The sequence below is a fragment of the Panthera tigris genome, chromosome A3, assembly GCF_018350195.1.
Source record: "Panthera tigris isolate Pti1 chromosome A3, P.tigris_Pti1_mat1.1, whole genome shotgun sequence".
Taxonomy (NCBI): domain Eukaryota; kingdom Metazoa; phylum Chordata; class Mammalia; order Carnivora; family Felidae; genus Panthera; species Panthera tigris.
The window spans coordinates 31,988,458-32,060,546 of record NC_056662.1 but is presented as its reverse complement, the minus strand read 5'-3'; the positions used below and the strand labels follow the sequence as shown (position 1 = coordinate 32,060,546).

The following is a 72,089-nucleotide window of genomic DNA, read 5'->3' as shown; positions in this document are numbered from 1 at the left end:
AAGTGTGTTTTCCCAATGATTCCTGCCAACTCCCCTTTAAACTGACAGGATGCATGTTTCTGATGGCTGGAGGCCTGCCAGTGCTGGAGCAGGGGTGTGTGTGTGTGTGTGTGTGTGTGTGTGTGTGTGTGAGCGTGTGTGTGTGTGTGTGTGTATGAGAGAGAGAGAGAAACAGTCTCAGAGAAACCAAATCCCAGACTGATGTTTTATGAATGTGGGCTGATTACATGACAAGGGGGACAAGTCAGGAGAGACGTCAGAGAAAACAAACACCCCAGAAAGTTGAGTCTCCTTTCTGCCATGGTAAAGCCACAGGTTCCAGGAAAGTGGAGTGTGACTGTCTTAACACTGACGGAAAGACCTTGTAACACTTTTCAGCTGTCACATTTGTCCTCTCGCAGCACTCTGGGGCAGGTGAAATTGCTCCCATTTAACAAATAAGGAGATTGTGTCCCCTGAAGCAGCAAGAGCTCCCTCAAGCCATACCCCAGTCTTTGGACACGGTGCCAGCGTATGCATTAGACCACCCTCTTCCTTGGACCTAAACATCTAACCTGTTGCGCCACTCAAACCTTAATGTACCTCTGATTTCAGACCTGACATGTAAAGAGCTTGGAAGACATCACTCCTATTCTTACAAGATGAAGCTGGACAAACAGAAAATCAACCCATTTCTTGCACTCATCAGGAAACTGAAGTCACGGGAAAACCACCACCTCAAAATATGAAGAGATGGGGCGCCTGGCTGGCTCAGTTAGTAGAGCATGCAACTCTTGATCTTGGGGTTGTAAGTTCGAGACCCATGCTGGGTGTAGAGATTACTTAAAAACTAAAATCTAAAAAAAAAAAAAAAATGAAGACACTGACACACCCAGAGAAATAGAGCAACTGAGAGATGCTTAACTGAAACAGAAGCCACTGGAGGCAGAAACCAGTAGGTATATTTAAATGACAGTTTTGATGAATTCCTGGAGACTGAGTGTGGACCAGCATGAGAGTAAGAAACTACCGAGGGTGCAGTTGTGGGGGACCCCCACACTGCCATGAGGTTTCCCTCCAGGAATCCCACCAGGTTCTCAGACTGAGGATCTGGGCAGGACCTCCTGGTGGCTACTGCAGGGGAAAGAGTAATGACAGGTAAGCGTACTCAGAGATTTCTCCATCCTATTCCAGACCCTCCTGCTCCTATATCATCTAAAGGGAGAAAACACATAGTTAACAGGGGATAGGGTTTTAAGGAAATAGATCGGGAGTGCTGCAGCCCTGGAAGGGTGTAGGAGATGTTGTAGGTGCAGGAGGTACGCCACTGGAGGAGGAAATAGAAACACTTCTGGAGGTCACAACCACAAGCCACAAGCCCACTAAAGATGAGAGACTTCACACCAGATTATAGAAAATTCCCTTCACTACAACCTGTTACCAAAAGGCTCTGGGATAAAAACAGTGGGTTAAGGCTGAAAGAATCATAAGGCATAGACTCCTTCTGAACGAACACAGAGATGCTCCAAAGCCAAGAAAAAAGACAAAACAAAGACACTAGAAGAATGAGAAGCCTCTACTACAACAAATATTAAACACAGTCCAAATCCTAGCCCAATTAACATAAAACCTCATGCTAAAGGCCTATTTATTTCAGTTCCTGTTCCCTAACACAACATGTCCAGCTTTCAATAGAAATTACAATGCATTCAAAAGACAAGAAAAAACACAGTCCAAAGAGATAAAGTTATCATGAGAACCAGACTAGATAAAACACAAATGTTGGAATTATCAGACAGGGAATTTTAAATAACTATGATTAATACATTAAGAGCTTTAATTTTAAAAAGGAATAGGGGCACCTAGGTGGCTCAGTCAGTTTTGTGTCTGACTTTGGCTCAGGTCGTGATCTCGTAGTTCGTGAGTTCAAGCCCCACATTGGGCTCTATTCTAACAGCTCAGAGACTGGAGCCTGATTCAGATTTTGTGTCTCCCTCTCTGCCCCTCCTCTGCCCACACTCTGTGTGTGTGTGTCTCTCTCTCTCAAAAATAAAATATTTTTAAGAAACTTTTTAATAAAAAAGGAGGACAACATGCAAGATGGATCATGTAAGCAGAGAAAGGAAAACTCTTAAGACAGAGTCAACAGAAAATGCTAAAAATAAAAAACACAATTACATAAATGAAGAATGTCTCTAACAGTATAATATCATCAACCAGGACAAGAAGCAGTGAACTTGAACATAGGTGAATAGAAATTTCTCAAACTGAAATACAAAGAGAAAAAATTTGGGAAAAAGGGACAAAACATCCAAGAACTATGGGACAATTTCAACAGGTATAACATGTACATAATTGGAAAACCAGAAGGAGAAGAAAAAGAGAATGGAGTAGAAGATATGTTTGAAGTTCTAATGGCCAAAAACTATCCAAATCAATGATAGACACCAAACCACAGCTCTAAGGAAGCTCAGAGACTACCACATAAGACAAATATAAAATAAAAATTATATATTATACTATATTATCTTCAAACTACAGAAATATACAAAAAGAAAAATCTTGAAGGAAGATAGAAGAGGAAAAAGACCCCACAAAACCTAACCTGTAAAGGAATACAGATAATAATTAATATGGACTTCTAATCAGAAATCATACAATCAAGAAAAGAGTGAAATCTTTAAATCTGGGGAAAAGAATTACCAATCTAAAATTCTATATCCAGTAAAATTATCCTTCCAAAGCAAGGAGAAATGGAGACTTTTGCAGACAAAAAGAGAACAGAAAACTGAGAAAATTTATTATTGTCAACAGACCTTCCTTGCAAGAAAGGTTAACAAAAGAATTCTTCAGGCAAAGGAAAAATTATGTCAGTCAGAACCTGCAAAAAGAAAGAGTATTAGAGAAGGAATAAATAAAGTAAAATATTATTTTTCATTCTCATCTAAAATGTAGCTGTTTGTTTAAAGCAATAACAATAACATATTTGATAATTATAGCATTTAGATAAAAGAAATGAATGACAGCAATGTCACAATGGATAGAAAATGGAATTGGGATACTCTGTTATAAGGCACCTGCAACACATATGAAGCAATATAGTGTTATTTGAAAATGTACTTAAATTATTTAAAACTGTATATTGGAAATTCTAGGACAACTACTAAAAATGTTTTTAAAGAAGTATAAAAGAAAAATGGAATTGTACAAAATGCCCGGCTAAAACCAGAGAAGGCAGAAAAAGAGGAGGGGGAAGAAATAAAAAACAGTTGTAATTAATAGAAAACATTACAAAGATTATAGATATTAATCATACTATGTAAATAATTACTTTATTGCAAATGGTTTAAACACATCTATTAAAAGACAGATTGCCACAACAGATACAAAAACACAACCCAATTGTATGTTTTTACAAGAAACCCACTTTAAACACAAAGTTAGACCAAAAGCAATAAAATACCTAGGAATAAATCTAACCAAAGACGTGAAAAATCTATACACTGAAAACTATAGAAAGCGTATGAAAGAAATTGAAGAAGACACAAAAAAACGGAAAAATATTCCATACTCTTGGACAGGAAGAACAAATATTGTTAAAATGTCAATACTACCCAAAGCAATCTACATATTCAATGCAATACCTATCAAAATAACACCAGCATTCTTCACAGAGCTAGAACAAACAATCCTAAAATTTGTATGGAACCAGAAAAGACCCTGAAGAGCCAAAGAAATCTTGAAAAAGAAAACCAAAACTGAAGGCATCACAATCCCGGACTTCAAGATGTACTACAAAGCTGTAATCATCAAGACAATATGGTACTGGCACAAAAAAGGACACTCAGATCAATGGAACAAAATAGAGAACCCAGAAATGGACCCACAAACGTATGGCCAACTAATCTTTGACAAAGTAGGAAAGAATATCCAATGGAATAAAGACAGTCTCTTCAGCAAGTGGTGCTGGGAAAACTGGACAGCGACATGCAGAAAAAGAACCTGGACCACCTTCTTACACCATACATGAAAATAAACTCAAAATGCATGAAAGACCTAAATGTAAGACAGGAAGCCATCAAAATCCTCAAGGACAAAGCAGGCAAAAACCTCTTTTATACTGGCCACAAGCAACCTCTTACTCAACACGTCTCCAGAGGCAAGGGAAACAAAAGCAAAAATGAACTTTTGGGATCTCAAAACAAAAGCTTCTGCACAGCGAAGGAAACAATCAGCAAAACTAAAAGGCAATCGACAGAATGGGAGAAGATATTTCCAAATGACATATCAGATAAAGGGTTAGTATCCAAAATCTATAAAGAACTTATCAAACTCAACACCCAAAAACCAAATAATCAATCCAGTGAAGAAATGGGCAAAAGACATGAATACACACTTCTCCAAAGAAGACATCCAGATGACCAACCGACACATGAAAAAATGCTCAACATCACCCATCATCAGGGAAATATAAATCAAAACCACACTGAGATACCACCTCACACCTGTCAGAATGGCTAACATTAACAACTCAGGCAACAACAGACATTGGTGAGGATGCGGAGAAAGAGGATCTCTTTTGCACTGTTGGTGGGAATGCAAACTGGTGCAGCCATTCTGGAAAACATTATAGATGTTCCTCAAAAAACTAAAATAGAACTATCCTATGACCCAGCAATTGCACTACTAGGTATTTATCCAAGGGATACAGGTATGCTGTTTCGAAGGGGCACATGCACCCCCATGTTTATGGCAGCACTATCAACAATAGCCAAAGTATCAAAAGAGCCCAAATGTCCATCGATGGATGAATAGATAAAGAAGACGTGGTGTGTGTGTGTGTGTGTATATATATATATATATATACACACACACACACATACACACACACACAATGGAGTATTACTCGTCATCAAAAAGAATGAAATCTTGCCATTTGCAACTACGTGGATGGAACTAGAGGGTATTATGCTAAGCGAAATTAGTCAGAGACAGACAAATATCATATGACTTCAATCATATGAGGACTTTAAGATACAAAACAGATGAACATAAGGGAAGGGAAGCAAAAATTATATAAAAACAGGGAGAGGGACAAAACATAAGATACTCTTAAACATGGAGAACAGAGGGAGGGTTGCTGGAGTGGTTGTGGGAGGGGGGGATGGGCTAAATGGGTAAGGAGTATTAAGGAATCTACTCCTGAAATCACTGTTTCATTATATGCTAGCTAACTTGGATGTAAATTTAAAAAATAAATTTAAAAAAACATACAAAGTTAGTATATAAATAGTAAAGATTTAAGTTCTTAGATTAAGAACTACCATACTACCACTAACAAAAGAAAGCTGGAGTCACTTTATTAATTTCAAACAATGCAGGATTTGAAACAAGGAAGATCATCAAAGATGAAGGGGTATTACACAATGATAAAGGAATCAATTCTCCAAGAAGACATAACAATTCTGAATGTGTATGCACCTACCAATAGAGCATTAAAATACACAAGGCAAAAACTGATAGAACTGGAAAGAGAAAGAGATAAATCCAAAGTTATAATCAGAGACTTTAACACATCTCTGTTAACAATTGATTTATCAAACATGTGGAAAATCAGTGAGACTATAGATGACGTAAATAGCACTATCAAACAACTTGGACTAATTGACATCTGTAGAATATTCTATCCAACAACAGCAAAATACACATTTTTGTCAAGCTCACATGAACATTCTGGGTCATAAAATATACCTTAACAAATTCAAAAAAACAAAAGTCATACAAAATGTTAGAAATTAATTACAGAAAGATAGCCAGAAAATCCCTAAGTATTTGAACATTAACATACTTCCAAATAACTCATGAGTCAAAACAGTCATCTCAAAAGAAATTTTTCAAATATTATTAACTGAACTAAAATTAAACTGCAATTTATCAAATGTGTCAGATGCAGCTAAAGTAGGGCTTAGAAGGAAATTTAAAGCATTAAATGTACATAGTAGAAAAGCCAAACATTCTAATATGAATAACTTAAGCTTCTACCTTAGGAAACTAGAAAAGAAGAGCAAATTAAAACTAAGGCAAATAAAAATAAGGAAATAATTGTAAAATTGAAGTAAAAATTAACAAAATTGAAAACAAGAAAACAAAAAAGAAAATCAACAAAACCAAATGCTGATTACCAATATCAGATATTAAAATTTATAGATCTCATGGACCTTGAAAGGATAATAAGGAATACTGCAAACAACTCCATGCTCACAAATTTGATAACTTAGATTAATTAAAATTAATTGATTCCTTGAAAACTTAATGAGCCCACAAGACCTCTATGGATCTTGTTTAAATAAAAATTGGGATTCAGGGGCACCTGAGTGGCTCAGTCCATTGAGCGTCCTACTCTTGACTTTGGCTCAAGTCATGATCTCACAGTCTTGGGATCCAGTCCCTAGTCAGGCTTTATACTGAACGTGGAGCTTGCTTAAGATTCTCTCTCTCCAACTCCCTTTTCCCTCGGCCCCTTCCCCTCCCCTGCTTGCTCATGCATGCACACGTGCTCTCTCTTTCTCTCTCTCTCAAAAAAAAAAAATTAGGATCTAGGAATTCTAGGATGATGTCTTAAATTCTGCATTTCTAATGCATTCTCAGGTGACGCTGATAATACGAATCCTGGAATCGCCCTTTGAACAGCAGGGATTTAGAAGACAGAAGAGAATGTATTGCTTCATTTCAGAGTGCAAAAGTGAATACTGTGAACTTCCAGGTGTTAAGGAGATTTTTTAATTTATTGCATATTCAGGGTCATGTCTTTCAGGGTTTTTTCTTTTGCTTTTCTTGGCCATCTTTTTGGCTTTTTAGAATCTCACCAACAATGCCTGACAGACACAAAAGCTGGAAGGCAGCCTTACCTTTCATTAAAGTCATATAACCCCTACAGACTGGGAAAGAGAGAGAGGTTAAAACACTTTGAAGCCATCAGTGACTACTTTAATCTTTGGATTACTTTTTCCCCCAAACTCAGTGGCCAAAATAAAATTATAATGTCATAGCTGTGTCTAAATTATCTGGGTTAAGCTAAGTGCTACTATACGATAAACAAGCTGTTGCCTTCTAAGATAAAGAAATGGGATGTTGGGAAACATAAACACAACATACTTACAAGTTTTCAGAGAACAAATTAGATGTCTCTAGCATTATAGTCTTAGCCATACTATTTAAATGTGTCATAATCTGCCTTTAATGATTGTGAATATAATCTTAAGACTACCGCAGACAAGATCTGGTGTCCCAGATACGGTATCCCAAGTATTAGTTCCCAGTATTAGTTCACTACCTTACTGACTTATTAGTTGCTGACTACCAACACATTGCTCTCTCAAGACTGTGTCCTTGAAAACAGCTCCCACTGTGGGCACAGTGAGCAGAACATACAATTTACAATTTTAGCTGTTATGGTGTTCACCCCTGAATACCCTTAGAACTCCATTAGGGTCTAAGTTAAAAAAAGAAAAGCTCCAAATAACCCTTTCATTGTTCAGAAGAGAAGTTAGATAGATTTTTCCAAGGCCACACAGTATATAATTGGCAGAACTGAGAAGAGCATGTTCAATAACGTTCCAAGGATTAAACCACACCAGCATTCCCCAACAAAATGGTAAAGGAAACCATTTAACCAAACAACACTGACTATAATACTCAAGAGCTGAAAAAGTACATAAAAAGGTACTTGCCAATGAATTCTTAGTAATGAAATTTGTGAAATACAATCACAAGACCCCACTCTTATCACTTATGCCCTAGAAGTTACATGTCCAGCTAGAGAAGTCACAAAATCCTAGGACTTTGGAATTGGACACGCCTTTAGAGATCTGGCAGGTCTTTTACAGACGAAGACAAAAAAGCTCATAGAAGCAGTCAAATGGAGACTAGGGGAAGAGATTTCCAGGCCGAGGCAAGGCCCAGAGTCGAGCATGGGCTGGTATACTCAGAGAAAAACAAGGAAGCTAGGATTGGCTAGATTGGAGAGAACGCAAGGGAGGGTGGTGGGAGAGTTCAGAAAGGTGATGGGGGTGTATGCAGCCAATAAAGGCTGGAAGGACCTTTTTATTAGTTTTCCAGGTTTTTCCTACACCATATTATTTTGTTATTACAAGTTATTTTATTTTATTGTTATTACAATTTAGAATACTCAAAAGGAAATTTTGCTCAAGTATTTTTCAAGGGAAGGTTTAGTTAAAACCTTCTCAGCAAGATCAGTTTCCAATAAGGAAATAAAAAATATACAATAAGGTCAGAAATTAAAACTTTCCTGAATTGCACAGGAAAAATTGTGAGCTTCATAAATTTTAGACAGCTTTTAAACAGCTACCTTAATTTTTTTTTTCAAATTTCACACAGTTCGTTCATTTTTATGTATGTTATCTCAAAAAGGATCCATTATATTCAAAAGTTAATACATATTATTTGTAGGTTTAATGGATGTGTTTTTGTCAGGAGGTTTGTTTCCTGGTTTGAAAGGTCAGTAGACAGGAAGTAATAGATTTCAGTGAACTTTCCCATCAGAAAGGACATAGGATTAGGAAAACATAATGGTAAAAAGCATTTTTCCCCCTCAGTTCACCTAGAAAGAATTTATTAAATTATTACTTCAGCAGATGATGGAATAACTTCATGACCCGAAAAAACTATATTATATTATTATATCTCAATTTAAAAGGTATTTTGATGTTTATATATTGATGTTATTTATATTTTATTTTTATATTTTATACTTAAAATTTAACTAATGTTATAGTTCACTATTTATACACCGTTACTATACTTTGTCCTGGCCAAAAAGCATTTCTTTATGAAAAGAAGGGGAGATTAAAATTAGGACATCAAATATTAAGTTAAGCTAATACATTTCTAAACAAACAAAATGTCTCTTTACTCTTAAAAAACTTTAGACTTGAAAATAAGTAATCAAGTAAGCTTTCTTGAAAGCTTTCTCAGGGAAAGCTTGATAAAACAATATATACTCATCCACTTGTAAAGCAAAATTGAGCATTAGGGTGTGACTTTTGGTCTGATAAAAAATATTTTGTCTGTCTCCAAATGTGGTCTTTAAGTTCATTACGCTGTTGTGAGAAAGTAGGTTCTTTTTATATTTTAATTTATTTTCAAGGAAGATTTAATGTAATTAAAGACTCGTCTTTTTTTTTTTTTATGAAGTACATTAGGCTTGATCATAAAGCCTCTGCATTTCATTTTTCTCTCTACCTCTAAACCATTGAAAATGCTATAGAATTACTCAGCTGTGATCACTGCAGCCACTGGAGCTTACAGACCTTCATAATAGGCCACGCAAAGCTATCTCCCAGGGTTTTACACATTTATGTCAGAAGTTTAAAACCCCAACAACCATTGGTGTTTGAAACTCTTCCCTGCCATATGATCAATGCAGAGTGTCTGTATTTGTAAGGGTAGGCTAATGGCTATTACAAATGACCCTAAATATCAGTGCCTGAACATAATAAAACTATCTCCCATTCAGGTAAACTCCAAAATAAGTGTTTCCTATCATCAAGCATCTCTACTCCAAGCAATGATTCACCTGCAGGGGAGACATGAGGGTCAGGCACTTCCATCTCTGCCATATTTAGCCTCTAGTCTTTAAAAGTTATTTAGGGGTGGTTGCCACTCCAGCCAACCTTCTAGAAGGGAAAAACATGGTGATTCATGAAAGGTGATACATGCCTGGGGTAGCACACATCACTTCTATCTATCTACCATTTGGCCAAAAATCAGTCACATGGCCACACCCAACTGCAAGGGAGGCTGGGAAATGTAGTGGAGCCATGTGCCTGGAGAGGAGAGGTTCAGAAACCACTTTGCTCTTACTGCCACACTAGCCTTTGTCTCCACTTCATTCACTCTTCACTTGGATTTTGTAAATGATTCTGTTATAAGCTTCGCTTTTAGCTTCTTGTAAATCATCCTCCTAAATGCTTCTGTAGTGGGTTGAACAATGTTATAGAATTTGTGTTCACCTGGAACCACAACTAAATAGGACTTTATTTGGAAATAGGGTCTCTGCAAATATAATTAGTTAAGAATCTCAGATGAAATCATCCTGGATTTGGGTGGGCCCTAAATCTAATGACTGGTATCTTTATAAGAAGAGGAAAGGACCAAGAGATACAGAGAAAAAGGCCATGTGAAAATGAGGCAGAGACTGGGGTTATGCTGCCACTAGCTAAGGAGCACCAGAAGTACCTGAAGCTGGAAAAGCCAAGAAAGAATTCTTCCCTAGAGCCTTTTAGAGGAAACGTGGTCCTGCTAACACCTTGATCTCAATCCTCTAGTCTCCAGAACACAGAATAAATTTTTCTGCCTTAAACCACCAAGTTTAAGGTCATTTGTCATGGCAGCCCTAAGAAAGTAACACAGCCTTCTCTGTCACCTTCTGCATTCATCAGATCTGGTTAATTTTACCCACTAAATGTCTTTAACGTGTCTCCTCTCACTACCAATGACCAGGCCCTTACCATCTTTCACCTGCAAGATTCCAAAAGCCTCCAAACTAGACGGCCTGATGTGCTTCCCCATCAAATCCATTTCTCTAAGACCCTAATCTGACTGAGTGACTCCCCTGTTGAAAACCCTCCAGTTGTTCCTTATTGCCCACAGGAAAAAGAAAAGTCCACATTCCTCGTGAGCCTCCCTGACCCAGCTCCTGGCCACTCACACCTCACACACACAGAGCTGCTTGCCTTCTCTAAAGCTCCCCAGATGATTCACACCACCTCACTGAGGATCTTCCTCAAAATCCTTCTTCCTATATCATGGGCCCTTCCTCCACCAACACCCTTCCATTCTTCAAGACTCACTTCATGTCACTTCTGCAGGAGGCCTTATAATCATCCCCAAACACTAACAGGGACACTGCACTTTTCATGTTGCATAGAAAATGTCCTTTTCTTTGTCAGATTCCCTCACAAAATGCTGAGTTAACAGTAATAATAGTAACAATAGAAATAGCTACCCCCAAGTGGCTAATGTGTCAAATTAGCCAAAAGTGCTTTACACAAATGGATTTGTTTAATCTCCTCAACATTCCTATGATGGACCATCATTCCCATTTTACAGATGAGGAAACTGAGGTGATCAAGGAAAATTTGATGAGAACCTCAGCTAGTAAGTAATACAGGTAAGATTCAAATCCAAATCCATCTCCAGAGTTTTTGTCCTCTCCACCATACCTACTTGTTTTTGTTACTATTTCCAAAAGGGCTGGTACCAGTAAGACACCAGAGACACATGGAAGAAACCTACTCAACAATGTACTGCCCAGAGAAAAAGGCATTAAGTAAAAATTAAGGAAATCAAAATCAAAAACAAAAACTATAGGCTTTAGCTAATAATAGTACATCAATATTTGTGCATTAGTTGTGACAAATGCACTTCTATAATGTAAGATATTAACAATAAAGGAAACCAAGTACAGGGTATACAAGATCTCTCTGTGCTAGGTTGGCAACTTTTCTGTAATCATAGAACTATTCTAAAATTGGAAGTTTAAGGGCACCTAAACTCAGTTTAGGTCTCAGTTAAGCATGATAGCATGGAGCCTGCTTGAGATTCTCTCTTTCTCTTTTGCACCCCACACTCCTGAGCCTGCTAACAGGTGAGTGCACTCTCTCCCTCTCTCAAAATAAGTAAACTTAAAACAATAAAATAGCTTATTTTTTTAAATTTTTTTAACGTTTATTTATTATTACTGAGAGACAGAGAGACACAGGGCATGAGCAGGGGAGGGGTAGAGAGAGGGGGAGAACAGAATCTGAAGCAGGCTCCAGGCTCTGAGCTGTCGGCACAGAGCCTGACGCGGGGCTCGAACTCACAAACTGTGAGATCATGACCTGAATCGAAGGTGGACACTTAACTGACTGAGCCACCCAGGCGCCTTCCTTGCTTCCCTTCTAAGGAATATATGTGACAGACGTGATGATGTGACCTCAGAGATCAGATTGTAAAATGCATGTGGCTTCTGCCTTTCTCTCTCCCTCTCTCTCTCTCTTAAATCACCCACGCTCAAGAAAGCCAGCCACCATGTTATGAGGACACTCAAGAGGCACCATGAACAAATCCATGCAGCAATGTGAGTATACCATCTTAGATTTCTCAGTTTAGCCTTCAGCTGACTGCAGCATCAACATCAACCCCCATCAACATCATACCACAGATTCATAAATGGCTCAGAGCCAGAACCACTAAGTAAGTCACCCCCAAATTCCTGACCCCCAGAAACTGTTAGATAATAAATGTCTATTGTTTAAGCTGCTATGGTTTGGGTAATTTATCATGCAGCAATAGACAACTCCTTAGCTTACCTCCACCTCAGACAGAACTATGCTTAACTGATCCTTAGTCTAGACGCAGGGTCTCCTAGAATTTTTTGTGCTATAAATCTCTTTGTCAGTGTATTAGCTTCCTATTGCTGCTGTAACAAATTACCACAAACCTAATCCTTAAAACAACACAAATTTATTGTCTTACAGCTCTGGAAATCAGAAGTTCATAATGAACTCACAAGGCTAAAACCAAGGTGTTGGCGGGGTTGTTTCCTTCTAGAGGCTCCAGGGGAGAATCTGTTTCTTTGGCTTTTCCAGTTTCTAGAGACTGGGAATATTCCTCAGCTTGGGGGCCCTTCCATCTACAAAGGAGCAATCACTTTACTCTGTCTCAATCATCATAAAATCATTCCCCCTCTGACTCTGATTCCAGCTCTCTGCCCCCCTCTTTCACTTTTAAAGACCTTTGTGATTACATTGGGTCCATCTGGACTCTAGGATAAATCTCCCAATTTTAAGGCCAGCTGATTAGCATTAATTCTATCTGCAACCTTAATTCCCTCTTTGCCATGTATCATGACATTTCACAGGTTCTAGAGATTAGGCTGTGGACATCTTGGGAGTCATTATTCTGTGTACCATTAGCCAGTCTGCTGAAACCTATGGTGCCCCTCTCAGGATGATGCTTTTAGAGGCATTCAATAACATGCATATGACTACAAAGGAAACGAACCGTACTAAATACGATTATCAAAATACTTTTAACACACATTTGTGATATAGTAATATACGTGCTTCTCCTCTGACACATAAGATCTAACAGTGAATCCAGTAACTATCTTAATTTCAGAGTGGAGGTGAGAGTATACGCTATTTTATTTTATTTTATTTTTTACATTTATTTATTTTTGAGACAGAGAGAGAGCATGAACGGGGAGGGTCAGAGAGAGAGGAAGACACAGAATCCGAAGCAGGCTCCAGGCTCTGAGCTGTCAGCACAGAGCCCGACGCAGGGCTCGAACCCACGAACAGTGAGATCATGACCCGAGCTGAAGTCGTACGCTTAATCAACTGAGCCACGCAGGCGCCCCTATGCTATTTCAAAATCATCTGTAATCATATATTATTTAAAAAAATTGTGATTTCCATTGGTGGCAGAGTCCCAAGTAGTACAACTACTGTGGCTTGTTACCTACATTTATAATCAAAGGAAAGACTGCTTTTATGTTAGAGTTCATGAATTTTTTTCCCTACTCAAATTCACACCAAATTTGCCTAAAGATCTGATTAAGAACCCTGCTAGGATCAAGGAATTTATTTAATTAAGAAAAAATAGCCCTTCAGTAAGTTAAAGCAAAAGGACATATCTCCTCAAATTTCTAGAAACTCTCCCTTTCAACTCAATTCGAATTTTTTTTAATTTTTTTTTTAACATTTATTTATTTTTGATAGAAAAAGAGTGACAGACAATGAGTGGGGGAGGGACAGAGAGAGAGACGGAGACACAGAATCCGAAGGAGGCTCCAGGCTCTGAGCTGTCAGCACAGAGCCTGACGCAGGGCACGAACCCACAGACTGTGAGATCGTGACCTGAGCTGAAGTCAGGCACTCAACCGACTGAACCACCCAGGCACCCCAAGTTCAATTTGAATTTTATTAAAATGTGTACAAAGACCTTTATATACCCAATATAAGCAAGGAAACCAACAAACGTAATGAAAAGTGACAAGATGCAGGTAAAGCAAGGATTCCAATAATCTATAGAGGAAAATGTGCCTTCTAACTTAAAAATGGGCATACTTGTGTTCTCAATCTAAAGAAATCAAACGGGGTTTGGGGGGGGGGGGGAGGAAACGAGGAATATAGGATTTGCAAACATGACAACAGTGACATCTAGTGGCCACTGTGTACTAAAGCACCTCAAGTACCTTCCAAGAAATGCTGCCACTAGAAATGCAAGCAAAGAGCCACACTCATTAAACATTTATTGAGCACCTATTATAGATTAATATCTCATTATGCCCAGGCCAGCAGCCCACTCATGTTCTTTTCTCACCCCTGGCTATATTCTCACGATAATGGCCTCATGTGTACACACCTCTCAGCCAAGTTCCAGATACAGGGTAGGTAAAGAAAATGATTCTGGCTACTCTTAACCTTCTAAAACAAACTGACTGGAGATTCAAGGCTGAAGTAAAAACTCATGCAGGTATGGTATTACCAAATCTAGGCAAGGGATATTTATCCTTGGGGACAAAGAAAAATATGTGCACTGAGGTAGGTTATGATACTGACCCTAGGTGTGGGGTCATTCAATACTCCACAAACTATTTCCATGTTCTGTCCTCTATTATCATTACTTTTTCTTTCTTTCAACAAACCCAAGGTGTCTTAGAAATAATGCAAGGGCTGAGAAGAAAGAAAGGGGAAGAAGTATAGGGGGACAGTGTTTGGAGGAAAGTGAGGTCCTTTGGCCCTGGGACCTAAAGGTGCACACACTTGAGGTAGATCCATTCTGCTGAGGAAGAGCAGACCAAAGCAGACCATTCTTCTCTGTGCTGCGGACCTACCCCTCAGGGCAAGCTGGAGATCTACTGGAACTTGGGTGTTCAGAGTCCAATGGGTGGAGGAGAGGCCCATGCAGAAACATGCTTGGGGCTATTTGTGCAAGGAATTCCTGAGTCTCAGGTACCCAAAACAAAGTCTACAAGGGCAAAGGTGGACCCCTAAGTGAACACTCCTCTTTTTTTTTAGTAGGCCCCACCCCTAGCATGGAGCCCAACGTGGGCTTGAATTCATAACCTTGAAATCAAGACTTGACCTGAGATCAAGAGTCGGGCACTTAACCAACTGAGCTACCCAGGTACCCCAGAGTGGACACTCCTCTTAGTCCCCATGGACTCCTTAGCCAGTGAGAGGCCAAAGGAGAGCCATGGGGGAGGGAAAGGAGCTCTTGCCAAGAGTTAAGGATACTACTGCTCTTACCTATCCTTCCTTCCCCCACATTTCCCAACTGGGACCATTATCATGACTGCAGCGACTATTTAAGTATTCATACAGTCAATGTGGAAGAGAAGTGGGAGTGATCAATCACACCTCTCTTGCCAAAAGCCCTCTGGAGTGCAGCACTTCCCATACTTCACCATGCAGAGGAATCACCTAGTATCTTGCAGAAGGCAGATTCTGATTCCGTGGCTCTGGAGGAGGAGCAAGAACCTGCATTTCTCACAACTCCCAGGTGCTGCTGCTGATGATCTGTGGGCCACACTTTGAGTAGCAAGGCTGTAGCAGACATAATTTTTGCCTGCCTAGCACTCCATTTTCTCAGAGAGCCCATCCCACCCTCATTCCATAGGAATCTTCTCATTCCAGGTGACTCACCTGAGGCTAGGTCTACCTTCCCAAAGCAGGGACATGCCCCAAACCAGGCTAGCGGGCAGCCTTCCCAGGACATTGTCAGAATTATTCAGCATTGCCAACTGTGTGTTCATAATGAACATGTTGAAGGTCATTCTTTTACCATGTTGAGTCAGCTTGAAAATGACACCATCACAGAAGACATAGCCAAGACATGATGAGAAAGAGGCAGGGCTCTAGTGAAATCCTGCATCTATCCCCACCTCTAGATTTCTCAGTTTCAAAGCCTCCTTCAGATATGTAGTCAAGACAAGAGCTAAATTGCCTAGGTGCAAATCCCACCTTTGCCACTTCCTAGCTGTATGATGTTTGGCCAGTTACTTAGCTTCCCTGTGCTTCCATTTCCTTAACTGTAAAATGAGGATAATTACAGTTCCTTACTTACAGGGTGCCATGATGTTTAGTTGCTTAATATATGTTAAATTCTTACAACAGTGCCCAGTACATGGTAGGATATAAATGCCTACTATTACCATTACTATTATTATTTTTATTATTATTTTATCCCCAAAACAACCTCTCAGGAGACATATTATTATTTTTACCTTCATTTCCATTTTGTAGATGAGGAGACAGAAAATTATTGTGAGACAAAATCATTTAACGAACATCACTGCTGAGATAATGCCAAATCTGCTGCTTCTATATCCCCATCAACACCCTTCCTCAAACTGCAATGTGGACTCTTCTAATGCTACCTTCTGTTATTTAGCTATTTTCTTGCTATACTGATGCAAAACAGTATATACATGAAATCCTATTATTATCAAAAAATACTTTTCTGACACATACACAGAGGAGGGTCCAAGATGGTGGAAGAGCATGGAAGTTTTTTTGCATCTCCCGTCCCTAAAATGCAGCCAGATCAACACTAAACCATCCTGCACACCTAGAAAACTGATTTGAGGATTAACACAACAATCTGCACAACCTAACTAGAGAACTCAGCAGGTATGCGGTATGGAGAGGTGAACTGGGGGAGAGAGAAGGGGCGGGGGGCAGGGAGCTGCTTTTGCTTGTGGAGAGAGGACAGAGACAGGGGCAGGGTGGGGGGAGTATGGAAAGCATCCTCCCTGCCCAAAAACAGCTGCAGAGAAAAGAAAGAGTATGGAAGGGACTGAACAAAAAAGGGAGAAAGGAGAGGGTTTGGATTCCATCAAGACTCTATAAACAGGGGGAGTGCAGAGTCTGAAACTCCACAGCTCGATACCTGGCAGTGCTCTTGTGGGAAGGGCGAATCCTCAGGAGCAGACAGCGAGCTCCCAGGGGTCCTCAGGCCACATGGGGAGAGGCAGTTCCCCTGCTGGGAGGACATTGGTAGAGGCTGTGCGCCCCGCCCACCCCACCGGCAAAAGGTCCCAGAAGACCGGGAAGAACAACCACATTTGCTGGTTGGAACAAAGACATTAAGGGGGAAGCCTGGTGCCTGGTGTGTGTTGTGATTTTCCATAAACCCTGAAATGCTGCTGCTATACTATTGTGTGAACTTTTTCTGGGGTCAGCTGGCAACCAACCTCAGTCTCTGGGCATTGGCAGCACCAGTCTCCCAAATGTTCCTGGGGGTGGGTCAGCACTCAGCCATTACTCAGTGAGACCCACCCCCTGAAGGTCTGAGTGGGTCAAAGCCTCAGTCCCTCAGAAGTGAGGGGTTGGGAAACATAGCTGTATCTGAGATAAAACTCAGGAGGGAGGTGCCGCCTGGCAACCTGACAGCTTAGTCACAGACAGTGTAAAAGCGGGGAGTGGATGGAAGCCAGAGACAAAGGAGGGGTGCGTGATTCCCAGTTGGGGAAGAGCACAGAGTTCTGATACTAGAGACTGGATAGCTGGGTGATGCCATTTTTACTCCTCCCACACATGTGCATACACACCTACAGGTGCCACAACAATCCACCCCAATAAGCTAAGCAGTGCCATCTAGTGGATAATGGAGCCGTTACACTAAGCCCCACCCAACTGGGCCAACATCGCTCTTCAAGAACACCACAAGTCTCTCCACTTGCTTAGTTTACAGACTATAACATGCTTCATAGTTTGACTTCTAGGGGACAACAATGTAATTTCAATCATGGTTCAGTCTGTTCACTGGTCCATCTATTCAATTTTTTTTTCTTTTTCTTTTCGTTTCTTATTCTTGAATACAGGAAGGGAAAAAATTTATTTTTATTTTCAATTTATTAAAAATATTTTTTCTTTAATTTTTTTCTACTATATTTTTTACTTTTTTGTAAATTTTTCAAGTGCTATTTTACTTCTATCATTTCATTTTATTCTATTTCATTGTATTCATTTTTTCAAATTTTCAAACGTTTTCCTTTCTTTTTTTTCTTTTCTTATCTTTCCCTTTTTTCTCTAATCTATCAAGCTCACCTTGACCAATACACACCTAGGATCTAACAACCAGACCAATACACACAACCAGACAACCAGACCAATACACACCTAAGATCTAACATCATTTATTTGATTTTTTTGTGTGTGTTATTTTTAGTTTTTTAATTTAATTTTTTTACCTTATCAATCCCTTTTATTCCTTCAAAATGATGAAATGAAGGAATTCACCCCCAAAAGAAAGAACAGAAAGAAATCTCAGCCAGGATTTAATCAACAGAGATACAAGCAAGATGTCTGAACCAGAATTTAGAATCACAATAATAAGAATACTAGCTGGGTTTGAAAATAGATTAGAATCCCTTTCTGTGGAGATAAAAGAAGTAAAAGCTAGTCAGGATGACATTTAAAAATGCTATAACTGAGCTGCAATCTCAAATGGATGCCATGGCAGCAAGAATGGATAAGGCAGAGCAACAAATCAATGATATAGAGGACAAACTTACATAGAATAATGAAGCAGAAAAAAAGAGGGAGACTAAGGCAAAAGAGCACAATTTATGAATTCGAGATGGGGCACCTGGGTGGTTCAGTTGGTTGAGCATCCTACTTCAGCTTGGGTCATGATCTCACAATTTGTGGGTTTGAGCCCCACATCGGGCTCTGTGCTGACAGCTCAGAGCTTGGAGCCTGCTTCAGATTCTGTCTCTCTCTCTCTCTCTCTCTCTCTCTGCCCCTCCCCCACTCACTCTCGGTCTCTCTCTCTCTCTCTCTCTCTCTCTCAAAAGGGGTAGAAGGGTTACATGAGCAAATCATAGCAGAAAACTTTCTCAACCTGGGGAAAGGCACAGACGTCAAAATCCAGGAAGCACAGAGGATTCCCATTAGATTCAACAAAAACCGACTGTCAAGAAGGAATATTGTAGTCAAATTCACAAAATGCTCAGGCAAGGAAAGAATCAGGAAAGCAGCAAGGGAAAAAAGTCCCTAACCTACAAGGGAAGACAGATCAGGTTTGCAGCAGACCTATCCACAGAAACTTGGCAGGCCACTTGGCAGGCCAGAAAGGAGTGGTAGGATATATTCAATGTGCTGAATCAGAAAAATAAGTAGCCAAGAATTCTTTACCCAGCAAGGCTGTCATTCAAAATAGAAGGAGATAGGGGTGCCTGGGTGGCTCAGTCGATTAAGCATCTGACTAGCTCAGGTCATGATTTCGCAGTCCGTAAGTTCGAGCCCCGTGTCGGGCTCTGTGCTGTCAGCTCAGAGCCTGGAGCCTGCTTCAGATTCTGCATTTCCTTCTCTCTCTGTCCCTCCCCCACTCATGCTCTGTCTGTGTCTGTCTCTCAAAAATGCATAAATGTTAAAAAAATTTCAAAATAGAAAAAGAGATAAGAAGTTTCCCAAACAAAAATTAAAGGAGTTCGTGACCACTAAACCAGCCCAACAAATTTTAAGGGGGTCTCTCTGAGAGGAGTAAAAATGGGAGAAAAAAAAAAAGATCAAAAGCAACAAAGACTAGAAAGGACCAGAGAACACCACCAGAATCTCCAACTCCACAGGTAACATAATGGCAATAAATTCATATCTTTCAGTACTAAATGTCAATGGATTAAATGCTCCAATCAAAAGACAGAGGGTAACAGAATGGATAAGAAAACAAGATCCACTGAGGCACCTGTCCAACTTCAGCTCAGGTCATGATCTCACAGCTCATGGGTTCAAGCCCCGCTTCGGGCTCTGTGCTGACAGTTCAGAGCCTGGAGCCTGCTTCGGATTCTGTGTCTCCTTCTCTCTCTGTCCCTCCCCCACTCCCACTCTGTCTCTCTCTGTCTCTCAAAAATAAATTTAAAAATGTAAAAAAAATTTTTTTTAACAGAAAACAAGATCCATCTATATGCTGTTTACAAGAGACCCACTTTAGACCTAAAGACAGCTTCAGATTGAAAGTAAGGGGATGGAGAACCATCTTTCAAGCTAATGGTCACCAAAAGAAAGGTGCAGTAGCCATACTTATATCAGACAATCTGGACTCTAAAATAAAGACTGTAACAAGAGATGGAAAAGGGCATTATATCATAATTAAGGGGTCTATCCAACAAGATCTAACAATTGTAAACATTTATGCTCCAAATGTAGAAGAACCCAAGTATATAAATAAATTAATCACAAATATAAAGAAACTCATTGTTAACAATACCATAATAGTAGGGGACTTCAACACCCCACTTACAACAATGGACAGATCATCTAAACAGAAAATCAACAAGGAAACAATGGTTTTGAATGACACACTGGACCAGATGGACTTAACAGATTTATTCAGAACATTTCATCCTAAAGCAGCGGAATACACATTCTTCTCCAGTGCACATGGAACGTTCTCCAGAATGGATCACATACTGGGACACGAATCAGCCCTCAACAAATACAAAAAGACAGAGATCATACTGTGCATATTTTCAGACCACAACGTTATGAAACTCAAAATCAACCACAAGAAAAAATGTGGAAAGATAACAAATACTTGGAGACTAAAGACCATCCTACTAAAGAATGAGTGGGCTAAGCAAGAAGTTAAAGAAGAAATTTAAAAGTACATGAAACCCAATGAAAATGATAACACCACAGCCCAAAACCTCTGGGATGAAGCAAAGGCGGTCATAAGAGAGAAGTATATAGCAATCCAGGCCTTCCTAAAGAAGGGAGAAAGATCACAGATACACAACCTAACAGAACACCTTAAAGAGTGGGAAAAAGAACAGCAAATAAAGCCCAAAACCAGGAGAAGAAAGGAAATAATAAAGATTAGAGCAGAAATCAAAGCTATCGAAACCAAAAACACAGAACAGATCAATGAAACCAGAGGCCGGTTCTTTGAAAGAATTAACAAAATTGATAAACCCCTAGCCAGTTTGATCAAAAAGAAAAAGTAAAGTACCCAAGTAAATAAAATCAAGAATGAAAGAGGAGAGATCACAACCAACACAGCAGAAATACAAACAATAATAAGAGACTATTACCAGCAATTATATACACCAATAAAATGGGCAATCTGGAAGAAATGGACAAATTCCTAGAAACATATAAACTACCAAAACTGAAAGAGGAAGAAATAGAAAATTTTAACGGACCCATAACCAGTAAAGAAATCGAATTAGTAATCAAAAATTTCCCAAAAAACAAGAGTCCAGGGCCAGATGGCTTTCCAGGGAATTCTACTAGACATTTGAATACATAAAGAAGAGTTAACACTTATTCTCTTTAAGCTGTTCCAAAAAATAGAAATGGAAGGAAAATTTCCGAACTCTTTCTATGAAGCCAGTACTACCTTGATTCCAAAACCAGACAAAGACCCCATTAAAAAGGAGAACTACAAACCAATTTCCCTGATGAACATGGATGCAAAAATCCTCAACAAGATACTAGCCAACCAGATCCAACAATACATTAAAAAATTATTCATCACAACCAAGTGGGATTTATATCTGGGATGCAGGGCTGGTTCAAAATCTGCAAAACAATCAATGTGATACATCACATCAATAAAAGAAAGTACAAGAACCACATGATCCTCTCAATAGATGCAGAGAAAGCATTTGGCAAAATACAGAGTCCTTTCTTGATAAAAAAAAACCCTCAAGAAAGTAGGGATAGAAGGATCATACCTCAAGATCATAAAAGCCATATATGTAAGACCCACCGCTAATATCATCCTCAATGGGGAAAAACTGAGAGCTTTCCCCCTAAGGTCAGGAACACGACAGGGATGCCCACTCTCACCAGTCACTCAACACAGTATTGGAAGTCTTAGCCTCAGCAATCAGACAACACAATGACATAAAAGGCATCCAAATCAGCCAAGAGAAGGTCAAGCTTTCACTCTTCATGGATGACAAAATACTCTATATAGAAAACCCAAAAGATTCCACCAAAAAATTTCTAGAACTGATCTATGAATTCAGCAAAGTTGCAGAATATAAAATCAATGCACAGAAATCAGTTGCATTCCTATACACCAATAATGAAGCAACAGAAAGGAAATCAAGTAATCGATCCCATTTACAATTGCACCAAAAACCATAAAATATCTAGGAATAAATCTAACCAAAGTGGTGAATAATCTATACACTGAAAACTATAGAAAGCTTATGAAAGAAATTGAAAAAGAAACAAAAAAATGGAAAAATATTCCATACTCCTGGACAGGAAGAAGAAATATTGTTAAAATTGAATTTCAATGCAATACCTATCAAAATAACATTCTTTTGTTATTCATCACAGCATTCTTCACAGAGCTAGAACAAACAATCCTAAAATTTATATAGAACCAGAAAAGACCCTGAAGAGCCACAGAAATCGTGAAAAAGAAAACCAAAGCAGGAGGCATCACAATCCCGGACTTCAAGATGTACTAAAAAGCTGTAATCATCAAGACAATATGGTACTGGCACAAAAAAGGACACTCAGATCAATGGAACAAAATAGAGAACCCAGAAATGGACCCACAAACATATGGCCAACTAATCTTTGACAAAGTAGGAAAGAATATCCAATGGAATAAAGACAGTCTCTTCAGCAAGTGGTGCTGGGAAAACTGGACAGCAACATGCAGAAAAATGAACCTGGACCACCTTCTTACACCATACACAAAAACTCAAAATGGATGAAAGACCTAAACATAAGACAAGAAGCCATCAAAATCCTAGAGGAGAAAGCAGGCAAAAACCTCTTTGACCTCGACCACAGCAACTTCTTACTCAACACATCTCCAGAGGCAAGAGAAACAAAAGCAAAAATGAACTATTGGGATCTCATCAAAATAAAAAGCTTCTGCACAGTGAAGGAAACAATCAGCAAAACTAAAAAGCAACTGACAGAATGGGAGAAGATATTTCCAAATGACATATCAGATAAAGGGTTAGTATCCAAAATCTATAAAGAACTTATCAAACTCAACACCCAAAAACCAAATAATCAATCCAGTGAAGAAATGGGCAAAAGACATGAATACACACTTCTCCAAAGAAGACATCCAGATGACCAACCGACACATGAAAAAATGCTCAACATCACCCATCATCAGGGAAATATAAATCAAAACCACACTGAGATACCACCTCACACCTGTCAGAATGGCTAACATTAACAACTCAGGCAACAACAGATGTTGGCGAGGATGCAGAGAAAGAGGATCTCTTTTGCACTGTTGGTGGAAATGCAAACTGGTGCAGCCACTCTGGAAAACAGTATAGAAGTTCCTCAAAAAATTAAAAATAGAACTACCCTATGACCCAGCAATTGCACCACTAGGTATTTATCTAACTGATACATGTATGCTGTTTCGAAGGGGTACATGCACCCCAATGTTTATAGCAGCACTATCAACAATAGCCAAAGTATGGAAAGACCCCAAATGTCCAGTGATGGATGAATGGATAAAGAAGATGTGGTACACACACACACACACACACACACACACACACACACACACACGGTTATTACTTGGCAATTAAAAAGAATGAAATCTTGCCATTTGCAACTATGTGGATGGAACTAGAGGGTATTATGCTAAGCGAAATTAGTCAGGGAAAGACAAATATCATATGACTTCACTCATATGAGGACTTTAAGACACAAAACAGATGAACATAAGGGAAGGGAAGCAAAAATAATATAAAAACAGACAGGGGGACAAAACATAAGAGACTCTTAAATATAGAGAACAAACAGAGGGTTGCTGGAGGGGTTGTGGGAGGGGAGATGGGCTAAATGGGTAAGGGGCTTAAGGAATCTACTCTTGAAATCATTGTTGTATCATGTGCCAGCTTGGATGTAAATTATAAAAAATAAATTATAGGAAAAAATACTTTTCTGTATACAATTTTCTACATGTAGACAGAAAACAAAAGACTGAATGAATTTATATACAAATATTAACAAGGCTATCATTTCTGAATAGAAGGCTATGGATAACCTGTGTGTGTGTGTGTGTGTGTGTGTGTGTGTGTGTGTGTGTGCGCACGTGCCTAGGATTTTAATTAAGAGACTTTCAAAGACTCAGTTGTTAGCAGATGTGGGGTGCTGGGGTCCTCTCACTGCCACCCTCCCCACTGCTACCTGAGAGCTGTCAGGGTCCCATCAATCACCTCAACTGGAAATGGGCTGAGGAAATTTTCTTGAATCTAGAATCTACATTTGCTAATACCCCTTGGTATGGCCACCCATCCCAGTGTCTCCCAGTGTTGGACTGAAGGTACCATCTTCCAGGGCTGCCATAAAATTCCCTCTTATTTCTGTTTGGTGTCTTCTCAGTAAAGGACTATCCAAGGGGCATAGAAACAGCTTGGCACTCACTTGGGAGCTCTCCCATGTGGAAGAACTCATGTGGTCCTTTGAAGAGAAGAGTGTGAGGTTTCATGCAGGGGGGTCTCTTTTTTACATCTTCTACAACCAATGTGCATCTTTTAATAGAGAAAAATGCATTTTTAAAAGAAAATATTTGTTCCATAAAAGCATTAAAATATATGTTGAAGATATACTGGAAGCAGTTGCTAACTAGCATCCTGCCAAGCATCACAGTGCTGAGAATATTTTTTCCCTAGCATTTTTTTTTTTTTTCTCTTTGGGAGCCCTTAAAATTCAACCAACTTTGAATCATCTAGTCTGGATTCTTTAGTCTACACATCCTCTCAGTTGCCTGGCTGATATCCTACTTTCACAGAACAGTTGTGAAATCTATAAAAATAATACTTAAGGTAGGTTTTCCCTAATTTCTAAAAAAAAAATTGTCTTTATTTCAATACGCAAAAACTCAAGAAACTACAGAGTAAGTCTGACCCCTCTTTATCATTTAGCAAATATTTGTTTAGTGCCTTCTATGTGACAGGCCCTGGGGGTAAAGTGATGAATTAAAACATACGCTCTTCCTGCCCTACAGGAGCTTAGAATCTAGTGGACTTAAACCCCACTCATCTCTAGAAGTGATTGCTTTTGTCATCTTTCTATGTTAAATACTCTGCAAATTTTCGACAATCAAAGATTCCCATGTACCCTGAAGAAAGAGGTATCAGGGGTAAAGCCATTAAGAGAAAAGAAGTTGCTTCATAGTTTAACTTCCTATTGAACTAAACTCTGCCTTTGCAACTGTATTTCAAACTCCATGAGAACAGAAACCCTATCTTTTTATTCACTGCTTTATCTCCAGCACCTAGAACAGTGTCTGTCACTTAGGAGGCACTCAACAAATATTAATTTATTGAATGAACCTAGAAATACTGCGTGGCAGATGGTAGGTGCTCATTTGTGAATTGTTCGGTGGATGAACAGGTGGTGGAGCAGATGAATGGGTAAGTGTATTGACGAGTTAATGGTGGATGGGCAGATAGAAGGTTGGGTAGGTTAATGGGAAATGAATGAGTGAGTGAATAGATGGATGGTTTGGGTTAGTGCTTATGTGGGTGAGTGACTTTTAAAATGGCAAGTTTCAGTACAGTGACCAGGATACTTATGATAATGTTCAGTTTGTAGAGGCTTGAATTTTTTCTAGTCAGGAAGATCTCACAGCACACCACCAGGATTTGGAGCAGCGCATGGCCAGGAAGTGGCCTGTACATTGCTGAATCGTCATGCCAGGTCATGAGGCTCCAGCAGCATATGTGGTTGGTGCTGGGAGCATCTCCTGTTTTTGCTATTCTCATCATTTTCCCTGCTCCTAACAACAGCATCTCCTCTCCCCTTTGAAGAACTACTTACTCCTCCAAATATGATCTCATGGGTGGGCATGTGACATAAGCTGGGCTACTCAGATGCTTGCCCCTTGGAATTTGAACCTGGAGCAGAAGAACACTAATCATGCCCTAGAGCTGCCATAACAAAGTACTACAAACAGGGTGGCTTAAAACAACAGAAACTTTTTGTCTTACAACTCTGAAGGCCACAATTCCAAAATCAAGTAGTTGGCAGGGCCAACATGTTCCCTCTGAAATCTATTGGGGAGAATCCTTCCTTGCCTCTTCTATCTTCTGGTGTTTGCTGGCAATCCTCGGCATTCCTTGGATGCATCAACCCAGTCTCTGCTCCCACCATCACATCGTCTTCCCCCTACATGTCTCTGTCTCTCCTCCTATATGGACACCAGTCTGGATCAGCCACCCTACTCTGGCAGGACTTCATCTTAACTTGAGTACATCTACCAAAACCCTACCTCCCAATAAAGATCCCATTCATAGGCATGGAGAGCTAAAACTTCAACATATATTTTGGAGGGACACAATCTAACTCATAGTGACACGAAGCCTGAGAGGATATGGAACTTATTCATCTGAAGAGAGGAGCCTGAAGAGACTCCTTGGATCCTTAATGTGCCTTGGACCCTGGTTTTCCAAAGTCTAATGGGGAGATTTTCCTTGATCCCATGAACTATACCTTCATATCCTTACCATAAACTCCTTTTAATTTTGTCTTTTTACCCTTTGAGACAGAATTGGTTCATGCTGCCTGCTACTGAAATATCCCAACATCTAAACCCAGTCCTCCAAGACAAAGGGGCTGAGTGTGGAATACACACACACACACACACACACACACACACACACAGAGTCATCTCTCCCATCTCCCCCTTAGACCTTGAAAAATGAGTTTGGCAAGAAGAGGCCAAGGGGTCCCTTTATTAACTTAAATGAAAACAAAAGGACTTTCCCAGTTCCCCTTTATTCAACAAGGGCACCTCTTTGCCTCTGTATTTTAGTTCAGGAAGCTCAGATGGTTCACCAGCTGGATTGTGTTGAATTCTTGCCTAAACTTGTCACAGGGCTATCATGACAATTAAATAGGGGAAACCAATTTGAAAGAAAAACATGAGCTACAAAGTACTACACAATAATGAAGGCCCGTATCTTCAAATGAGGAGGATTAAGCAGTAACTTTAGATTCAAAGACCCCTTCAGTTAAAAAACAATGCCTTATCCTACTTTATTTCCCTCTATATAAACACTTTTATGATCTGAAATTATGTTTATTTGTATTAATTTACTTATCCACTGTTGTTCTTTCTCCACTAGAATACAAGCTCCACAAAGGTAGGGGCTTGGTTTCACTCACTGCTGAACTCACAGTGCCGGAAGGAATAAATGAGGGAATGAAAGCAACAAGCTCCAAACCAGCTTGAATGTTAGCACTGTAGACAAATTACTTAACCTGAGTTTGAATTTCCCCATCACTAAAATGGGGATGGTAAAACCTACTTTGCTAGGTAATTTCAGGAATTAAGAGGAAGTAGTAAGGCTGCCTATTCATAGTGTCATCTAGACACAACAGCATCAGCACCACCTGGGAGCTTGCTAGAATGCAGATTCTCAGGCTCCAACCCAGGCCCACTGAACCGGAATCTGTCTTTTAACAAGAAACGCAAATGACACATATGCACATTATAGTCTGAGAAGCTTTGAACAGAGGTATATGAAAATGTTTTATAAACAATAAAGCAATAAACACATACATAATCACTACCGTATTTTCAGTTGTTTGCCATTAAGTACCCTATTTCACTTATGTGTCACAGGCACATGTCCCAAGAGCCTGGTAGAGCACTTACCACAGTTTAAATACTTAATGCAAGGGGCACCTTCGTGGCTCAGTCAGCTAAGTGTCTGACTTTGGCTCAGGTCATGATCTCACAGCTCATGAGGTCAAGTTCCACATTGGGCTCTGTGCTGACAGCTCAGAGCCTGGAGCCTGCTTTGGATTATGTATCTCCCTCTCTCTCTGCCCCTCCCCTGCTTTCTCTCCTCCCCCCTCAAAAATAAACATTAAAAATTGTTTTTAATTTAAAATAAATAAATACTTAAGACAGTGCCTGATAACAATAAATAATAATCTTAGAGCTCTGATATACTGCTGGAGAGTATATTAACATGTAAAATCTTTCTGGGAAAATACTCTCTAAACTTTTGTGCACATGCACACAATTTACCAAGATGTCTAGGACAACCTTCAGTTAGGGAAAAAGAGAGACAACTCAAGACAATATATTTGATGGGTTAAAATAAATTCTGTACACACAAACAACAGAAAGCTCACAATCACATGATTATGGAAATACTGTATCCCCACTACATTGACTAAGCAAGATTTATGCAGTCTAATTTTTTAAAATCATTCTATTGGGGTGCTTGGGTGGTTTACTCGGTTAGGCATCCAACTTCGGCCTAGGTCATGATCTCACCAGTCCCAAGTTCAAGCCCCACATATGGCTCTGTGCTGACAGCTTAGAGCCTGGAGCTTGTTTCAGATTCTGTGTCTACCTCTCTCTCTCTCTGCTCCTCCCCCACTCAAGCTCTGTCTCTCTCAAAAATAAATACACATTAAAAAAATTTTTTTAATTACTCTATTTGTTTCCCAGTCTGCCTATTGACACAGGAGGAGGGGTATTTATTCAGATGCCATATGCAAGAATTGTGTCCCCATGTTACCTATACTCTGTCTGACTTGGATACAAAATCAGGGGTTCCCACAACCTCCTTCCCTCAAGGCTTGATAATTTGCTAGAACTCACAGAACTCAGAAAAATGCTGCATTTACTCTGTCAGTTAATTATAAAGAATACAAATGGACAAATGAAGGAGGTAGTTAGAGTGAGGTCCAGAAGGGTCCCAAAGGCAGTGGTCTTTGTCCCCTTGGGTTTGGGGTGCACCCCCCTTCTGGCATGTGGATGTGTTCACCAATTCAGAAGCTCTCCAAAACCCAGAGTTTAAGGGTTTTTATGGAGGTTTCTAAACGTAGGCATGATTGTAGCAGTTAGTGATTAACCCAATGTCCAGCCCACCTCCCTGATGATCAGAGGGTGTTGCTAAAAGTTCCACGATTTTAATCAAGGTCTGATCTTTCCAGACACCAGCCCCCATCCTGAAGCTATCTAGAGCCTCACCAAGAGTCACCACCTTAGACCAAGAGAACATTCCTGTCATTTTTATCATATGGGAAATTTGAGGGTTTTAGGAGCTCTGTGTCAGGAACCAACCAAAGACCAAATATCTTCCTTATTGTACCATAATAACAATGTTTACATTATTTCATAACTATAATTCATAGTTGCTTTGTTTGTAGACGAATTTTTAAAATTGAAAGAGTTATAATTTTATTTTATTTTCTACAGCCACTTGCTTTCCTGAATTTTCTGACTTTATTTTTACTTTTTGCACTATTTTGTTTTTACCATACCCCAGGTTTTTTTTTCCCAAACTTCTTATAATACCAGATATTCTATGAGGTCTTCATTTGCCTCAGAGACCTCTTCCCAGGAACCTCAATTCTCCTTCTTACTCTTTTTGGATTGGATTTACTGTTTTCTGCATCCTGGGTCTTCCCCTTTCTGGATTCATTTGATCGTTTTCTAGGGCTCATCTTCGAGAACATTTCTAAGGCAGGTTATGTGAGAATTAAAGTTTGAGTCCTTCCAAATATCTTGACTGATAATCTGTCTGGGTATAGGATGTTGATTTGGGTCCCTTTGTAGGTAACCTGGTTTTTCTTACTGAAAGCTTTTGGGGTTTTTTGGGTTTTTTTCTTCCATAGTGATCTTACATTTCACAAGGCTGTTCTTCGGTTTAGCTACTTCTTTTTCATTTGTTGGGTATCCAGTAGACGCTTTAAACTGGAGGCTCCGGTTCCTTATTTCTGGGCAGTTTCTCATATTATTTCTGTGACAATTTGTTCCACTCCACTTTTGGTCTTCTCTTGTATTAATCTTCCAGGTTTCTTATCTTTGTACTCATTCATTTCTGTTAAATATTGTCATGTCAATTATAGGTCAATAAAACCAGAAAAAGTAAAATAAAGATTCAAAAAACATTTTTTTATCTGCCTTGCATATTGGAGGATTTTCCTGAAAAAAAAAAATATTTGAGAATAGGGAGATTTTTTTTTTTTTTTTAAATCTGGGAGCTCAGTGTCCAAGGTTCAACTGATAAGGTTTGCTAAGGGTGAGTGGAGAGTTGGCCTTTAAGCCAAGTAAACTTTCAAAGGAGACATTTAACTTCTACAGAGTGAGCGCTCTGTATTTGGGCTAGCAGGGTGGAGATCTGGCATTCACAACTTAGCCTACAGGTGATAGTGGGGGACTGACTGTTCTGTATGGAGGCGTTCTATTCATTCCCTTATTTTTGGCAACACATCTCACTACCACTGTCATACCTGGCATTTCCGAGTCATGAGTTTCTCTGAAAACATTCTGGAAAGCCTCAGTTATACCTCCTTTTCACATACTCCTAGACTATGGATTTCACTGCCCTTCATCATTACCAACCACTCTTCTTCAATGTTCCATCCTATAGAAAATCCTTGAAATCTCTCATTGCCTGATGACCTTTCTCCTGTTAACCTTTGTCATTGTAGGCTTATAGCTTTTTATTCCTATACTATTATTTTAGCAGGGAATTCCATAGGGAAAAATGATAAACAGGAGTAGCCAAGTTAAGTTAGATTTCGAAAAATAAAGAAACATGACTGTTCTCACACTCAGCATTCTAGATTTTCAAAATCATAGCTGAAACTATAATAACAACCAGTGTTTATTGAGCATCCATTACCAGAAGTCATTCCTGTATTTCCAGAGTACCCTACAACCACACTGGGATTTGGAAAGAGTTCACCGTGGTGCTTTTCCTACTAACCTAGGAGGAAACGATCACATTTTTCCTGTGGTGCTATCTAAGAAAGTTAATAAAGCCACACAGGTTCACCTATATGACCGTTTCTCCCCTTGTTTGATCCCCTACCTGAGAGCAAGAAAAGAGGAGAGGGAATGCAGTCCTACCTCCCTGAGATGAGATGCAACATTCGAGGAGTCTCCAGTTCCTCCTTTCTCCCCAAGACAACCTGCACTCTTTTTCTTTTTTTTTAATGCTTATTTATTTTTAAGAGAGAAAGCATGAGTGGGAGAGAGGCAGAGAGAGAGGGGGACAGAGGATCTGAAGCGGGCTCTGTGCTGATAGCAGAGAGCCTGATATGGGGCTCGAATTCACGAACCGTGAGATCATGACCTGAGCCAAAATCAGATGCAACTGACCAAGCCACCGAGGTGTCCCCAACCCTCACTCTTTTCTTATTTACTACTCTAAATAAACTTACTGAACATTTACCATCTTTCAGGCTCTGTGCTCAAGTGCTTTACAAACATTCTCTCATTTCATAGTACCTTATGAAGTGGGTACTACTGCTCCCATTTTACAGAAGCAGAAACTAAGGCTCAGAGACCAAACTAAAACATGCCCAAGCCCTCTGATCTATTTAGCGTCAGCAATGCAAGCAGATAAACCCAGATTTGTCATTTTCCAAAACCTTTAAACCACCATGTTGTAAAGTCACTGCCCGAGGTGAGAATACCAAACATGGTCCCCAAACCACTATTAAGTTTGAAAACTCTGGGTTACAAAAGTCATCATCTGTAATAGTCTTCCCTCCCCCTGCTCACCAGAAGGTCATGGCTGGCTCCAGTACCCCAAGCCTCCTTACCCTCTTAGCAAGTTGCTTCAGGGTCAGGGCATGCTCCTATCCTCCCCCTCCTCCCTTTTCTCCTCTTCCTCCTCCTTGTTTTAAATAATTTTAGACTTACATAAAATGTCACAAAAATAGTACACAAAGAACCTTATACCTTTCACCCAGCTTCCTCTTGTTAACATCATACAAAACCACAGTACAATTACAGAAACCAAGAAATTAGTATTGAAATAATGCTATTAACTAATCTACTGCCCTATTCAAACTTCAAAAGCTTTCCTTCTGATGTCCTCTCACTGCTCCAGGATTCAGTACAGGATCTCAGATGGCATTTAGTTGCCATGTCTCCTCAGTTTCCTCTTATCTGAGACAGTTCCTCAGTTTTTCCGCCTCCTATGACCATGGTGTTTTCTTGTGATTAAATTGAAGTTACACATTTGGGCAAGAATGCCACAGAAGGGATGCTCTGCCCTTCTCAGGAGGTGTGTGAGGTCAATGTGCATTACTACCAATGATGTTCATCTTGATCACCACTTTTTTCCACTGTTACTATCTTTCTCTAGGTAATTGACAAATACTTTGCAAGAAGATACCTTGAAACTGCAAATATCCTGTTTCTCGTCATATTTTCACTCACTAATTTTTAAATCTATCAATGATTCTTGGCTACGATGATTCCCCCAAGCACATCCTGTCTCCAGATCTCATTCACTTCCAAATTAAAGTCACATCTGAGTATACCTGAGGGACAGAGTCCACTTTGTAGGCCTGTGCCCCAGCTGCAGGGGAGGTCAGGAATTTGAGTCCTGATTTCCAGACTGGGATACTAACATAAGGATTTCTACAAACATAAAGAGGACTTTCCAAGGATGATAGGCAGTCATGAATATGACTGATATCCACTGTAATCACCAAGTTATTTTAAAACCAAAAAAGCAAAAACACAGAACACTACTTATACAATATTATCACTTGTACAAAGAGCAAAAATAGTCTACATGCATAGACTATCTCTAGAAGGTTCTAGAAGAAATAGGTAACTTTTTTCTGAGGAAGAGAAGTTTATTATCAAAGAGGGGGAAGACTTGATTACCAGTGTATACTCTTTTGTACCCTTTGATTGAGATGGATGTAAAGGAGGTAAGGAGAAAGAAAGAAGGGAGGGAGGAAGGGAAAGAAGGAGGGAGGGAACGACCATCTTTCTTGCTCCTGTCATCCTCAATGGTGGGCTCTAGTGTGGCCTCCAGCAAGCCCTTCTTAACTTTTCTTTCTCCATCTAGTGCCTGTAGGTACACCAGGACACACCCTTTCCACCCTCACAAGGAGAAAATTATAGAACTTGCCTGGGCATAGAAAGTGCTCGTTACCCATCCAGCTGGAAAGGAGGGTGTAGCTTTAATAGGCATATTCGGCTTCTTCACACCGAACACAACATGTTCTCCACAAACACGAACACAGCTCCTGAGTCCTGAGGACTGAGTGAAAATAAAAATACATTTCAGGAACCAGTTGCCATTTCTTAGTTGCTAGACATTTAGCATGTTCCTAATACTTAACAAAGAAGTTTACATTGGATAACACCCTGTCTGGTCAAATAAAACCATAGATAAAGGAAAAAAAAAAAAAAAAAACCAACAACAAACTCCACCCCTTTCTCCTCCCAGCAGCTTTTTCTCATTCTCTCTCAGTTAATTTATATGGAGGACTGAGGGCTCCTACAGTGGGAGTGCAAAGATGCTGGAGGAAGAAAGTTGTTTGTGTCTACAAGACAAGCAGGACCTTCAAAGGTCCTCTGAGCACTTATTTCCTTTTCCTGTTCAGTGAATAAGAATGTGGTCACATTTCTTATCCAGTCCAATCCACTCATATCCTATATGATAATGCAGACATGACTAACATACCTTTGGAGAACACTAATTGTCACATCAGTTTTTCAGTATCTCAGTGTCTGATAACAGTTATTGTTTTAATATTTGTTTGCACAGTGGACACAAAGTTTTGAGATCAGGAGATAGAGCTCCTCTTTATCCTCCACCTTCTGCCAACAGAAGCCAACCACAACTATCTGCTAACTTAAAAAAATCTGAAAACAGGTTTCTAGACACTACAGGTTATTATAGGTAACTATCAAGCTCTTATCCAATGCTTCAAAGTGCATCTCAAAGGGGTGCCTGGGTGGCTCAGTCGGTTAAGCGTCCGACTTCGGCTCAGGTCATGATCTCACGGTTCGTGAGTTCAAGACACGTGAGTTCAAGCCACGCGTCGGGCTCTGTGCTGACAGCTCAGAACCTGGAGCCTGTTTCAGATTCTGTGTCTCCCTCTCTCTCTCTGACCCTCCCCCGTTCATGCTCTGTCTCTCTCTGTCTCAAAATAAACGTTAAAAAAAATTTTTTTAAATAAAAAAAATAAAGTGCATCTCAAAAATCATCTCCTTTCCAAAATCTTTTCTCATACTCCCCCCAACTCTGCAAATTCGAAGTAGATACCCCACTTCTGTATTCTCCAGCATCATAAATAGATCTGAAGATAAAGTCTGTGCCTAGATAATCTGAGTACTTTCAGCACATATCACAGTGTCTGGCCCATGGTAATACAATGGCTGAATGAATTAAATAAACTAATTCATTGCTTGATTAGTATCTGTAGATTAAATAACTGATTCTGTGTGTTTTTTAAGAAAGGGTGATTATTGTGTGTGTGTATATATATATACATATATATATATGAAATTTTAAAGCCAGAATACACCTTTTAATTCATTTCTAACCCAGGACCTTAAGGGATGTGTCAGACCTGTGTCATAAGAATGATAATAACCAGGTAGTAAGTAAAAAAAAAAAAAAAAAAAAAAAAAAAAGTCAAGGACACAAAATATGGATGAAACTCAAACTCAAAAACATAATGTTAAACAAAGGAAACCAGACATTAAATAGCACATACATCCTGTACCATTTATGTACAATACAAAGATCAGCAAAACCCATGTAAGTAGTTAAAAGTCAGGATAGGGGTTCCTGCTGGGGGGACCGGGGCGGGGGGGAGTTGGGGTGGGTAGCTGCAACTAAAAGGGGGGACTAAGGAACTTTGGGGGACTGGTAATGTTCTATTTCTTAATCTTGATGCTCATTATACAGGTGTCTTCCATATGTGAAAATTCATCAGCTATATATTCATGATTTGTGTTCTTGCATAGAAATATAAAATATATTTCAATTAAAAGCTTAAAAGACAGAGGTGCCAGCGTGGCTCATTCGGCTAAACATCTGACTCTTGATTTCAGCTCAGGTCATGATCTCATGGTTCCTGAGATTGAGCCCCACTTGGGATTCTCTCTCCCTCTCTCTCTGCCCACCCCCCCCCCCACTCTCATGTGCTCGCTCTCAAAACAAATAAGTAAACATTTTTTTAAAAAAGCTTAAAGAATAACAGACCAAACAGAAAGCTTAAAGCCAACTAAATTCTTCAGCAAAACCCAGATATTTTCAACTAAAATGAGACCCCAATTTGGTATAAATGAAACCATTACTACTTCAAGGTCACACAGGAAATCGTAAAGAATGTCTATGTCTCAAGCAGCCATGCCCAGTCTCCACAAAGCAAACCTTTAAACATTTTCTGCCCCAGACAACATATCTGCTCAGTTGGTGTTGGGCACACAGGGAAGTGAGACCAGATGACAGCTGACATCATTCCCATAGTTGACAAACTTTACCATATTAGGAAATTCGGTTTCAAGTTTTAATTACTTTGTTTTAATTATAAAAACCCACATTTGCTAACAATTATTCAACTGACTTTTTAAAATTAAATGTAAAATACTTTCAAAACCCATTACAACGGCTGAATATGGTAATGTTCAAGCAAAAGCAAAGATTCCACTTCTAAATTTTATAGCATTTTAAATGAAGTTCTTACAAGCGTTATGTACTTGGTGTAAATCGCTTAAAGCCTATATTATACTGCATGAAATTCTGCCATGAGCTGAATGAAATCCCACCCTGCAGTGGCTGTGGACTTTCCATCTCTCTACCCATTTCACAGATGAGGAAACTATCATTGCCTTGACTTTTTATAAAACCACTGCATCCTTAGAGCTCAGCCCCAGGCCTAGCACGTAGTAAACACTCAACGGATGTGCGTAATATGAACCAAGGAGGCTTGGACAGGTTGTGTAAACTGCCCAGTCACCCACCCTTCAGGGTGGCCCAGCCTTCTTCGGGAGTAAATCCGACCGGAGGCGACGGGCTGCACCAGGTGGTGAATCTGAGGTGAGCCACCGGATTCCGGCCTGGGGCATGGCCTTGGGTAGCCCCGGGTCTCCCATTGTGCATATTTGCGGCGCCTCGCCCTTCTCCGGGGTCTACATCATCCTCTTACTCAGAGATAAGCCGCTCTTGTTGTGATCGCAGGTCCCCAGGCTCTTTAAAGGAGACATGGGACTCTCCGGGCCTGGACGTACCGCCGGGGTGTGAGTGACAGGTATACCTGGAGGGCAGGGGACGTAGCCAGTCTAACCACCCGGGCTGCTAGCCCCAGCGGGGCCTCGGGGAACCGGGAAAACTGGAGGCGGCCTGCGAGGGTCGGCTGAAAGGTCGCTAGAGGGGCGCAGAGGGTGAGCGTCCGCCCCGGTTCTCCCCGCCATCCCGCCGCAGCCCTTCGGCCACCCTCGGCCCTCACAACTCTGCGGAGCGCTTCTCCGCTCCGGGAGCGAGACCCAGCAGGCCCGGGGCTGGGCGTGCCCTCACCTGCCTCGGCCCGGCCTCCGGGGGCCGCGCAGGGCGGAGACCGCGCACCCGGCGCCCCGCTGGAGGCGGGCGCCGAGCTTCGGCAGGAGGTCACGGGCGGCTTCCCCGCAGCGGCCGCGCGCAGCACGGCCGGCCCAGACCAGCGGAGCCGCCGCCTCCGCGAGCGCGGGCCCCGGCGCCCCGCTTCGCCAGTTTCGCCACCTTCGCGCGCCGGCGGGGCAGGGGGAGCCTCCGCTCCGGCTCTGGGGGCGCAGGCGTCCACGTGCGCGTCCGCGAGGCTGCACGCCACCCTCGGCCGGAAAGCAGGTGGGTGCCGAGGGCTGGCGGGGGCGGAGAGGGGGACCGAAACAGGCACCACCGATGCCCGAAACCCCTACCTCTTCTTTTCAGCAGCCCCTTTCACGTAAATAGGTGCTGAATTAAAAGTAATGTCCCTGCTTGGGACCACTTTCCCCAGGCTTGCGTATCTGGTCTCGCAAAATAAACTCTCCGTCTAGCCGCAGGGGCTGCGCTCAATGGGTCGAGGAGCAGGTTTCTAGCCACACACCACACACCTCCTGGCCCCAGGACCCTGCAGGGCTTCAAACCGACAGGCCCAGGGGCCTTTGGACAGGCACTCTGATCTTCTAGGGGAAGCATCAGGGGCTATTTCCCTCGTTTTTCTGTCTGGCCGCCTGTCTGCCTCTATGTCTGTCCTTCTTTCTTGCATTTTCTGTTTGCAAGGTGGACAGCTGGGCTTCACCCAGGGAAGGCAGGTCTGCTGGTGCACTTTGCTTCCCGTTCTGGTCTCCTTGGATGTACTTTCCCCGTTGGAGTTTGCTGCTCTCCTCAACAAGTAACAGCTTGCTGCAGATGAGAAGTTCTCTCAAAAATGAAGGTGCAGAAAGATAGGAGAGGAATGTGGGGAAACCAGATTGTCTAATTTTAGCCTGAATTTCGCTGTAAGGGAATCACCATGTATTGCCTAGGTGAGAAGTGTTTTGACTGCCCAGGTTAGGAAAAGACCTATGACTGATACTCATGAAACAAGCAGTAAGGAGTCGCTTAAAAGTACAAATTTTTCAAAATACCTAAACCTCAAACCATAGCGTTTTAGAAATTGTGAGGGTCTTGAAGTCAAATAGTTCAATGCCAAGTTATGGCGTTATCTTTATTGCCTCCTCACTGGGAAAGATGTTAGTAGAAACACTTAGTGAAGGCTCCTGAGAGTTTAGCTCATGTGGTTGTAAGAGTTTTATTTCATATTGGTGTTGCAACTTTGTCAAGGACGTGTTCCAGTGTAGTGGTTGAAAGTTTGGAGCTAGAAACACCTGGATTTCTGTCTGGGGTCCACCATCTAACTTGCTGTGTGACTTCCAACAAGTTGCCTTACCTCTCAGAGCCCGAGTTTCCTCATTTCTAAATGGGATTGCTGAGCAGGTAAAGAAGATAACACGTACTCCGTGGTTCACACAGAATACTTCACCGGGTAAGTACAGAATAAATGATACTTGAGCCTGATAATGACAGTGAAGTGAGAGTTTAGGCCCAATTGCATAGCATTCACTGTCCACGCAAGAGGTGTCCGCAGGTTTCTCTGTGCACGCAGAGGTACAAGCGTTACATCGCTGGGCTCCTTCTGGTCATAAAAACACAAGGTGCTGCTTCTGAACTCTTGAACTTGATTTGAACAAATGAAATCTGTCCTAAGCCTGTTCAGATTTGCAGTGTATCATTTTTGTGTATTTTGAGATTCTCTGATGCTTTCAAACGTGAACAGTTTCAAATGCACACACAACTGGTATAACACTGGTGGTATCATTATTACTTATTATTAAAAGTAATGTTTCTCAGGTATCACCACGGTGCCTGGCTTAATATCGATTTGGGGTAGATTGACGGGGGGGACTGAGTCCCGGAGCTGATTGTTCACGTGGCTGCCTGGACTCAAAAGTGTGAGCCCCAGACCAGTGTCACCTGGAGCTTGTTATAAATGCGGGGTCTCCACCTCTACCCCAGACCTGCTGAACAGAATCTGCAGGTTAATAGATGCCCAGCGGACTTGTGCACTTTCCATCGGAGAAGCTCCTTCTTAGGAGTTCGAGTGCACTGATGTTTCTCAAAAATAGGCCTTAAGTTAAAAACTGAGAATAAACCGAGGGTTGAGGGGGGGGCGGAAGGGAGGGGAAAGTGGGTGATGGGCATTGAGGAGGGCACCTGTTGGGATGAGCACTGGGTGTTGTATGGAAACCAATTTGACAATAAATTTCATGTTAAAAAAAAAAAAATAGGCCTTAAAGAAAACATGCATCTCTTATAAGCCGTCTCTATGTAGTAAAATGAAAAAGATGTGTTATCATTTAAATGCCTGATAATTTTATTTTAAATCTTTAAAAAAAATTTTTTTTAATGTTTATTTATTTTTGAGAGAGAGACAGAGTGTCAGTGGGGGAGGAGCAGAGAGAGAGGGAGACACAAAATCTGAAGCAGGCTCCAGGCTCTGAACTGACAGCACAAAGCCCGATGCAAGGCTCAAACTCACGATCCATGAGATCATGACCTGAGCTGAAGTCGGACACTTGCCAACTGAGCCACCCAGGCGCCCTATTTTAAATCTTTAAATAGCCAGGAGAGGTAGTATCATGAACTTTCTGTTATAAAAAAATTTTTTTAATGTTTATTCATTCTTGAGAAACAGAAGGAGACAGGGCATGAGTGGGGAAGGGGCAGAATGTGCTTTCTGTTTTAAAAGTAAGACAGAGCTGGGCTGCCTGGGGGGGTTCAGTGGGTTGAGAAACCGACTTCCGCTCGGGTCATGATCTCACGGCTCGTGGGTTCGAGCCCCGTGTCGGGCTGTGTGCTGACAGCTCAGAGCCTGGAGCCTGCTTCAGATTCTGTGTCTCCCTCTCTCTCTGCCCCTCCCCCACTCATGCTCTGTCTCCCTGTCTCAGAAATAAATAAACATTAAAAAAAAAAAAAAAAAACCACCAAGGCAGAGTCCCCTGTTTAAAAAAAAAAAAAAAAAAAAAGTAAGACAGAGCTGTCATTTTAAGTTCAGCCAATTTTGGATCCCAGTGTTCCTATTTCCCCCTGAAACATGTCAGTTGTGATACTGCTTAGCTCATTTTTATTCTTGTTCCTCAAAAGAGAGGAAAACTCTGAGTCTGAAGTTCTCACCCCATCTGTGTTTTGAAGAGTGGGCTTTGTGTGTCTGTCATTCCTGTTTTCAATCTTTTACCAGAGTTAGTTTTGTCCAAAAACTTAATTGATGCACTGAATTTACCAACTCTTATATAATATAAAATGGTAACTCAAGTAAATCAAATACCTGGCAATAATTGTTAATGACCTATATCTTTATATGCATTTAAGGTAAAACTACATATTATATGACTGAAATAGAAACTATTTTGCTATACTTTTGTTTTTTTAATTTTCATACCAGAAGATGTCATCAATATTTGTAGGAGGAATGTAATAATATACATAGATAGATAAAGATTTTCATGGCATCCTTTTCTAAAATAAACTTTATCGAGGCATCATTTGTATATAACAAAGGCATCAAACTGTATGTTTAAAATCTGCATTTCTGTGGTGAGCACAGCATAACATAGAGTTGTTGAATCTTTATATTGTATACCTGAAACTAATGTAACATTGTCAACTATACTCAAAAAAGAATCAGTGCATTTTTATTGCATGCAAATTATACTTCCATGAAAGTGATTGTTTAAAAAGATATCAAGGATTGCCATGATTTGTTGCCTATTGCCACAGTAGTTCAGAGAAAGTCAAGAAAAGTCCATAGAGACAGAAAATGAAGATTGATGCATTGGGCAGGCACAGAAAAAAAAAATAGGTCCTGGGGGAATAGAAAGATAAAGTTACACAAATCTGGAAAGCTTGAGACCTTATAAGACTTTTTGTCTTCAAGGTGCAGATGTTAAATTTAATATTGAGCACGGGGAACCCTGCAGAGTTCCTGAAGAAGAGGCTAAAATGGAAAAAAGTTTTGCCCTGCAGGATGTACTGGCAAGCTCCTGTTTCCTTCTCACTTTCTGATCCATGTCTCACTTTTTGTCGGCAGACACCTGCTTTTGCCACGATGCTCTCATCCACGGACTTTGCATCTGCTTCTTGGGAGCTCGTCGTCAGAGTTGACCATCCAAATGAGGAGGAGCAGAAAGATGTCACATTGAGAGTGGCCGGAGACCTGCATGTTGGGGGGCTGATGCTCAAGTTAGTAGAACAGATCAGTAAGTTCCCATTTCTTGATGGTTTCCCTACCTTTGAAACCCTCTCTGTTGTACTAACAGTAAATGGCTAATCTAGGCTGTCTGATCATCTAAGTTTTTCTGTTTATTTTTCTTACGATGGCTCAGAGAGCAAGCCCCCTCCCCACAGGAGGAAGAGAAATAGAGGATCCTGCAAAAGGATGTGTCTGTTTCTTTCACTGTATCTAAATATCACTGTGGGGGTGCCTGGGTGGCTCAGTCAGTTAAGCTTCCGACTTCAGCTCAGGTCACGATCTCGCGGTCCGTGAGTTCGAACCCCGCGTCGGGCTCTGGGCTGATGGCTCAGAGCCTGGAGCCTGCTTCCGATTCTGTCTCCCTCTCTCTCTGCCCTTCCCCCATTCATGCTCTGTCTCTCTCTGTCTCAAAAATAAATAAAAAACGTTAAAAAAATTTTTAAATATCACTGTGATGAGGTTCAGGCTCTGTTTTCTACCCACCCCACTTTAGAGACTTTGAAGAGGTGCTGAGGCTTGTTAAGCCTTAGGTTGTAAAAGGGAATGGGGAGCTGAAGACCCATTTGTTGAAGTTCTTGCACACAATGGATGGACTCTTAAAGTTCGTTCTTATTCTACTTCATCGTATTTTTCATGTTTGCAGACGTATCCCAAGACTGGTCAGACTTTGCCCTTTGGTGGGAACAAAAGCATTGCTGGCTTCTGAAAACGCACTGGACCCTGGACAAATATGGAGTCCAGGCAGATGCAAAGCTTCTCTTCACCCCTCAGCATAAAATGCTCCGCCTCCGCCTGCCAAATGTGAAGACAGTGAGATTGCGTGTCAGCTTCTCGGCTGTGGTTTTTAAAGCTGTCAGTGATATCTGCAAAATCCTGAGTGAGTACCCCAGAGGGGCCCTGTGCCCTTTGGACTGTTAGCAAAGGAGGGCAGGAAAATTATGTGTGCTTTCTGCCTGCAAGCATTTGGCTTTACAGAACATTTCCCTTACTAGGAAGCATACTTTTCAAGCCTGGTTCTGGGGACTTTAGCCATGTAAGTAGAGTTAAACCAAATGGAACATTATTGGAGGAAATCAGATTCACTTCCACAAAGCTTAAAGCTATTTCCAAAGAAGTCTTTAAACAGAAGAAACAGACCCATTAAGATCCCCGCCCCCCCAAAACAAATTCATTCCTCTAAGCCATAGTAATATCATCATTATATTTAAGACAAACAAGCAAGAGTTCCATTAAATCATTACCACCAGGGGCGCCTGGGTGGCTCAGTCGGTTAAGCGGCTGACTTCGGCTCAGGTCATGATCTCGCGGTCCGTGAGTTTGAGCCCCGCGTCGGGCTCTGTGCTGACAGCTCAGAGCCTGGAGCCTGTTTCGGATTCTGTGTCTCCCTCTCTCTCTGACCCTCCCCCGTTCATGCTCTGTCTCTGTCTCCAAAATAAATAAACGTTAAAAAAAAAAAAAATCATTACCACCATAGAGTTGATATATGTTTACTGATTTTGAGATAATAGTGTTGCAATGTCTTAACTGCTTTCCTAACACTTGGCTCTAGTAAATATTCTATCCACAAAAATTATTCGTGGAGTTTAAGGAGAAAAGTACACTTAATTATGGATTGAAAACTAATTCTTATGGCTTTAACAGTCATTAGGGACAACACTACCCAAACCATTTATTTGTGGAACCTCTATAATGGAAGTAAACCCTGCATCATGGTTCTTATTCCATATTTTTTGAAAGCGTGTAGGTACATTCTATGGTTCCAAGGCTGAGATTCAGCATTTGAATATAGTATATACAATATATGAGTGAGTGACCTATCTTTCCCATTAAACTATTCATTCATTCCTTCAACAAATATATATTGATTAGGCAGGCATTGTGTTGAGTGCTAGAGATTGCTTAACAATAAAAATAGGCCTAAATCCCTTCCCTGCCTGAGCTTACATTCTAGGATACAGAGGCAGAAAATAAATAATAAATGTAAACATTAATTTAAAAATAAGATGTTTGGGGCGCCTAGGTGGCTCAGTTGGTTGGGCATCTAACTTCGGCCCAGGTCATGATCCCGCGCTCCGTGGGTTCTTGCCCTGCGTCGGGCTCCGTGCTGACAGCTCGGAGCGTAGAGCCTGCTTCAGATTCTGTGTCTCCCTCTCTCTCTCTGCCCCTCCCCTGCTTGTATTCTGTATCCCAAAAATAAATAAATATTAAAAAAATTTTGGGGTCGGGGGGCGCCTGGGTGGCCCAGTCGGTTGAGCATCCAACTTCATTCGGCTCAGGTAATGATCTCACTGTTCGTGAGTTCGAGCCCTGCATCCCACTCTGTGCTGACAGCTCAGAGCCTGGAACCTGCTTTGGATTCTGTGTCTCCCTTTCTCTCTGCTCCTCCCCTGCTTGTGCTCCCTCTCTCTCAAAACTAAATAAACATTAAAAAAAATTTTTTTTAATTTTTAATAAAAAATTTTAAAAAATAAGATGTTAAAAGGAGATATTTGGTAGAGAAAAAAAGAAAAGCTGTGACAGTATGTGCAGGACTAGGAGTTCCAGTGGGCAGTAGGGGCTGGTGTGGTATTAAATAGGGTGAAGACAGAAGCCATTACACATTACCTGTGTTCTAACACCTAGCACAATGCCTGGCACACATTAGCTACTCATTAACCGTTAAGTGAAAAAATGAATGGAACCTTCTAGTACAGAACTCCTCAGCAGTGCCCTGGTACATGGTGGGCAAATGGCAAGCACCAGGGCACCTTGTTTTCAGTAATATTCCAATGAGGATTGGAAAACAAAGTAAATGATCAAATAAAACCCAGTCCATAGTAGACTGGAAACACACATCATGGCTGGGACTGAAAATTTGAGGTTCCAAAATATACAGAAGCAGTCAGATGTTCTTCCCTTTTCCAGATTACGTCTTCATAGTAGTCATAAAGGGCTCAATGTGCCATTTTTAGTCACCTTTTTTATATCTGTTCAATTGAAGCTAAATCAAATTTAGTAATATGATGAGTTTTCCCACAAAGATAGGACAAGACACAAATCTTGGGCTTGGAGATGTAGGTTTTGTTTTGTTTTGTTTCTAATGCTTCTACTGGAAATTCTGATTCATCTCCAGGTCTCATATATAAATTATGCATTTGGAATGGGCACAGGTGTGTGTTGCAACCTGACAATCAAGCATCGTTAGTTATAGAGGAAAAGGATGGAGCTGAACTGCTAGCCTCAGCACTAAGCAATGTTTGAAAACTGGCAGGACCTATGGAATCAGTGCATTTGCCTCCCAGAAAGCTGCTCACAGACTCTAACGTCCATATTCCTCGGCTTTCACTTGGAATCATATAGAAGCTCATGGTGGTTCATGGTTATCAGGAGCTCTGATTGGCAATGGCAGTTATAAATATATTGGACTAATGGGAAAAAATGGGAATCATCTTGGTTTGAGTTCTCCAGAAGCAGACCCTGAGATAAGAATTCAAGTACAAACATTTATTTTGGGGGGAGGAGATTCCAGAAAACACTGGTTGGGGGTGAGGAGGTAAGACTGGAAAGAGAAGCTCTTCAGTAAGAGAGCATCACCAATCAAATCACACTTGGGGGCAATTGGGGGGCTTCTGGGAGACAATGTAAACATGCCTCAGAGCTATCCCACCCAATGGGTCAGGGACTGGGGGTATTAATATACCGCTCATGTTAGTCACTGAGGGCTGTTTTTGGAAGTGTTAATTCTCTGAACTTGTGTGGCCTGTTGCATCAGTATTTGGGCAGTGCACACTCTGGCATCCAGAGCAAGCCCTCAGGCAGAAAGACTCTTGTCCTTGCTGCCACTGGAAGTCGGGTCAGAGTGCACTGAAATGGTGAGGGCCCAGAAGAGATGGGCAGGACACCAATACTGTCTGCCACAGGGATGAAATTAGCGATTGTGCACAGTGAAAGGGAAAGGTTCTCGGGATCTATGTTCAAGAAAGAAAATGGTGGGGTTCTTGGTTGTTATTTTAAAAAAAACTGAAGAAAGAAAAAAGAGAGGGAGGGGAAATTATAGCCAAATGCTTATAGTGGTTGAACCTGGGTGATGAAAGCATGAGGAGGCCATTATACTATTCCTTTTGCTTTGTGTATGTCTGAAATATTTTCATAATAAGTTAAAAAACAACTAGAAATTTTATTAGATTAAATCTTCTGATCTTTGACCCCCCCCCACACACACACACACACACCCATCTATTTCTTCCAAAGGGATGCAATTTAGTTCCATTTACTTCTCAGGAATTTCCTGAGAAATTATTTCAGATGCCTAGCATGACTCTGAGTCTTAGAAGGTATTTTCTTTTTACTCTTTGATAGTTTTTCTTCCTTCTTTATATTTATTCATTTGTCTGTTAGACATTAGAAGATCAGAAGAACTCTCCTTGTTAAAGCCTTCTGGTGACTATTTTAAAAAGAAGAAAAAGAAAGACAAAACTAACAAGGAGCCCATAATTGAAGATATTTTAAATCTGGAGGGGTCTCCAACGACTTCAGGTCCACCAGGTATGATTCATGACAGGTGTTTTGTTTTATTCCATGCTTGAATCCAAGGATTTCTTAAATCCCTAGAAATCTCACTCCTCGGCTCCTCCCTCCTCTTCTTCCCTCCCCTCCCCTCTCCTACCCTCCCCTCCCTTCTCCTCCCCTCCCCCCCCCCAAAGAAGGACTAAAATTGCAGGATTCCTGTGATGAGGAAAGGATATGCAATTAATTTTAGAACTCACAGAATTTTTTTAACAAGGTTTTTTTTATATTTCATTATTTTTTTAAGTAGGCTCCATGCTCGACGTGGGGCTTGAACTCATGACCCTGAGATCAGGAGTCGTGTGCTCTACCTGCTGTATAGCTCATTATTTTAACTGTGTTAAATAATGTTACTGATGAAAGCAAAACTTTAGGAGAATTGGCTGTGAATTTGGGGAGAAAAGAGATTAGTTGGATCACTCAAATATACTTTTCCTGATCCTATCTTCATGTGATTCTTTTCTGAATGCAGTTTAAATTTTGCATTGGGCATATGGATGGGGTACCTGAGTGGCTCAGTCGGATAAGCATCCGACTTCGGCTCAGGTCATGATCTCGCGGTTTGTGAGCTTGAGCCCCGCGTCAGGCTCCCTGCTGACAGCTCAGAGCCTGGAGCCTGCTTCAGATTCTGTGTCTTCCTCTCTCTCTGTCCCTCCCCTGCTCACGTTGTCTGTCTCTCTCTCTCTCTCTCTCTCTCTCAAAAATAAATAAAACATAAAAATTTTTTTTAAATAAATAAATTTTGCATTGGGCATGTAACAGGAGGGCAGGTAAAAATTCTGGAAAGACAATATCCTTGTCTTTTTATATAAAAACAAACTGCTTAGAATATCAAAGGTTTTCATACAGAGTATATCCCAATGCAAAGAGTAAAAGGGATTATTTGCATTTTCCTTACACAAACCATGTGATTTATAAGCCATCAACTAGCTATGTTCTTAAAACTGGCAAGTACTATTATTTGTTTAAAGGATTTGCCCAAAACTATAGTCTGTACATGCATTCTGTGAGATCTTCTGTTCTCTAATGGTGCCAAAACTTACTGCTGAAATAGAATTTTGGGGGTTTTTTTAAGTTTATTTATTTATTTTGAAAGAGAGCACACACAAATGGGAGGAGCAGAGAGACAGGGAGAGAGAGAGAGAGAATCCCAAGCAGGCTCTGCACTGCCAGCAGAGAGCCTGATGTGGGATTTGAACTCACAAACCATGAGATTCTGACTTGAGCCAAAACCAAGAGTTGGACACTTAACCGACTGAGCCACTCAGGTGCCCCAAATAGAATTTTGAATTATTGAGAAGGAGATAGTCCCAAGCCTTTGTCTGGGTTGGTTTTGGAAGCTTTTGCGGCCTGTGAGTTCTCAGTCTTCCCAGGAGGTAAAAAACGTCTCCCCCGTCATGACTCATCTCCTTACTTTAAATAGTGCAAACAATTAAATTCAAAATCCATTTTAGCATAAGCAGTGTTAGTATTTATTTTCCCAAAGATTCCTCCCTCTGAATCTCATGTCATAGTACAAGCTTGCCTCTGCCTTGCAGTAAGTCCTGGATTATATAGTAGAACCATGACTCCCACATATGATCCCATCAATGGAACGCCGGCGTCATCCACCATGACATGGTTCAGTGACAGCCCTTTGACTGAACAAAACTGCAGCATCCTCGCATTCAGCCAGCCCCCCCAATCACCAGAAGCATTGGCTGATATGTACCAGCCTCGGTCTCTGGTTGACAAAACGAAGCTTAACGCAGGGTAAGGACATGGCTCCGTTTTCCTTCTCTGTTAACTGGTGTTGATACAGTAAGAGAGATGCCACAGAGGTGGGGGAGAGGGGATTGTTTAATTTTTAAGTTAGCATGCCTGGGGATTGTACACTATTCGCAAATATCAGTGCTGATTTTGGCTACAGAAGGGAGAAATGCCACCTTTGGTCATTGCAAGAACATTTGAAGTATGGCAACATTTATGTGTTCTGGTAACTCAATGGATTGCCCTATGTGAATACTACTTCTCCATCCCTGTGGATGTGCAAAGTGTTTTTGAAGGGATGTAGAGCAGTGTATAAGTGGGTTGGTCCCATGGGCCAGTGGGGAGATCCAAGGTGGCCCACCTGGCCCTCATCGCCTTTTGTGGAACACCACATCTTCCGTTAGGTGTTTGAATGAGTGAGTCCTTCAGCTTTGAAGTCATCTCAGAACATACACTCAGACTACTTCTCAAACCACCATTTCTTTCACTCCCCACTGTTCACCACATAAAGTCAAGTTTGTTCACAGCCTTCTACTCCCAATGAGAGCTGGCCCAGCAGATGTCTCCATCCCGTGCACTCACATACCCCATTCCCCCTACGGTGCACACACACACTTTCTATCACTACCTTTGCTCTGCTGCAAGATTCTTTTCCTTCTTCCTGCTCGACCCAGCCCCTGCTTGTCCTGTAAGACCCAGCCACATACTGTCTCCTACTCAGAAACACCATTCTGAATGGGTTCACCTCCTTGCACTCCTGTTCTGACACTTACTCACTCCCGTGCCACCATTTCCTACCTTATGATGCTCACTCCCCCACTGGACTGTCACTTCCTTTAGGACAGAGGTTGCATCAGTCATCCTTATGTTCCCCTCCCCACCCCCCCAGCCGAAAGCCTGTTATAATAGACTTTCAAGCCATCTTCATTCTGTGGTACTGGATCACTCATCCCTGCCTCGTTCTGCTATTAACTTTTCATCTCCACCTCTCCACCCCTCACCATTGCCCAGTACTTATTTTTCAACTCTAGAACTGTACCACCCAGTATAGGGGTTACTAGCCACATGTGGATATTTACATTTAAATTTGAATTTAATTAAAATTAAAGCGTGGCACGAGCCACATTTAAATCTTCAGTAGCCACATGTGACTAGTGGATACTCTATTGGACAGAGCAATATAGAATAGTTCCATTGTTACAGAAAGTTCTGGACAATAACATAGACCCAGCGTTGAGTCGGACCAGCTGGTGTAGAGGAGAGGCTGTGTGGGAAGTCAGCAGGTACAGATTTTCATTCTGGCTCCACGACAAGGCACATGACCTTGAACATATCACTTAATGTCACTAAGACTCCATTTTCTCACGTATAAAACTGAGAAAATAAGAACTGCCTTGGCTCCTTCACTGAGTTACTTTAAATTATCTGTGTAAACAAAATATGTATACAGAAAGCACTTAGAAAGTTGTAAAAGCTATAAAATGAAATGCAGATACAAGTTATTATCAAGTCCTCTCCCTTACAGGTTTTTGGTTATATTACTCGGACTTTGTTCAAGGAAATATACACACACGCGCGCACACACACACACACACACACACACGTGTACATTTATATATACGTGTATATGTAAATGTAAATGCATGTATATAAATTTAAGTATGTATACAAACATGTTATGTTATATTGTAATATATGTGTGTAAAATGGATTGACTTTTAAAACCCATCCTATTGTTTTCTAGTTGGCTGGACTCCTCCCGTTCCCTTATGGAACAAGGCATCCAGGAGGATGAACAGCTGCTGTTACGATTTAAATACTACACTTTTTTTGACTTGAATCCCAAAGTAAGATACTTTTTCTCTTCTGTCTCTCCTTTTGCTTTAATGTGAATGCATGGAAGTGTAAAATTGAGTCATTTAGTTATCAGAAGTAGGGTTCGTGTGTATAATCTTCTGTTTCGCTGTGTAGGGTTAGAACGATCAATGTATATATACTGTCTTTGGATTTTCGTCTTTTACTTTCTGGCAGGTATGGTCAGCTGCCCCTGAGTTGGCAGGAGTTTGTGGGGGTCTTCCTGCCCAGCACAGTGTGCTCTGCCCCTTTCCATCTACATAAACAAAGGAACAAGAGGAGAGTGGCTCACAGAGCCGGAATCCTTAATGCTTAGGAAGGAAGCCAAGGTTAAGAGCAGGTTCTCATGAACAAGCCCCATGATGGTGCACACTACACTCCCCACTGCAGGGAAGAGGGACCATCTGTACCCCAGCTGGCTACCAACTCCCATTACGTGCACACCTGCCGCCTGAAGTTTACTAGGCCAACTGAGCGGTGAAATAAATCCTCTGAATTTCTGCCCCTTCCTCACCCCTGCGTGGCCTGTGGAGCTGTAAGTCAGCACTTAACTGGCCAAATGTAGAAAATGTAAACTGAGTCACCAGCCTCCACACGCACAGGATGGTTTTATCCTAGTTTCATGCTTATTGCTCTTTCCCGTTCATTGCCAGGCACTTGTTTGAGGAGGATGCCTCAGGCCACCTCTTCTGTGTAGACCCTTTTCTCATGCACGGTGGTGATTCTGCCTCTCGTGGCACTGTCTTCTCCTTGATCCTGATTTGAAGTCTGGTCTTCAAAGGCACATCTCTGCTCCCACTTCTTCCTTAACTGGCATCTTCTTCAAAATAAGCCCTATTCCTTGTCATTTCTGTGGAGCTCCTGCTCAGTCTTTGGTTTAGATCCAACTTAATGCCCATGGCCCTAGCTTGTGTCTAGAGTGCATAACTTCCACTGAGTCATGGCAAAAGAGCGAGTTCTGGCTCTTTGAAAAAACCAAACCTTCAGGAGAAACTACCCTACGGCTTTTCCTAAAAGGGAAGGGATTTTTTTGTTTTGATTTTTTTTCAAGGGCACTGTGAATGTCATGTTTGCTTAACTGGTAAGCAGTTCTCTCTGTATGGCTCATGAACAAAACTGATTCGAATCAAACAGCCAAATAGAAGCTGTCCACCCAAAGGTGACAGGAAGACTCAGGCTTTGGGGATACAGCTTTGGGGCATAAGAACAGTGATCCCCAACCACTTTAGCGTTCCCTTCTCCCCCTTTCTAAAGTAGGGAATGCTATAAATATAACCTAATTGAAGGTTCTTACTATGTGTTGAGTTGATAGAGGGGTACAGAAATTTAAGATGTGGTTCATGTTTTCATAAAACCTACAATCAACTCTAGAAGAACAAAGACATCACCCAGAAAACCATTGTAAAGCTGACAAGGCACCCTACAAATGGGAACCAAACTGTGCAGTAGGGTCAGGGAGCTTCTCTTCTCCAGCTTTCAGAAGAGAGATGCAGGCAGGCTGTAGCACTGGGGTAGCAGGTACTGATTGAAATCTCAGATATACAAAAATACTAGAATATACAAAATTTCAAAAATAATATACTTTAAAAATACAAAACCCAGCATCCATAAAAGAAAACATTGGTACATTCATAAAAAATGAAAGTTTTATGCGTGCCAAGAAACTATATACAAAGTTTAAAAGTCTTGGCAACACATACAGATAAAAGGTTAATTCCCCTAATAGAGAGCCCCCAGAAATCAGTAATAAAAAGACCAACAACCCAGTAGACTAATGATCAAAGGATGGGAACACACAGTTCATAGAAAAGGAACTACAATGGCTTTTAGCCTTGTACTGACAAAGATCAAAAAGTTTCATGCACTATCTTTGCAAGAGTGTTGGGAAAATGGCTCTTCGTACACTGCTTGTAGGTCAAAGTACAAATTAATCTGATCCCTATGGAGGGCAGTTTGACAATATGTATCAGAATTACAATTCTACATAGCTCTGACCAGGCAAATCCACTCCTTGGTATTAATACACAGTTATACTCAAATATGTGAATTAACATGTCTGCACAAGAACAGCCTTTGCTACATAACTTGAGGAAGAAAATGGGAAACTACCTAAACATCCATCAGCAGGGAAGTGGTTAAGGACCTTATGATACATCCATACAGTGTTGTAGCTAAGAAGAATGAATCAGGTTTCTTTTGATGTAGAACATATTCAAGGTATATTATCGAGTGAAAAAAAAAAAAAAAAAAAACAAGGAACAAAACAGTCTATAGAGAAACTACCATTTGTGGAGGGAAAGGAAGGGAAGGAGACTTAACTTTTATTGTACATTATTTTGTCCCTTTAGGATTCATTCAAAATGAATTTCTTCATTGTGTATTACTTTTCCCCCATTTAAATGTGTGGATTAAAAAAAAAAAAAAAAAAAAAAGCTGGAGGATAAGAAAAAAAAAATAAATAAAAAAAAAAAATAAATGTGTGGATTAAAAAAACTTTTATAATTCCAATAATTCACAGTATTTTTTTTAAAGGTTCAGTAGAGAAAAGGCACTTCAGTTTCAATGAGAATCCTAGAGGACCCTGAAAGTCGCCTCACAGCTAATAGGGAATCCTGAGTGATTAGATCTAAATAGTAACCCCTTCCTGAGAGAGTGAAACTGTGGGAGGCACGTTTTGTTATTTGTTTGTATTGGTTTTGGGTGGAAAGAGAGAGGGGTTCACTGAATTGACTGGAGGGGGAGAAACAGGGATTCAGGCAATGGAGGTGGTAGAAACCACAGCTTCCAGTCTGGGGTTTCTATTTTCAGTAAACCAGAAGACAAAGGAAATCTAGGGCCAAGGAGAAGGCAAGAGTAGCCAATCCCCACCAAGGGAAACATTTGCAATCCCCACCAAGGGAAACATTTGTTTCTAAGTTGGGAAAACCACGGACTGAGTTCTCAAAGAGAAAAAGACCTGTCAGGGTGCCTGTTAATAAGTGACCTGCAGGGGCACCTGGGTGGCTCAGTCAGTTAAGTGTCCGACTTCGGCTCAAGTCATGATCTCACAACTCGTGGGTTCGTGCCCCTAATCGGGCTCTGTGCTCACAGCTTAGAGCCTGGAGCCTGCTTCGGATTCTGTGTCCCTCTCTTGGTCTGCACCTCCCTCCCTCCCTCATTCATTCTCTCTCTCTCTCTCTCTCCCTCTCTCCCTCTCTCCCTCTCTCTCTCTCTCTCTCTCTCTCTCTCTAAGAGTAAACATTAAAAATAAATAAGTGACCCATAAAACCTGGGACCTTGTGATGTTCCAGAGCCTCAGGGGGGAACGTGAACAAGCCTCCAAAGAAGAAACTCCAGAGCTCTGCTGGCTCCACAGAGAAATCCAGTATTCCTCAGTGGGAGCCAGGCTTAGCCTGTCCTTTCTAACATCTTCTACTAGATCCTGTTCTCCTGATGTCAATTTGTAAATGTAGGTAACTTTTTCTTTCAAGGAATTGTTTTACTTGGCTTCAAGGGAGTGGTGGGGAAATTAGGTTTGTTCAAGTGTGGAAGCTTTAATTTTTTTAAATCTTTACTGACTGCATTGGAGAGAAAAGCCTTATCAGGTGATCTGACTTAGTCTCACTAAAAGTCCTACAGCATTAGGATTGTAGACACTGTGAGTGAGTGGCAGACAGACAGATATGATATGACAATCCAATTCAAATTTTAGTGGCTGCACATACTCTTTAGATTTTTGTCTTTAGACTGTTAATTAAGCAGGGGTCTTTGGGGGGGGAGGGGCAGAGATTGTTTAGTTTTTGGTGTGCGTTGTGTGTGTGTGTTTTTTAGTTGTTGTGTCTTGACTGCAGTATAGTGCCGTAAAATTCGAATATAATGATTGTTAGTACATTCACGTGGTTGTGCAACCATCACCACAATCCAAAAAAGTTTTGCATCACCCAAAAAAGTTTCCTTATACCCCATTTCTGGTCATTCCCTGCTCCCAGCCCACCACTGGTCTGCTTTCCCTCTCAAGGTTTGCCTTTTCTGGAAGCTTCACATAGATGGAAGCCTCCAGAATATAATCTTGTGCATCTGAACTCTTTGACTCACCATGTTTCTGAGGTCCCCACTACATATCAGTAGTGTGCTCCCTCTTACTGCTCAGTGGCCTCCCGTCATGCATGTGACCCACATTTTGTTGAGGGACATTCACCAGTTCACTAGCTGAGGGACACTGGAGCATTCCCAGCTCAGGGTTGCCATGAATAACACTGTTGTGAACATTCTCACATGTGTTCTGTTTGGGCTCGTTGGGGGAGGAGACTGGGGCTAGCTCCTGAGGTGTACCATGACACCTGGCAAAGTTCAGGAAGCAAAGACAGACTTTCTTAAGGTTCTTAGTGTTCCAGCTTCTGGAATACCACACTTTTGGGTTTTCACTTGTCTTGCCTGGCCAGCAGCGTTAGCACTGTTGAGGAGGAGCGTGCCTGTGGACAGGTCCTGTTTCCTGCTGGACCAACAGCAATGCTGTTGCTGGTTTGGGCTTGCTATGGGTTTTTACCTCCCCTGTCACCTTTCTTCTAGTGTGTATAAGGGTAATGCAAAAGGAAAAATAAACTAATGATAATCAACCTTTGATAAATCTGTTTAGGTGCTCTATCTTTCTGTTCCTCCTCCATACTTTCTTCAACTTTTGTTTAGAGGATATAGTAAATTGTATACTCCCTGTGGGGAGTACAATGGATATAGAGCTGCAGTTTTGCAAGATGAAGAGAGTCCTGTAGATGGATGGTGGTGATGGGTTTTCCCTCCAGTGGAAGTGGTGATGAAAGAGAGGGGGAAATAACGGAATCGAGATGGGTCTATGTGGCCCCTTGAAGATGCTCTGGAAAATATTTTGAGAAAGTGCTAAGTTCGGAAGTAAAATGAACTGGGGTGGTGGAAAGAAAGAGAGAGGTATTTCCTTCACTTATCTGAATGCAAGTTTATTGTTTCTGATTAACAAGGAATGGCCTCAGTTATTCCAGAATTTTTGTACTGAGGAATATAAATACGTGCCCTCCACCAACACACACACCTACCTGTTTCTTTCTTTAGTATGATGCTGTCCGAATAAACCAACTCTATGAACAAGCCAGGTGGGCCATTCTCTTAGAAGAAATTGACTGCACGGAAGAAGAAATGATGATCTTTGCAGCATTACAGGTATGAGAACTTCAATACGTTTTTTTCTGGAAGAAAATGAACTCGTTTTCTTAAAGTTTCGTTTTCTTCATACTGTTTTTTTCTTTGAAGAAAGAATTGAAAATGAGGGGAGTCTATTTAAATTTAAAATACGCCTCATAACCCACACACATGCCCATCTTATATAAGGTGTTAGTCTTGCAATTCTTATCCTCACTACAAGTTCAACCAGTGGTGGGGAAGAATTGAGTTTGAACACAACTAAATATAAATCTCAAAATAATGCAGATTAAAATGTCATCTTCCCTTCATAGGAGAGAGATCTCCTTCCAGGAGATGTTTGTTACTATGAGGGAGTGGGGGGGATTGCCTTCAAAAAGAAGAAATGGCTAATGGATTTATTTGAGTTTATAACATTTCTAAAACCTCTGTTTGCATTGTAGTATCACATTAGCAAACTGTCATTGTCAGCTGAAACACAGGACTTTACACATGAGTCCGAGGTCGACGAAGTAGAAGCAGCACTTTCTAATTTGGAAGTGACCCTAGAAGGTGGAAAAATGGACAATACCTTGGTATGAACTTTTCTGGTAACTCAGAACTGTGGCTGTGTTCTCATGGATTGACAAACGTTAAATGAGTTGTTTTTTTGTTTTTAATTTGAACTAAGAGAAAAATGGCGAGCAAGGGAGAAGGGCAGAGGGAGAGAGAGAAAGAGAATCTTAAACAGGCTCCATGCCGAGAATATGAAAGTGGTCCCTTCACTCAGGTCTAGAGAGAACTGCCCAGTCCATGGCATGGCTAGCTGTGAGAATGAAGAAGATGCTTTACAGATACAAAGCCTATGATCTACCTAGTCATCATGCGTTGCACCTGGGCAAGGTGGACACAGTGAGGGCCTTTATTCTGGGACACTGTAAAAAGTTTGTGACACCTACTGATTTCAGTAAATAAACAAAACCTTCCGGTGAAACATAAAGTAGTACAACTATTTTATCGTATCCTTATCCATGAAATGTGGCCAAACAGCAGCTTTATAATCAGAATGCCTCTCCTATCTGATTCATTCGTTGAATGCCGCCCTTCCTTTAACTTCTTCAAACGGTAGGAGTAAATATTAGTTTAATTCACATTGAATTAGACAGTGGATCCATTGTAACTGAATATAAATAGTAACATAAAAATGAGTCATATGTTCTTAGCTATTTGGTTCATGTTTCCTTATGATTAATTTCCTTCAAATGGGAAATTGGTATCACGCAAACGCAAATATTCTGTACAAACTAAATGCCAAGATTCTGTAGAGATTCAGAGCCCTGTCTCACATTCATGGGAAACACAGGCCCATGAAATTGGAGCTCTCTTTTGTCTACTTCCTCCACTAACTAGATACACAATGACCATTCTCAGAATAAATGAAAAATTCCCTCCTCCTTCCCTCGATATTTTCATGCGATGCTAAACAGTAGGCTTTTCACTTAGGAGGCAGGCACCAACAGACACTGCAGAATGAACTTTGAACCAGGTTCCTTTTGAGAAGTTAATCAGTGAACTAAACGTAAGGAGAGCTACTCGCTCTGAGGTAGAATTTGTACAATATTTTATTTGTACATAAAAGTAGCAGTTTCTAACTCAGATTTTTAACTTGAAAGGTAGTGTTTGGTCAGTTTTTTTAACCCCTTTTTTCATTTGCATGACATGTGACATAAAAGTGAAAAAACAAAAAGCAACCTGTAGCTTGACAAATTTGTATTAAATTATCACCCACATCACCACCCAAATTAAGAACTAGAACTTTGCCAGCCACCCAGAAGCCCCTGCACATGCCCCATCCTACTGTCCGCCCTCCTCCACTCCCCAGCCGCTGAGGTAACTGCTAGAAATGTGGCTAGTATGATTGAGGAACTGAGTTTCTCATTTTATTTAATTTTAATTAATTCAGATTTTAATAACTCCATGTGATGAGTGGCTATAGTACTCGACAGTGCAGGTATAGAGTATCAACACCACCTAAACTGCTTATGAAATATTATCTTTTTCCTTAGGAGGACATTACTGATATCCCTCAACTTGCAGATAACCTCAAATTATTTAGGTAAGTCACCTTGAAGGAGAAAGAGATTGCTCATAACAAAGCCTTGCAGGTAAAGAGTCCAGGAATTTACATTTTTTTTAATGTTTATTTATTTTTTGAGAGACAGAGACAGAGTATGAGAGAGGGGGAGTCACAGATTCCGAAGCAGGCTCCAGGCTCTGAGCTGTCAGCACAGAGCCCGACGCGGGGCTCGAACCCATGAACCATGAGATCATGACCTGAGCTGACGTCGGCTGCCTAACCGACTGAGCCACCCAGGTGCCCCTTTATTTATTTTATTTTTTTTTTTTATGTTAAATTGAACCTCATTAGTCAGGTTCATGGTTCAAAGGTAAGAGCATGGGCTGTGGTATCAGATAGACAATGGCCTGAATCCTAGCTCAACAACACACACTAGCTGAGTTACCTAGGGCATTGTCATGTATTGGAGCCTCGGTTTCCTAATCTATAAAATACGGATATACCTCCTCTTGGATTTATTGGGGGGAATTAAATGAAATAATATATATGAAGCATTGAGCATGGTGCCTGGATCACATTAAATGTTCAGTAAATGAGGGCGCCTGGGTGGCTCAGTTGGTTAAGTGTCCCAACTTTGGCTCAGGTCATGATCCCATGGTTTATGAGTTCCAGCCCATCAGGCTCTGTGCTGACAGCTCAGAGCCTGGAGCTTGCTTCAGATTCTGTCTCTGCCTCTCTCTCTGCTCACCCCACCCCCCACTTGCAGTCTTCCTCTCTCTCTCTCAAAAATAAACATTAAAAAAAATTTTAAATGTTCAATAAATGGTGGTGTAAACATGGCCAGTGTTGGCAATTAGTGAACATATATACTAGACTGGAGTTTCTGTCATGGTCATCTGTGAGGCTCAGGACTTGACATCATTTGAAGGTTCTTTCATGGTTTAAAAATCAATTGTCTCTAGAATGTTGGTGCTGGACTTGCACACAGTGGTCACACAGGTTTATCTACCTCTGCCTGTTAAGGTGTTTCTGAAAAACTCCCCAGTGACCTCAGATCAATCTGAAACTGTTAAGGCAGAGAATTTTTTTTTATTTTGTGGAAAGAAAGGACTGCTACATTTGTGACGGTGCCAGAGTGTGTTAAGATGAAAAGAATAAGACCCCTTTGAAGTTCTATCAGTTATTCATGTCACTTTATGGTTTGTTGACTTTTCTTAACAAGCCGGCACCTCACTGGGTCAGTTGGCCTGAAAAGAAACACAAGTTGCTTTTGGTAATACATGATGCACAAAAAGACTTGGAAAAGTGAACAGTGAATCAGGTATAAATGAGAAACAAGCATCCAAAGGTACCCATATTTGTCACTGGGTTTCTACAGGTTGCTTTTTTTTTTTTTAATGTGTTCATGGGATGTGGTCTCAAACAGTAGGATCATTAATTTAACTTTTGTGGCATAAATGGTTGCAACCACACATATTGTTATAGCCAGAGCTACATAAAAAAAAGTAATCACTTGAATCCACAAATACATCTTTATAATTTTTAAACAATCATTCTATGGAGACAGTAGGTTGCCATGTTCTCTGCATAGAGAAAATCCGGCTCTTGACAAACCAAATAACCACAGTTCCCTTCCTATAGATGTTTTCAGTGAAGGAGACGATATCCCAGAGTTAAGCCCTATATCCACTTCACTTTAATGTGATTGCTTTGCTCAGGCTCACAAAATTGTCTTCATGTTTCACGGTGGTCACTATATCTACCAAAGGTCTAAAGGTGTTGAATTTAATAGACAATATAGTTCATGGAAGAAAGAGAGAGAGAGAGAGAGAGAGAGAGAGAGAGAGAAAGAAAGACAGACAGACAGACAGAAAGAAAGAAAGAAAGAAAGAAAGAAAGAAAGAAAGAAAGAAAAAGAAGATAAGGAAGAAGGAAGCAAAGAAAAAAAGAGACAGGAAGAGGGGAATGGAGCTCTATTCCTGGTGGGTGTGTGACCCATAAAGGCCCTTCGTTTCCTTGGCCTTCCTTTCTTTATCAGTAGAAAAGCACGGAGCTAGTCCTTTGATTTTTAATGTTTCTTTTTCTTTAACAGTGAAGCTCTTTTTTTTTCCCTAAACAAAATCAGTTGAACCCACTATATAAACACTAGATTTCAGTTTCCAGCAACTGATTTAAATGCACCCAATCTAATGCAAACCTTGGTCTTGCCATAAATACCTAAGAGTGCTAGATAAAGGAAAAATAAAAGAATTGTAAATACAGAGTTGAGGTGAGACTGGGAAAGTCCAGTTTGCAGGAAATGCAGAGGAAACCTAATTCTACAAATGAAGCCTCAGATGCACAGATTATCCTGGCCTAGGGCTGGGATTTTAGTCCCTGGGCACAGATAGGAGATGAAGTTTTAGGCCTATTGTAAGGCCTAAAGCACAAGACTAAAGCCCGTGCCTAAAAACAAAAACTCACAAGGGCTGCCTTCTGTGTTTAACAGGGAGAGACTGTCCACCAGCCAGGAAGCAGTAAGTTCATCCTTGCATGGGGTTCCGTGTGGGGAAATGAAAAGTCTCTCCGGAGAAAATGGAGCCAAATCCTGTGTCACCCAAGGATGTAGATTTAAATTTAAGTGTCTTACATGATAGGAGAATTCTGGGGAAAAAAAAAAAAAAAAAAACAGAAACCAGCCCATGACACAAAACCTGTGAAGCCCTAGCAAATGTAATTGCTACCTGGAGGGAAATATCCACAATCTAGCATGCATGGGCCTTATAGAGAAAATAATAACCCTCTAAAAAATGAGCCCCCAATAAAAACTAACCATGTAAGTTCACGAACTACCATAAAGGAAAGACAGCAGACCCAACAAGCAAGAAGATTAGCAGTTTCAATAATTTTAGGTAAGAGAACAATCTGAAAAAAACATAAAATGAGTATGTTTAGAATCCTTAAGGAAATTAAAAGGTAACAATCACCATGAAAGAGAAGAGGCGATATTGAAAAGGAACCAAATAGAAAATCTGGAAACAAAAAATTTAGTCATCAAAATTTAAAACAGAATAGGTGCATTGAATGTCAAGTTTAAAAACACAGTTGAAGAGAGAAAACAGAAAGGTAGAAATGGGAAATATGTTATCAGTAGAATGAGAAGTTTCATTATATACTAGGAGTTCTATAAGAAAATATGGGAGAGAAGCAAGTATTCAAAAAAGAATGCTTGAGAATTTTCCAGAATTGTTAAAGACAAAAATACCTAAATTCAGGAATGGTAAATCCCAAGCAAAATAAATCACTATAGATGCACATCTTAATAAGGCCAGCCATTGATAAGGGAAAGTCTTTAAATCAGAGAGAAAAAAACAGATTTCCTAGCAAGAAAAACAGCGGAGTGTGTAGCAGACTCTTCGTTGGCTGGGAAATATCTTGAAAGTGCTAAGAGAAAGTAGCAATCAGTCTAGAACTTTATGCCCAACCAGCCTTTCAAGATTCTACCTTATGCAAACCCCTAAATATAAACCAGACAAGATACAATTCTATTAGTAAGTTACATATTTAATAAAAAACAATGATTCATGTCCAGACTGTAAGGTGTGACCAGTGTTGGAGAGACTACTTTGGAAACAATTAAATGGCTCCACTAGAGGATACAGAGACAGAAGCCACACATAAAATTCATTCATTACATCATTCACAGACAAGTTACTGTAGGGAAGTAGGCAAGTTACTATAGCAAAGAACATCCCAGGCAGATTTACACAATGTGCTATCGGAGATTATCAGTGAGAGGAATACAAGACCCCAAAAACACAGAGGAATCTTTATAATACTTCATAAAGAGAGAGTGACTATGAAACCTTTGGTGCCATGAAGAAACACTGGTTATCACATAGAAAAATATCTCTAAGTGGAGTTATGCACTCTTTTTTTTTTTTTTTAATTTATTTTTTTGAGAGAAAGAGAGTGCTAGCAGGGGAGGGGCAGAGAGAGAGGGAGACACAGAATCCAAAGCAGGCTCCAGGCTCCAAGCTATTAGCACAGAGCCATACACGGGGCTCAAACTCATGAACCGCGAGATCATGACCTCAGCTGAAGTTGGATGCTTAAGCAACTTAGCCACCCAGGTGCCCCGATACACTCTTGTTTTTTTAAAAGCTAGTGTTCCAAATTTATGACCTGTGATGACAACTGGCCATCATTAATAAGCCTCCAGATGCTTTCAAAATAAGAAACCTCTCCTTTAAGGAAAAGGTGATTGTGAAATGAGTAAGAACGTAATCAGTATCTGAAAGAGATTAGTGCTATAAAGAGAGCATTATTTGCAAATATTTCCATGGTCATAGTGTTGCCAGTAATGATACTGCCTATTAAAACAGTATTATCTTGCCTTAAATTTTGATCACATCTCTCAGTTAAGCTGACAGTCTGATCAAAAGGGGGGAATTGTTAAAAAGAAAACCACAGGCCCAAAATGGCATCGCTTAGACCACCTCACCAAACTGGGGCTTTATACCTAATTGCAGTTTCAACCTTCCCCAGAAATTAGTCTTAACTGGTAAGTAGAAAATTTTCCAATCAGCACCGCTGAAGTCATCTGTCACATGGGCCTTCCATCTCCCAAAAGATGAGGTTAATTCACCTAACAAGACCTCCTGCCCTTCCGCACCAGGAAGGTGACCTTGCCTAGAACAGCCCTTTCTTTTGCTAATAACTTTCTTACCCCAACTTCCTTCCTATAACAATCCTCCATTTTGTACCATACCTTAGAGCTCTCCTCTACTTGCTAGATGGGATGATGCCCAATTTATGAATCACTTAATAAAGCCAATTAGACTTTCCAAGTTTAAAAAATAATATTATCTGCACACCTTTAAAACTTGGAAACAGAATTTGTCTGCATTAAACACCATCCAAATGAAGTTTTGTTTTTTTTTTTTAAGTTTAAGAAAGAGAGCACACACAAGCAGGGTAGGGACAGAGATTGAGAGAGAGAGAGAGAGAGAGAGAGAGAGAGAGAGTCCCAAGCTGGCTCCACACTGTCAGTACAGAGCCCAATGCAGGGCTCCATCCCACAAACTGTGAGACCATGACCTAAGCCGAAATCAAGAGTCAGATGCTCAACCAACTGAGCCACCGAGGTGGACCGAAGTTATAGTGTGTTTTAAACCCACTTATTAAAAATATAAAAATGCAACATGTTCTGATTAATCTGCATAAGTGAGTGATTGACATGAGGGAATATGGAACTCCGTAGCTTTGTTTCAACAAAAACCTTCAAAACTAGGTAGATGGCACTATACAATGAACATTGTGATTTAGAGTAAGCATGGCCAATAATGTACTTCCTCAACTGGGATTTATGTAAGTGAGTAACAACCTCCCTTTTTAAAACAAACAGAGTTCTTCATATTCATTTTTAATTAATATATTTGTATAGGTTTTATAACGTATGTTACAAATACTACAAATTAACAATTGTAAATATGTTAAGCGAAGGGTATTATATTTACATAATATATATGGGTAATATTGACCCAGCTCTTGCTTACAAGGTGCCCAGCTCTGACTCACCTCTACACTTTGCATGTGCTGTTCCTACCTTCTGAAATTTCTCTTCCCTCTTCTCCAATCAAATTCTTACCCATCCTTTATTCTATATTTAAACACTGTGTCCTCTGTAACTCACCACGCTGCACATCCTTGTTCCACGACGTAGCATATTTTATTCATTGATATGTGCATTTCCCTCTTGACCCTATGGGCTCCATGAAGATTCAGAAGACTGCCTCAATTCTTGTGTTTATCATGCCCCATGCAGCCACCTTCTCCACTTCTTCCCCTACACTGTCCTGCTCCAGCCTCTGGAACATGGAATAGGAGCAATAATCATTAGCTTTGGGAATTAATGGAAGTGCCCTGGAAGATGAACCAACCTGGAAGACGATAGCAGTGGGAACCTTTTGATACTCTTAAAGTCCAGTTAAAATGGAGCAGCAGAGTTTCATTCTTAATTATGAATAGAAATATTTAAATGCCTAGGACGTAACTGAGACCTTACTATCTTTTGTGTAAAGGCTTGTCTTCTGATTCTATTTTGAAAATACTATTAATTTTGGAGATTCTGATTCTTAGACAAATAACCTTCAAATGTGTTCCTTAGAATTATCGTAACTACAGCTTTCAACATAATATTATTTTGATGCAATGGCTTTCTAAATCTTGGAAATGTTACCTGCATATAATGTTTTTCCATTTTATTTTATACTTTCTGTGCTATACACTGGCTTTTTAATGAACATTTTCTCTCTTATCTTTGTGTGAAGTGTAACACATTTTTAGCTAAGGAAAGACGATGGTTGACATGTTAAAAGTCTTGCCCCAAATGATGTATGAGTAGGGTTAACACAAGGCTTCCTCTCTTCCTCTCATTCTTGAATGCAGAAATCCACTGCTCTAGCATGAGATTCACCCCCACAGCCGGGACTGCTCCACAGAACCATGGACAGCCCATGTTATCTTTTCTCTGACTAGCTGTACCCCCTTTCCCACTTCCCAGCTCTCTCTCATGTTTTCTATTTTCAGTGACCCAATTGAGACCTGCTATTGGCACCACCAACCTTGTCCAGCCCAGAGTACAAAATGTTCCGGCCCCCACAGATATCACTTTTGGAGATCTTCCCCCAAAACATTTTTTAATAACAGCAGAATCTATACAGATTAGCTGTAGGGTTTTTGTGATTTCCATGACTCGGTGGAAATTCTCTGGGGGGTTTCTCTTAAGGATCAAGAGGAAACCACGGAAAATGTTGCTTACTTTTAGATCTGATTTTTAGTCCTGTAACTTGAAAACTGTGTTGTCCATATGAACAGCTTTTTCAGATACAAGAAGTATACTGAAATTACAGGTGTCCCCAGATTCATGGATATTTCTCAAATAACAGTAATAGTTTATTGAGCACTTCAGTCATGCCAGGTCCTGTGATAAGCACTTTCAGAGATTACCTCTTTCTATCCTCACAGAAGCCCTGTGAGTTGGAGGCTCACAGGGCAGTCACACAGAGGCAGTGCACATGGCCCAGGCAGATGAAGTGTCTTTCCCAGGGTCACACATTAGGCATCAGCAGAGCCAGAATGGTCTAACTCCTGAGATTCTGAATTTTCTATATATCCTATTAAAAGCCCCATTTTTACTTTTTAGAAATGAGTTAGCAATTTGAAAAGTACTTTCAGAAATAAAGAGTATGTCATATGAACGGGTTTCTAGAGCATCTCGATCCACTTAAAATTTGCAACGTGTCACTGTGTTTCTAGGTGGTTGTTAAAAGGCTAATTGTACTTTAATTTGCAGGCCCAAGAAGCTAATACTGAAGGCTTTCAAACAATATTGGTTCATCTTTAAAGACACATCTATAGCCTACTTTAAAAATAAGGAGCTTGAACAAGGAGAACCAGTAGAAAAACTAAATCTGAGAGGTAAGAGAGTCCTACATGAGGGTATCGGCTTGTCATGACCCAGCTAGCATGCATATGAAAGCCAAGGTTCCTACCCAGTGAAGCAGGGTTGACTTCCAGAGGAACCGCTCTATCTCACTGGTTTCCACACAGCAGCCTGTCTGCAGCATTCTGCTGTCCTTTCTTCCCCAGTGTGGCCAAGCCTATGAAGTGGTGGTAATTGCTGTCATCAGTGTAGTACATGAGGCCTTGTAGGATCCCGAAAACTTTCTAAATTCCAGGATGGTTCTGTTTAATTCAGTGTCGCTTCAGTTTCTGTACCAATTTCTGAAAGTGGCTGTGAGTGTACTGGTAACTCCATTAACTGAAAATACTTAACCAATGCACTCAATTTCCTTATCATATGGTGACAGTGAGAAAACTCCCTCTGCCCTGATTTATTTTAAAAGTTTATATTCATAACTCAGTGCTACTATGAGGCAGAATAGCCAAATCAACCTGGAAAACGAATTCAGTTGATGACATGTTTAAAATGATAAGAGGGGCGCCTGGGTGGCTCAGTCGGTTAAGCGGCTGACTTCGGCCCAGGTCATGATCTCGCAGTCTGTGAGTTCGAGCCCCGCGTCGGGCTCTGTGCTGACAGCTCAGAGCCTGGAGCCTGTTTCAGATTCTGTGTCTCCCTCTCTCTGACCCTCCCCCGTTCATGCTCTGTCTCTCTCTGTCTCAAAAATAAATAAACGTTAAAAAAAAATTTTAAATGATAAGAGAAAATAGTTTTTGTTATCCATGTTAGTTATTCATGAGTCTTACTTAGTTATCCTTTAATTAATGTTGTCTGCTTGCTCCTCAGTTTTTCAAAAGAGAACCAAATCTGAAGGGCTTACATTCAAAGTGTTTCTTTTAGATGCACATCTGATATTGATATAACAGATTTCTCAGAACTCAGTTTTGTCCCTTCCTTTTATCATTCAGGCTGTGAAGTTGTGCCAGATGTAAATGTAGCAGGGAGAAAATTTGGAATCAAGTTACTAATCCCTGTTGCTGATGGTATGAATGAAGTGTATCTCAGATGTGATCATGTGAGTAAAACCACAAAAATGCTAACTCCCTTCACCTTTATTAAACCTAAGGACAAACCAGCTGAGATGCTTTCTCAAATCAGAACACTCATCAGTCAGCTATTACTTTGTAACAAACAACCACAAAATCAAATGACACATACCAGTAAACCTTGGTCTCTGAAACATCTATGGGCTTGGATGATCCAGCCTTGTGTCAGCTGAACAGATCTGCTTCCAGCCACAGGTCTGGCTAGGCTTGGCTCCTTACTGGAGGTAAGCACACTGTATTCTGGGTACCCAGCTGCCTGGGGAGGCTCTGCTCATAGTGATGGCGGAAGTGCAAGAGAGGAACTACAAACGTGGCAGACCTCCTAAAACTTGAGCTTTGAGTGAGTACACTGTTATTTCCGCCTACGTTCCATCAGCTAAAGTAAGTCCATGGTGAGGCTCAAAGTCAAGAGGTGGGAAATTACACCCTGGCTCCAATGAGACAGATCGTAAAATTACATGGCAAAAGGTGTGGATACCAGGAGGATGAAGATTGAGGTCAGTAATTCAGCATACCATACTCACTGTTGCTCTGTAGAATTCTACCGTTCATCTGCATCCCCTCAGCTTCTGAGACCACTCCACTTGGTTCCCTGAGGTGAAAAATGAGCACACACATTAAAGAACAATAGAGGCCGCCACTGACTGGTTCAGAGCCCATCAGTGGACCTGATTCCTACTATGGGATTCAAATCTTTACTAAGAATAGGCCAGGGTAGACATTATATGGGAAATCAGTTAATGATTTTTTTCCTCATGTCCTTCTGTCATAGAGATCAGACATGATATGAAAATGGAAATATACATCAAGGAAGTCTGTCGGGTAGCTTGGGTTTTCATCCGTCTGTGCTCCATGGAGCTCCTGTGTCCTTGGTTTATCTTTAAATGCAAAGTTCCCTGCATGGAATTTATCACAGCTGACATTCCTATTCTCTAGCCCTTTAGCATAGAGAAACTCAACATGGGACTCAAAAACTTTTGTTGGGTGTTAAATTAGGTGATTGACAGCCACTCAGAACATGTGCCACTTCACATCTTTCCTTGCTTGGTAGGTGACAGTTTTGTATATTGTCGAGATAAGAGCCCACCTCCTGCTCTGTTCCCAGCAGGGTGGCTCTGTACTTGAATTTGTGTCTCAGCCCTCTGATGTTTGCTGCAGGAGAATCAGTATGCCCAATGGATGGCTGCCTGCATCTTGGCATCAAAGGGCAAAACCATGGCAGACAGTTCCTACCAGCCAGAGGTTCTCAACATCCTTTCATTTTTGAGGATGAAAAATCGGAACTCAGCATCTCAGGTGGCTTCCAATATCGAAACCATGGACATAAACCCGGAATGTTTTGTGTCGCCTCGGTGTGCGAAAAAACACAAGTCTAAGCAGGTACTGCTAATCTTGTTTGAGTGATTGTTTGCAGTAAATTCTGTATTTTCTGAAGTAAAATGAGGAATTAAAATGATTGAGGCCATCATCATGAAAAAATCAGCTCATGGGGATATTTGACTTTGGACTCCGTATTAGACCATGTTAAGAGATTATTGTTCATTTTGTTAGCACTGACTTCTGCTACCTAAACATGGTAATATTCCCAGATTTAATTAAAATTATTTAGTCCCCACAAATTAAAACTTTACATTGTGCTCCCATCAGAGGGGGTTAAAAAGTTACGCAAATAGACTGATGTAAGTGGAACCATTGTCCATGGACACTATATAGACCCTAGAAAGAGGGACCCAGAACTCTCCATCTCCATGAACCTTACAAGTTTATGTGTTGGTTGATCTTGTTCCTTCTTCTCCCCGGTGATTTACATGTTTTGTTTCAGAAGGAGAGAGAGGAAGCAAGAATGAATGAATGGGTGAATGAATGAATAAATGAATTCTCTTTGTAGAGCTACAGTTGGGCCTTGCATTTATTTTTCTCACTGGGGATCTGAGCTAAAGGGACGATTATAGAATAGTCACTGTATGCTAAGGACAGTTTGATGTCTACCACTTCTGCTTAGCTGGCAGCCCGGATTCTAGAAGCCCACCAGAATGTGGCTCAGATGCCCCTGGTCGAAGCCAAGCTGCGGTTCATCCAGGCATGGCAATCTCTACCTGAATTTGGCCTCACCTACTACCTTGTCAGGTGATTACAATGTTCACTTGCCTCTCTTGTTCTCTATGTGTTTCTAAGTGCCTTTCTTGGATCCCAGTTTCTTCTCAGTCTAGAACATAGAACTCTTTTTATTTTAGAATATTGTCCTTTCACAAATGGCCCAAACACACTGGCTGCCCATAACAATCTTCTATACCTTCTCTTCACAGACCTACCTGGGCTCCCTGCTTCTCCCCTTGTTCCCTAAGTTTTCAAGTTGGCAGCCTGAGTGATCTGTTTAAGATCTGAGTCAAACCATGGCAGCCTCTGCCCAGAACCATCTGAAGGCCTTCTGGCTCACTCAGTGTATAAGCCAAATCCTTACAATGGTCCTACAAGACCTTAGCTCCAGAATTTCACACCTCTGCTCCTCCTTCACTGTGCCCAGCCACACCGGCCTCCTGTGACAGGTCTTTGAGTGCACGCGCGTGCACACACACACACACACACACAAATACATACATACATACATACATACATACATACATACATACATAAAATGCTGCAGCCTTGCACTGGCTATGCCCTCTGCCTACAATACTCTTTCCCCAGATACCCACATAGCACAGTCCCTCACCAGCATCTTTAATCAAGTGGCCTCTTTCACTACAGCCTACAGTTGTAAAACTGTAACCACCCCATTTGCCAGTATTCCCCGTCCCCCTTCTGTGTTTTATTTTCCTTTATGATCTTATCTGCCATATATATTTAACTTACTCATGACCCTGTCCCCCCACTAGAATACAAGCTCCATGAAGATAGACATTTTCATACTGAGATCACTACTATATTCCTTGTGCCTAGAACGGTGCCTGGCATACACAGTTGGCAATTTTCAATTAATTGACTTGACCCTTTCTTACTTTGCTTTCCAATGATGTCAGTTTTATGAAATGATGTGTACAGGGCAGCCTTGTTAATTCTCTCCATTCTTCATATGTTCTTCATATCACAATAAAAACACCCTTCTTCTGTAGAAAGCTAATCCTTCACTGTCCATTCTTTGGATGCCATTTAGAAATGTTCATATTATCTTTAAGAAGTTGTATATGAATATCATATTACAGGAAGCAGTTCCTTCTTTTAATTCATATTAATTGTTTTTAGATTTAAAGGAAGCAAGAAAGATGATATTCTGGGAGTTTCCTATAATAGGTTGATTAGAATCGATGCAACCACTGGGATTCCAATTACAACATGGAGATTCACAAATATGAAGCAGTGGAATGTAAACTGGGAAATCCGGCAGGTACAGTGAAAGTTTTTAGTACATTCAGCGTTGAGCCTATATATGTGTGTTCCATCAGAATTGTACATTACTCTGTTCATACATTTAGAACTCAGAAACCACAGGCATATGGTCATTGTCTGCTAAAATAATCACATGCAATTCTGGGCAGTTTCCTAACAAGTACAGGCTGAATGGTTTTGAATTAACACCATGGGTTGGCTTAGTCTCCATATGGACTTGCCATACAGACTCTAAAATTGCTGAGCAATTTGATTAGTTTCCTTCAACTCAGCATAGGATTATGTAAGACTTAGACTGAATTATTTAGTGGAAACTACCTGAGAACTGTCACCCAAAATGAATCCAAAAAGGCCTCATCTAATGGGCTGCCAAGAAGCCCAACTAGTTGAGGACTCAGAGGCTCAACTGCCCACCTGGAGAGCATTCCAGTCCCAAAAAGTAAAAACTACTAGAGAAGCAAGTGATGTGAGCAGGGATGACTGAGAAAAGCTTTGCCTCTTGAGTTAAGGGGACCCCAAACCGTCCGCCTCCCATTAATGGCACCCCAGGAGCTAAGTTCAAGCCAAAGCTATAAGCTGGGAAATTGTAGATCAAGTCAGAGGCACCTTAGCATCCAGATGATTTAACATATTCTGATATTGATAAAGAATCTTTTCTCCTTTGTTTTCTCATTTTTCCAGTAGAAAGCCATCTACCTAGAGGGATGATAAGAGACATACACTGTATTTTAAATTTTTTTAATGTTTATTTTTGGGAGACAGAGCACAAGCAGAGGAGGGACAGAGAGAGAGGGAGACACAGAATCAGAGGCAGGCTCCAGGCTCTGAGCTGCCAGCACAGAGCCCAGTGCCATGAGATCATGACCTGAGCTGAAATTAGATGCTCAACCAACTGAGCCACCCAAGCACCCCAAACTCACACTTTTTTTTAAAGAACCATGGATTCCTTTCAGTGGAGCCACTCATTTGTAGAATAAAAGTCTGAGATTAGGTGGCCTCTAAGACAGTGGCTCTAAATCCTTGTTGAGTATTAGGATCACCTGGGGAACTTGAAAACACCACTGCCCGGGCCACATCCTAGACCAATCAAATCCCAGTCTCTGGGAGTGGGAGCTTGGCATCAGTAATTTTCAAAAGTCCACTTGGGCAACCAAGGTTTGAGAACCAGTGAAGAATGTTTCTTCTGATTTAGAGTTTGTGACTTTCACCTGGGAAGGGGTGCAGGGCTGTTGGGTGCAGGAAAATTCAGGGAAGCCTTTTATTCTCCATCAAAAAGTCTGCAAAGTACCCTGCCCCTGGACAGATGGAGTGCTTAGGAAGTTCTTAACATCTAAACAAGAGTGACAGAAAGTATCTATGTGTGTTGGGAGTTAGAATGTTTTGCCAAATGTGTACCAAAGTTGACACCACAAGAGGGCGCAAAGAGAGCAAAGACAAGTTTGCTGTAAGCGTCTAATGGAAGTGGTGATTGTTTTTGGAGTTGTTTTGAGGGGTTTTGTTTTGCTTTTTGTCTGTGGGGTTCTGGGGAGAGAGAGGGAGAGAAATCCCAAGCAGGGGGAGTTATCTGTAAGCCACCTAGGCAGTCCTCAGCTCTGACGCCATCACAAGGCGTTTTTTTCTTCATTTTCCTTGTCAGAGTTTAAGCTTACCTGTGCCTTCCTCTTCCAGGTGGCAATCGAATTTGACCAGAATGTCTCCATTGCGTTCACCTGCCTGAGTGCGGATTGCAAGATTGTGCATGAATACATCGGTGGCTACATTTTCCTGTCCACCCGGTCCAAGGACCAGAATGAGACACTTGACGAGGACCTGTTCCACAAGTTGACTGGTGGTCAGGACTGAACCAAAACAGATCTGCCTACACAGACAGTGAGCCAAGAATGGTCCTCCCTGGACAGATGGGATCCTTGGCTCACCCAATGTGTAGAGTCCAGACTGACAGACAACCATATACTTACCGCTGGTCACTCAGATGAGGATCCTTGCCTCATTTCAAACACACTGCCTAGCATATCCCTTTCCTTTCTTTGCCCTGTCCTACCAGTAACAGAGGAGGCCTCAATTGCCTTTTCTGTAAAATGGGTAGGTAGAAGACAGGCTAATACTACTATATCCCAGTATGTAGCTACAGTTCTGTGACTTCCAGAACCTGCAAGTGTATGGCTAGAAGTCACCAGTGTGCCTTTCTGCTCCATTGCTAAGTCAGTGGAAAGACAGAAAGGTTAAAAGCACATGTAGCCAAGGATCTACCTTATTCACTAACTCAGGTACAAAAAGAAATCTGTCTTTCCTTAACAGAACTGCTTTTAGTTCCCATATTGTGAAAATGGCAGAGGGAGTCTACACTCACACTTTTTCCCTTATAGGTCAAGGTCTGGGGGAGGGGAGGGGAGAGGTGGGGGTACCTGGTACTAGTTGGTGACAAGGGGTCAGAGCAGTGGCCTGCAGTGTCATCAGTTCACAGTGACTTCTGCAGAGGTGACTGCTGACCCATCTGGTCTTGGACATCGGTCTCCTCAGGTTACTGCTGCCACCTGCAGCTCCTTTTCCATTCCTCGGCCACCTTTAAGTCCTTCCTGATGACACGGGTGACATAGAGGAACAGGGAAATCCCTTCCTCAACCCAGCTGCATGTCTCAACTGCTTCTACTCTGAGCTGGGGCTCAGGAAGACGGGTCTAGTTCTCTCTGTTCATAAAAACCACTTCCCTGCATCCAGGCTTACGATGGGGTCTCCGTCCCAGCTGGTCATGGAGAGAAGGACAAACCTCTTCTCCAAGACCACCAAGTCCAGGGGTTGATGGCTTCCTCACTGGCTTCCATCTACATTTTGTAAATTAGGAGCTGATAATAGACCTTTTTTTTTTCTTTTTGCTCTTGTCATCTCTACCTCAAGACATGAGCGTGAGCCAATTAATAACTGCCCTCAATTGTCATTTTCTGTTTTGGTTTGTCAGCTTTGGGAGGAATGGGTTTTGAGAAGGAAAGAAGCAGTATCAGGGGTAGTGGGTAATATCAGATAGCATTTAATTATGTTTTTATAAATGTTCTCCTGTCACAGAAAGGACTTGGGTTGCCAGGGTAAAGCAGAGGGTCCATTTCCATTTTGAAATTCTTTTAAGATCCACTGTGCTTTATTTTCCAACTAAGACATTTGAGAAGAGAGATCTCCACTGCTCCAGAAACCACATTAAGACAGCCCTGTCTAGGGAACCCCAGGCCCTGAGCTGGAAGCTGTTGCTTGAAAGTCCTCTTTCAGCCCCTCCTTTAGAGGTCAATGTTCATGAAAACTCCCCAGGCACCAGCTGAACTTCCAAGGCCCAGCTTAAATCTAGGAAGTGGCTTATGAACTTGGAAAGTCTGGTCCACATCATAAAGAACTTTGCTTGAAATGTCTTCTATAGAAACTAGTGCTGAGCATACTGTTTTACTTGGTGTTGGTCATTTCTATATAGTCTTAGGCTCTATTATTTTAGAACCTAAGTCAGGTCTTTAATATTATGTCAGGCCCTAGGTTAAAATAATGCTGCTTGAGGCCACATGTCACCTGTCTGCTGCGAAGCACAGCTCTACATAACTTAATCAGAGCTGGACCTTCAGTATAACTCTCTTCCTTGGCTTTCCATGGTTGCCTGACATTTCTATGAAAATACTCAAAGAAGGTGACTGGTCTTCACCAAACTTTCCAGGGAACACTTCTTCCATGACTATACGACCACATCCCAAGTGTGACCACCAAAGCCTAAATGCTGCTATTCCCAGGAGCAATGTAAGGACTCTTTTTACACTGGGTGCAAAAGGTCATCTGACTTCCTATGATGAAATTTTAAATTAATGTGTCTTTCAGCCTCCTTCACTTTCTTATCTATACTAGATGGGGAAATCTGCATTTTTTACTATTTTTTATGAATTTTTTTAATTAAAAGCTTTATCTGGATTTGAGTATCGTCTAGTTGTGTCCTCTCCAGTCTGCTGTCTCTAAACAGGTGAATATTTTCTACCCCCTGAGAAAGGAATGCAACTTTCAAGTTTAATGCGTACTTTTCCACACGGTTCCAAGATTTGAGCTCATTCCTCCCCGTGAGATTGACTTAGAAACCTCACTTACCTGTTGGCTTTAACTCCTTTCCCATTGAAGGTCCCTAGATTTCCTGACATCATAAGCTCTTTTTTCCACATCTACATTTTAGAAAAAGCATGAGAGAGAAAAGAAAAACCCAAAGGTGAAGGAGCATCAGAGGGCCTCTGACTTGATGGATGCATGTC

General features: G+C 41.0%; 1 protein-coding gene across 2 annotated transcripts; it reads left to right on the top strand.

The window, feature by feature from the left end:
* Nucleotides 1-40,391: 40,391 nt before the first annotated feature.
* On the top strand, nt 40,392-71,747 carry FERMT1 (FERM domain containing kindlin 1). Of its 2 annotated transcripts, XM_007073250.3 has the most exons (14): nt 40,392-40,542; nt 41,179-41,412; nt 44,913-45,059; nt 46,619-46,832; nt 48,574-48,676; nt 53,745-53,852; nt 54,275-54,406; nt 55,877-55,926; nt 63,224-63,348; nt 64,300-64,406; nt 65,596-65,817; nt 66,440-66,564; nt 67,681-67,822; nt 69,493-71,747. In XM_007073250.3, the coding sequence occupies exons 1-14, from the start codon at nt 40,392-40,394 to the stop codon at nt 69,664-69,666; spliced, it is 2,034 nt and encodes a 677-aa protein (XP_007073312.1). In that variant the 3' UTR covers nt 69,667-71,747. The 2 variants fall into 2 exon arrangements, with proteins under 2 accessions (XP_007073312.1, XP_042836833.1); XM_042980899.1 differs by lacking the exon at nt 44,913-45,059.
* Nucleotides 71,748-72,089: the final 342 nt, after the last annotated feature.

Bases quoted from the DNA above. Each gene is read 5' to 3' on its own strand.
- FERMT1 (XM_007073250.3), top strand. From the start codon at position 40,392: ATGCTCTCATCCACGGACTTTGCATCTGCTTCTTGGGAGCTCGTCGTC. The intron at 41,413-44,912 runs GTGAGTACCCCA...TTTGTCTGTTAG, and splicing joins TGATATCTGCAAAATCCTGA to ACATTAGAAGATCAGAAGAA. The intron at 53,853-54,274 runs GTATGAGAACTT...TTTGCATTGTAG, and splicing joins TGATCTTTGCAGCATTACAG to TATCACATTAGCAAACTGTC.